Below are 62072 nucleotides of genomic sequence, written 5' to 3'. Positions count from 1 at the left end.
TTGGATCAAATTTGATCCAAATTCCCAAATCCCAAATCAAATTTGATCATATTTGATCCAAATTTCCAAATCCCAAATCAAATTTGAACGAATTTGATCAAATTTGATCCAAACCCCAATGAAATTTGATCCAAATCCCAAATTCCAAATCCCAAATCAAATGTGATCAAATTTGATCCAAATCCCAAATCAAATTTGATCAAATTTGATCCAAATCCCAAATCCCAAATATGATCAATTTGATCAAATCCCAAATCCTAAATATGATCGATTTGATCAAATCCCTAAAATCCCAAATCCCAAATATGATCAATTTGATCTAATTTGATCCAATTTGATCCAATTTGATCCAAATTTGGATAGTGTTTAGGGTTTAGACCTAGTTAAAGATATAGCCATATTGTATATAGAATTTATGGTTTCCATTGGTGCAAATCCAATCATCTAGATTTGTAATAAGAAGCAATTTTCCATTGGTAGCAAATGGTTATCCATTAAGCTGAGGAAATAGTATCATAAGAAGCAAAAAGGTTATGCTCCGCTTCTTGAAAGAACAGACTAACAGGGTCAGCTGCCTAGCCAACTTTCATAATTAAATGCCGTCACTGTATGGATAACTCTTTTTGTGAAAAGAGCTATTACTGTAGATAGGTAGAGCCAAAGAGTGTGAACTATACAAGTTAACAATAACATTTGATTAAATGAAAGAAGAGGCACCGGTGTATAGGGAGGACCTCACTGTTTAAGAGGTAACCATAGAAACGATGGAACCCACTATTTTTCTAATCGTTCTAATTTCTTATTTCCAATGAAATAACCGGCTTTTAAACTATATTTACCCAGTTTTAACCTAGTTTTTCACTTTTAAACTTGTCTAAACTATGTTTAAACCTAATTTACCAAGTTTTAATCTAGTAACACTCCCTTTATTTTCTTGTTGCAAATTTTCTATCATTTAGTTATCATTTCACTTAGGTTTAGTTTTCGCTGATGAGAACATGGAGAATATTGTTGATTTATTTTTCTGTGTAGTTAAAATGGCTAGTCGTCGGATGTCTCTTAGTGTTCATTGGGATGGACAGTTAGATATGGATGGGAATGGTCCTCGATATTTCTGTGGTCGAAAGAAATTGATTGCAATTCGTTCAGATACGACCTATGCGAATTTTGAGAGGAGAATGTATCGTTTAGTAAATTGTAATAGAGAAGAATGTTGTCTTAAATACACAATTCGATGCCCTACGGGAGCAAATGAATATATTGCTCATGATATAGTAGATGATGAATCATTGGAGGGATTAATTGGATTGTTTGAACATTATGGATGTGTGTCGCTATACATAGAGAAAGATTTATATCATTCAGAGACACAATATCAGTCGCAAGGTTATTACATAAGCCTGCTACATAATGATATCGATGTGGAATTTCCGGAGAATCCAATTGGTGACCGTGAAGTTGATAATGAACAAGGCGTAAGAATGACAAGGTCAGTAATATACCTCAAGATTGCGGTGAATATTTTTTTAATTATGAAATTCTTTCATACATTATAATTATGAATACTGCAGACAGAGTCAGTCTCCACGTACGCAACCCTCGACTTCACGTGCGCAACCCTCGACGTCACGCGCCGAACCCTCGACGTCACGTGCGCAACCGTCGACGTCACGTGTGCAACCCTGGACGTCACGTGCCGAACCCTCGACGTCACGTGCGCAACCGTCGACGTTACGTGCGCAACCCTCGATGTCACGTGACGAACCCAGGATATTTCATATACCTAATGAAAATTACGATTGGGGGTAAAGAAAATTTGGATTATTTAATTAATAGTAAATAAAATTTTACCTAATATAGTAAACATTCGGGACGTATTGCAGGCTATCTACACCCTATACAAATTGGAATGAAGTTCTTGATAATATGTCGATGAAGGAGATAATAATGACGGTAATCAGGACGATGAACTCATTCATAATGATGGTCATCAGGAGGATGCACCCATTGATAATGACGGTAATCAGGATGAGGACGACGATTGGAATGATCTAGCCGTTGACATTGAAGATGATCACGATGGTGGATTAAATTGTCTTGCGAATGCCATTTACAGTTTGAATGACGACCCGCATGTAAACAACGATTATGTAGACAATCCTGACGAGGAACTTGATTTTATTGACCATCCGGAGCAATTTCCTACGGATAATAATTGGATACAACAGTATGTTGTGAATTCGAGTGAGTTCGATGTTAGACGTACCAATTCCGATCTACCTAGCATTGACGGGACTTGGCTCCGTGAAATCTTTAATGATAAGGCATCTTTAGTGGACGCTCTTGATCGATGGCACATTACTCACAATGTTCAGATGAAAGTTGTGAAATCTACCAAAACAACTTATACAGTGAAATGCACAGTTGAGGGATGTCCTTGGAGGTTACACGCTTCGGTTCCTAAGGATGCAACATATTTCAGAGTTAAGACATACGCGGGTCAACATACTTGTGTTATTCCAATGCTAAATGCGGCGCATCGTAATTGTACTTCAAATCTCATATGTCAACTAATTCTCCCGTTAATGAAGGCAAGACTAAATATGACGCCAAAAGAAGTGCAGGAAACGGTGCGATCCACTTTGCATGTTCAAATAAATTATTGGAAGGCATGGCTGGCAAGGAGCAAAGCATTACAAATTATTTATGGGAGCTGGGAGCAGTCATACACAGACGTGCCTCGGTATCTTACTATGCTGCAGAGTACTAATCATGGAACTTATTGGCGGCTTGATCATAGATGGCCATCAGAGGGAATATGTCAGTTTGGCCGTCTTTTTTGGTCATTTGCTCCTTCTATTCATGGATTTGCACATTGTCGGCCGGTGGTGAGCATTGATGCGACTCACTTGTATGGCAAATACGAAGGCCATGCATTGATAGCGACGGCTGTCGATGCGAATGATAGCATTTTTCCCTTAGCTTTTGCAATTTGCGAAGGCGAAAATGGTGGAACTTGGCGTTGGTTTTTACATAACTTGGGCCATTATGTTATACGCAATCGACCGGTTTGTTTTATATCTGATAGATTTAGTGGCTTAAAGGAAATAGTGGCTGAGTTATATCCTACTCGACAGGGGCATGCACACCGGTGGTGTCTTCGACACATGAAAGCAAATATGGCTAAGCGGTTTAAAAATGAATCATTATTAGACAAATTTTATAGTATCGGCAGTGCTCCAACGTCGGTAGAATATTATAAACTGAAAGATGAGTTACGCGCGCTAGATGAGGATGCGTGGAAGTGGGTCGATGAGCTCGAAGTATACAAAGAGTATTGGGCGTGGGCATTTGATGGAGGTCGACGCTTCGGGTTGATGACTACAAATATGTCCGAGAGTTTAAATGGGGTACTTAAGGGTATCCGTGCTCTTCCAGTAACGGCATTTGTCGCGGGAACTTTTTACAAACTGAATAGTTATTTTGTAAAGCGTCGTGAAAATGGTGAAAGTATGACGGCCACGTTAGCACCAAAAATACAAAGTCGAATTACGATGAATATGGTGACGGCACGGGGACACATTGTATATCGATTTGGGACTATTGAGTTTGAAGTTCAAACAGGATACTCTGATTACAATGTTACCATTAATGGAACAGAAGCGGATTGTAATTGCGGAGAATTCAAGCTAACGGGCATACCTTGCTCGCATATTTTAGCAGTTTGCAGTAATTCACAACTAAGAATAGATTATCATAGTCTTTGTTCCCATTGGTATACTGTAGAGTGTTATCGCCAGACATACGCACCGCTTTTCCATCCAGTTCCAGACAGGCGCTACTGGCCACGACCCATGGGCCCACCAATTGTACCGCCTCCAGTTAGAAGAAAGAAAGGTCGACCACGATCAACACGTATTCGTAATATAATGGACGCAACCAGTGGTCGACGAACAAAATGCAGCATTTGTAAGCAGCACGGTCATTATAGAAATACCTGTCCACAGAATACAGAGAGCGCACAACAAGGACGTCGACGTAGGACTTGTTACCTAACTTACTAGTATTTATTAAACTTTCAATATTCCAATATTCAATGCGCTATTTGCTAATATGTTACTAATTACAAATTCTTTAAAATTGCAGATGGCAGATCTAGAGGAGGCGGGACCGGTTGATGAGTCCGTCCTGACAGAGCAGCATCTACATAGGTCTTCATTTATCACGACTGAGGTGAGAGTAAGAATTATTTCTCTATAAATTATGTTTATTATTAATGCATATAAATGTTGTGCTAACTATTTTTTTGTCACTGTAGGGATATCGCGGCGTTCAGTTCGTAGAGCATGGCCGCAAATTGAACCAGTGGGATATGGATCATCCAGCGGTGCTAGATTTGCTACGACAGTCAGGATTCTACGGCATTTCTCGACTTAGGCGTCTGCAGCTCGATCAGTCTCTATTGGGAGCTCTGGTCGAGAGATGGCGACGGGAGACCCAGACCTTCCACTTCCGCCACGGTGAGATGACGATTACACTTCAGGATGTGGCGGTTATTTCAGGTCTTCGTGTCGATGGAGCGCCTGTCACGGGGACTACACAGCATCCGTGGATAGAGATTTGTCAGGAGCTTTTAGGGGTTGTGCCGGATGGCATCCGAGCTGGTCAGATTCGATTAGATTGGATATACCAGCACTTCCATCATATACATTTGGATGCTCCGGCTGGATTAGTTGCAGCCACAGCCCGTGCATATATGTTATATCAGATTGGCTGTAGTCTGTTTCCAAACCCCACCGGATATAGAGTTCATCTTAAGTGGCTACCACTTTTGGCGGATTTTGACGCATGTGGTGGTTTAGCCTGGGGGTCGGCAGCATTGGCCTACCTTTATCGCGCATTGGGAACGGCGTCATTAAAGGACAAGGTCGAATGCTGTTGTTTCGCGACATTAGTACAGGTAATATATAATAATTGTTATATAAAACTTCTCCTATTTAAGTTTACATGTCTAATTTATTGTAATTTATTTATAGATTTGGGCATGGGACCATCTTCATGTCGGCCGACCTACTGGCGTTGGAGCTATTGCCGACATGGCTGATTGCCCTTTGGGTTGCCGGTATAATAATTAAATATGATACATATTATATTTCTTCCTATATATTTGCAACTAACATACTTTTCAAATATCAGGTGGACGAATGCCGGCGGTTTACGTTTTGGGGCCAACGTTAGGACGACTGATATAGAGTTCTATAGAGATGAGCTAGATCAGCAGCGAGAGACACAGGTACGTATTAATGCAACCATTATTTCAATATTCAACCGTATTAATGCATTCTGCTGACTATTATTGGCTTTTTCACAGATTACATGGCGGCCGTACACAGATGCTGTATTAGAGGTGCTACCAGCATTCTGTGTACAGGGCAGTGAGGTATGGCGATCGCGGACCACGCTGATTTGTTTTCATATCGTCGAGCTTCACGTGCCCGATCGAGTCCTTCGGCAGTTTGGTCTCCTGCAGCATATACCTATTCATGTGGAGACCATCCGTCGCTTTACATCTCAGGGGCGGCCAGATGAGCATTGGGGCCACTTTCATGCTGCACACATCGAGAGATGGGGACAGCGATTACAGGCTATTATTGACCAGCATCTGATTGTCGGTGATGATCCAGTACAGGCGACCTCGATTTATATGGAGTGGTACTGGCAGATCACGAGACGATGGATTTCTCGTCCAGTACAGCGTCCACCATTGACTTACCAGCCTCGTGGCCAGACCGAGAGAGCTTTGGTACGATCACTCAGCCCATTTATTAGTTTTTTAATATTTTGTATATTATAGATTGCCAAAGGTGAGTTATTATCTATAATGCAGGTGGACGCTATACGACAGACACAGTATAGCATCAGGAGCCTAGTTCATGATCGACCTTCTTACGATGCGGTGATGGAGGTATTGACGGGTATCGATATTGATCTTGATAGTGTACTGGAGTACATTCCTACTATACCTGTCGCCACTGATATCAGAGGTCGAGATTTTGGACATGCATCGACATCGGGTCATCACCACCGTCAGACACCGACATCTGCTGGATCTCCATCTCCTAGTGATGTTGCTGATATACCCGCCGCCCCTGAGAGATTTCCTACTAGGCCATTGGACTTGGACTTGCTTTTGCCGCCGCCAGTCTCTAGAGATCACTTTACATTCGTCTATTCTCGACGTCATGCCGCGTCTTCATCACAAGCCCGCCGAACATCTAGACCAGCCACTATCGACGAGACTCAGGCGATACCGGAGCATCGCGAGGGCGTTATGATTGGGGATCTCGATGCGATGGCCGATATCGAGGCAATTGATGACATACTATTGCTGATCTCGTTGTAGAGGGTGGCCGTAGACGTGGATGTAGCCGTGCACGAGGACGTGGCCGAGGACGTCGAGGGAGAGGACGATCGAGAGGCTGATTGTATATTTTTGATTTAGATAACTTAGACTTTGTATAATATTATATAATACTTAATTTAGTGCATATTTGTATATTTCTCGGGATTTTTTTTGATATTTTTATCTTGTTGATTATATCTTGTTATTCCACTCGTGATCTTGTGTTTCTTGTTGAAAATTTTGTTATCGTGAAAAAACTTACGTCAAACTTGTTGAAATTTTCTTTAAAATCAAGCTTAAAACAGCATTTGCTGCTGTTTGCACTAAAGACGGTGAATGGTTCACCGTCTTTAGTGCAAATAACACAAAACCGAAGAAAAAAAAGCTAAGTCCTGGTATTGGTTTACGCCTAGATAAGGTGGTAGACGATTCACCGGCTTTGTTAAGGCGGTGAACGAGTCACCGTCTTATCTGTGTTTTAGCCCCTCTCTCGAGGACTTGGCGAAATTAGGCTGGGTGGAGTTCTACACTGAAGACGGTAAACTTGCTCAGATAAGACGGTAAACCATTGACCGTCTTAAGGGTGTCCTGCACCAAAGACGGTGAACAATTTACCGTCTTAAGTAAGACGGTGAACGATTCACCGTCTTATCTATGCCCCCAGCTGTCGGGGGGATTTGCTGAGAAGGCGGTGAATAGTTTACGCCTAGATAAGGCGGTAAACAACTTACTGTCTTTCTTAAAGAGGTAAACGAATCACCGTCTTCTGCGGCGAATTGCTGCTAAGGCGGTGATACGCGGGGAATTGCTGAGGAGGCGGAGGTTCCACGCCTAGAGAAGACGGTGAACTACTTACCGTCTTCAAGATTAAGTAAAGACGGTGAACAAGTCACCGTCTTATTTGGGCAACAGAGAAGGCGGCGAATGGTGTACGCCTAGATAAGGCGGTAGACGATTCACCGCCTTTGTTAAGACGGTAAACGAGTCACCGTCTTCTCGTCGAATTCGCTGATACGCGGGGAATTGCTGAGAAGGCGGTGAAGGGTCCACGCCTAGAGAAGACGGTGAACCATTTGCCGTCTTCAAGTGTTTTTAGTAAAGACAGTGAACGAGTCACCGTCTTTATGAGAAATGCTGAGATGGCGGCTGAGGTGGCGAGAGGAGGGTTAGTTTCACAAATAAAATTTTCAGAGGGTTATTTTGCCAATTACAAAATTTCAGAGGGTTATTTTCGAAAAAAGTCCTCAATGTAACTTCCCAAGTGATGAACAGTTTGATTAGACCAAGAGATATTGGATCACAAGCTCAACACTCCATTACAAGGATTTTCTCTTTTGGAAAAAACAAACAAAACAGGGCTTTTCTTTTGCTGCTTCTTGAAGAAAATGGCATTTCACATTCCACAGAAGCACATCCCAAGCTAACTAATAATGACAATAATAAAAAAATATACAAGTCGGCCATTCAATTACACAAAATTTACGTTTTGAAAAACAAAAAACAAACAGTACCAAACAATGTATTAAAAAGCAAATGAATTGTCTAAAACTCGTTGTTAATCATCCTCAATTTTAAAATTTACTTGCAAGAGTTTTCATATGATATTGTAGCTTCCTAAGTGATAAATAGTTTGATTGATCAAACAGCACAAATTGATAATCAAAAGTAATTGATGTCCATATAATAATACACTAAAATAATTTAGATTACTTCCCTAGGTATTTGTAAAAGAAAGGTAATTTGTACAAATCGCTCTCTATAATGTCTATTTTGTTGCTTCAATATACACCATTCCATCAAAAATCCCTGCTAACTTGGATGGAATTGTCATGTCAGCACTAATAAATATCCAATTAGGACAAATGGATATCCAACAGCAATTTCCATCCAGTATTAATGGTTCAGGCAGCAATTTCCATGTGTATTATCAGTTCAGCAGCGAACAGGCTTTTTGATGGAAGAGAATTGTGTGGAACAACAAATAGACTTTAGGAGCCCAATCACATACTTAAATGATTGGATGCCAAAGTTAAACTTGAGTAAAGGTTGGAGAGGAATGGCGCACATTGCCCTACAACAAATGCTCCCCGCTGAGATGCTGGTAAACAAATGTAGTTTCTCTACAAAACAAAATATAATATAATATAAAAAACAATTTCTTCTTGCAAAGCTTGTTCAAATTTTTCTTTGTATGTTTGGTAAAGGATTATCATACCTTTCCAGAGATAACTTGCAATGCTCAACTTGCAATGCTCAAGAAGTGACATGTCTAGCAAATTTTTTTTTTTTAAAAAAAAAACAGAGAGAGAGAGAGAGAGAGAGAGAGAGAGAGAGAGAGAGAGAGAGAGCAAATGCTAAGGAACTTGATCATCCTATCTTTCAAAAGGTACTAATTCTCTTCTTGGCCAAGTTTCGATCTTCTCAAAGTATTTGACAGGCACAATACCATCAAAACCCTCAGTCAAAATCACCTTGTTGTCAGAAATGTAGAGCTGCATTCCATCTAAGAAAAGAATTCTTTGCTAGTATCATATATAAATAAATATATATATATATATATATATATATATATATATATAGCTAAAATGAAAAAGATAAAAGAAGTTGAAATCAGTAAACGGTTACATGGAAGGTGAGAAATATAACGTTTAGAGAATACCTTGTAATGCCTTTCTAACATCCAAATAGATTAAGATGTTGACATCCTTACGCATGCCTAACACAAAAAAAGCAATCTTGGTTGTAAAAGATCATAAATGGTGCCAAAGCGGAGAAGACGGGTATGAGGTCACATTAAGAGAATCACACCAACTAATTATAAGAAAATACTGTTCAAAGAAATAAAATCATTCTGAGCAGCTATTTTCAAGGTAAAGATTAAATCAACAACTCCTTAAGTTGACAGTATTGCAGCCCAAATATGAAGTGGCTAAGGGGGTGTTTGGTTGTACATAAAATCGTGAAAAATAGTTTTCTGTGGAAAGAAAATTTTTGGTGGAAAAGAAGTTGTGTGTTTTGTAGTGTTTGGTTTGTAGGGAAAAAAAAGGTAGTTTTCCATCAACATTGTTTGGTTGAAAGGAAAAAAAATCACATTTGTCTGGATCGGTGGAAAAAATTAATGAAAAAATTTTGCGCAGCTTGAGTTTTCGTTTCCTACTGAAACTCAGCAGAAAATGAAAACACTCCATTTTTCTCAAATATGTAAGAGTAGTTTTCCAAAAAAAAAAAATTATAGCTAAACAAACAGACGAAAAATAAATTTTCAAGCCGAAAAGTAATTTTCGGTGCATTTACTGCCAACCAAACACACTTTAAGTCAAGGAAGTAACTTTAAGGGGGCTGTTGTTTTGACAAATAAACCCAAAAAAATTGACTCATTAACTTAATAGGAATTGTTAGACGTTCCGAACGTACAAGACCAACCTAATAGGAATTGTAAGATGTTCCAAACATACAAGAACAAAAAAACTAAACAAAGCAAAGAAAAGGTTTCCGTGACAACACCTAGTGGAGATTGAAAAATTAACAGATGCCAATAAAATACACATAAAGAAAACTAGGAATAAACATTCTTCGAATCAGAGTTAGAATTTCACTCTTCTATATTTAATTAAACAGTTTAATTTAGATTAAGCTGACTATTGTTGAAATAGGGTAGTTGGATTATCTTTGTATGGTTGATCTGTGATAGTTAACAGAATTGAGAATTCCCCAAGTTAAATGACATTTTTGCAGTTAAGAGGATCTATAGTAGGTCTACGAGACAATTTGTATGCAGGTTATGACTATGATATTGTGATTCTGGTTTAAGGGCTTACTCTTTGCTTCTCCTGTTAGTTGGAGTAGACATCTCTCTTCCCTATTGTCGTGTTCTTATCTTCTCCTTTTCCTCAGCTTCTACTTTCTAGCTATTTCTCTCTCTACCACCATGCTTCTCAGCACCATACCAAACGCAGCCCATCTACTTCTACTTCTCCACAGTCCACACAAACCGAGAGAATCAAAATGAATGGGCAGCAGTGACCCAGGCAAAAGCTACCGACATAGCGAGCTTTACATGCAGGAATGCTTATGTGCACCTCAATCATAACATTATCGCCTTGTACGGAAGAAACAAATATTCCTCTTTTTATCTCTGTTCTTCTCTCAAAAATCCCATGGAAGTTCCTTTCTTCAATTTCTAAACACTTCCCATCCTCAATCCTACATATTACCGCTCCTTCCCATTATTATTACGTTTTACTGCTTCCTTCCCCAAGATCCACTTAAGCCCAATAGCCTATTTTCTTAGTTCACTAATTTCCTATTTCCAAGCAGAGGTCAAGAGGCTACCAACTACCTTGTAACTGTTCTACAATTTTGTTCCTTCAATTTCTCAATAATCTATGCCAAATCTTCTTCTGAGACCTAGGATACATAACTATCAGACCATTGCCATCGTGGCTCTAGTTTTCATTTCACTCAGCTCACAATGCGGATTGTATGGCAACCAAGAGGGTCGATTTGTATGTGTTAGGATATATTTAATATGTTATGAAATATTTAGTATTGTATATTACTGTCCATACTCCATAGATAGTGTAAGGGTTATGTGATATAATTCATGAGACGGTTTGCTTTGTATACTTGCATCATGTACTATTTATATTTATTTATGAAACCCCAGAGGGTCAAGCTCTTTTGCTCTTCTTTCATGGTATCAAAGCTTGCTCCGAAGGCACAAATACATACGACACATTCTTGTCCTCTGCTAACAATGGGAGATGGAGAACGATCTCGAGACCTTACATGCATAGACAGCTACATTCACTTTCTAATATCTTATTTGTGAGACTCTTGTGGTTTGATAACTCTTGCCATCAAAAAGTAACAAGCTTTTTAAAATATAACACAGCGACAATAAACACTATTTAACATAACAAAGCCATGAGATGTGCTTTAATGATACCAAGGAATGTTCAAGTACTAGTCCAAAACTATGCCTATCTAGTTGAAAGGTAACGAAAATGTCGCAAGCATGTCTCCAATAGATTAGAGAAAGTTCATAAAGTACCATTGAATCAATGCAGAAAGACAACATGCACTAACCAATTTCCAGAAATTTGCTGAAATTAGATTTGTGTAATTGAAAGTTTGGCAACAAAGAGGACCCCTCAAGCATAAGCGAGCAATTCAGAAAAATTTAAAAGCTCAAAGGCCATATTGGTAACAAAGAAAATGTACAACCATAAAGCAAGAAATTAGGAAGGTTCTTTTTAATAAATTATAATAAAACATGCATGAGATGGTTAATAATGAACTCAATAAGTCCATCCAATTTAGAAGATAATGTATCAGCATATACTACAGAAGTGGAAAGACAAGGAAACGAAGGAATGTTGGATGACAGTAGCATAGAAACCTTACGTGACCTCCAGCAGCAAATATACTTCAAAGATTAAACTTGTTTCATTATTTTGTCAGATAAAGAACTACATATGCTATCTTCTTGTTTTCTGTTAGTATCAGAGCTTGTCCTACATATCTCCCAATTGGACAATTATTTTATTTATCTGTTAGTATCAGAGCTAGTCCTACATATCTCCTATTTGGACATTACTTCTTGAAAGTAGTAACAATTTCTTTACAAGCTAATAATTGTTTAATTTTTCTCTTTGTTCCACCTGCTTCATACTCGTCATCAAGATAGCTTCCCAAAAAAAATAAATAAATAAAAAAGTTATCATTGAGATGGTGATTTTTTAGCATTTATGGCAACAGCGAGAATGTCAAGCTGAGAAATGTACTCAAGTGCCTTAACCAAAATTACACGAAATCATGCTCTGTTAATTTCGCCATTTCTTCACATACTTTACTTTTAATAATTTGTCCTTTCTTCACATATTTTACTTTTAGGGATAATTGCCTATATACCTCTCGTACGTTTGAAAATATCCGATTTATCCCTACTTTTTTTTTTCTTTCTAAAATACCCCTCATATGTTCCACTGTTATTGCAAAATACCCCCGCAGTTATCTCCTGTTAAGTTAACTTGGGTTAAACGTGAGTTAAACATCTACCACAGTTTAAAAATTTTAAAATGCCAATTTTGCCCTTAACTTAAGGGCAAATAAGAAATGTTGGTGACGGTAGAGGGGTATATTGGAAAAGACCAAAAGTCAAAATACTTTTTGTGCCCTTGACTTGAAGGGCAAATAAGAAAGTCAGTGATGGTGGAAGGGTATATTTGAAAGGGCAAAATAGTAATTTTGCAGAGTTAACAGAGTTAATTAACAGATTTTAATTCTAGGAGTATATTAGAAATAGGTTGGAACGTAAAGAGGGTATTTTCAATATTAGCCTTTTAAGAGGGGTAAATCGAAAAATCGGAAACTTTTCAGGGATATATAAGCAATTGCCCCTTACTTTTAATGATTACAAGCAAGTGGTTATAGTATACTATTATAAAAAAGAAGTCTTGCAACTGAGATTTTGTAAAGAAAAGCTTACCACTAATTACTTTCTCATCTGTGGGCAAGGCACTTGAGAAATGTACATGTAACCTTGTCATACGCTTCAGTCCAGATTGCAAGATCGACTCCAAATTTCTCTTGTACGTTCCATGCACACAAACTAATATACACAAAAATTAGGACTACAAAAAGAAAATAAAAAAAACCTAAACTGGTCAACAATCTTACCTTGGACTTCATCAGCTGACAGGATGGGCTTCAACAGGCTTTCAGAGGTAACAGTCTGAAAGAGATTCATTGAATCCTTCTTTAGCTCAAATCGAGAACAAGCATCACAAATGCGAAAATACTAGTGACATAAATCCAAGATAATGAGTCAAGCAAAACATAAATTCCTAAATCTGTGGTCTCCAAAAAGGCCCAGGAGAGTTAGCTGCATGAGTGTTTAGTTCAGTAAACATGCAATCAATCTTGAGTTCATAAATATAACACACGTGTACTAGACTTGATGATTAATTAGGTATAATAGATAGTAAGCATCTCCTTAAAATTGAACATCAACATATTTATTACTAAACCAACTGAATTAAAGTGCAAGTCATAATCTACGACAGTAATGTTGAGCAGAACCCATCAAGTCAACCTACTTTAACCTTGCAAACTCACCATAGCACGTAGTCTCAATGAGGTTTCTAACATAGAATGGGGTATTAAATAATTCCAACCAATGCTTCTACGTGTAAGACCCCACTCTCCCCTCCTCTATTAACTTCTTAAATGAGATTGACATGATTCCATAGTTCATTTTCTCATCTTTTAAGTGACAAAAAAGTTTGAGATTAGTAACTGATCAAAACAAGCAGCAGCACCTATGCCAGCAACACATGGCATGTTCACCCCTTACTGAAATATTGTCATATCGTGACACAAAAAATTATCAGCTTTCTATTTATCACATCCAACCTTGCATGTTTCCCATCTTAGCACCTTCAATCTTATATGTTCTGGTTTCATGTTTATCCTATGACAAAGGATATGGGAAGATGAAGATACTTAATATAGAAAATTTGCAAGCCCTCAAGAACCTTGTACTGTCAAAACTTGCCCCTAAAACAAGATTAAAATGTTCAAGGACCTAGGAGGTGGGCTCCTTACCTATCAACTATCCTCTCCAAAGGCTCATCTCTCATTTGGAGTTGAATTATTTAGGAATGGTGCAATTCTCTACAGGCTGATATGATGTTTATAATAGATCCTAATTATTTGCTAAATACTGATTATGAAATGTATAGCTCTTCACATGAATTAACCTTAATTTGCTGGAAAAGGCCCAAGCCCTTAGACAGTTTACTTTCCTCTTCTTCCAAGTTACAATTTAATGTTAAACTATTTGCCTTCCTCAGCATTATTCGATAATTGTGAATTTGTTCTTTACCCCAAATTTAGATATCCTCTAATTATTGCGCTCTACTCTTGGTTTGCCACCAATTGCAACATCAACATGGTTTTGCCCATAGATGAGATAATGATTTTCTATGTGGTAGTTTCTATGTACTTTCTTTTCATAATAATGAGGTTTCTCTTAGTGATAAAATTACAATTTCTTGATTACGTACTTCCTAGTTTCCTAATATCATGTTGCACAACCAACTCTTACCTTCTATTAAATTATGTGAATAGCTGCGCTATTTTCAGATACTTCAATGTTTTACTTCACTATTAACATAGCTAAAGGCTCATTTCATTTTTGACCTTTACAGATTTGTCTCAAAGACGAACTTTCAGATAATATTTCTGCAATTTCTGATGTAATAATTCAACAGACCTGTCTTGCTTTGTTAACGTTTTCTCGTTCCACACATTCAAAATTTTTCGCTGCACGTTCGCAATCTTTTTGGTTGATCTTCTAACACCCTTATGCATTTCTATTTTTACTCATTTAACTTGCTTTGTACATATAACTGTTAAATATAACTGTCAAGTAATAATTCTGAATCCTGATACTTGTCTACAACTTTTTGCCTACCATTCACTATGGACTTCCATAGCTTTCCATTACACGTTACTTCTGTTAACCGTAACTTTGGAATCTAACATCTACGCCCATAAAATCTCTTATCAAATTCCATGCGAGCCGCAAAACTCTAGTCCAATGTTCTGATTAAATAATTTATTGGAAATGGCACTAATTTTAAGTCTGAAGTTTCAATCTCAAACTCTTGCCATCTATATCACAAGTAATGTACAAACAGAAAGACTTCTATATAGCACAACCACAGGGAGAATCCAGAAATTAAGTAATGCTTCTGTTCTCAGTTTTATTTACACTAAAATATTGTGATTGAATGGGCCGGAGGATTGGAGATTGCTTGCAATCTATGCACCTAAGCTTTTGTTTGACAACAAAAACCGAAACTTAGCAGTAACTTTTTTCCACATTTTTGTTTTATTTAATGATGCAGTTTTACATCTAGCTGGGCTGCACTGCAAACTAACCAACAACAATAAGAACATAAAAGCCCATCTGCCGGCACATTCAATCACATATAATTTAAAATAACAAAAAAAAGCATAGTAAATAAAGGCCTAAATAAGTATTTAAGGCATCATTCATGCACAATAATAACTTAGACTACATGAACTTTATGTAGCAGAATTGAATACAGAGGGGAAGATTGATGAATTTCTCAAGTCCAAGATTGATGAATTTCTCAAGTCCACGGCTAGATACAATAATATCCTAAAAGGTGAGCTGTATAAGCAAACTTATGGGATATCTATACCTAGCTGAAATTCATAACATGTACGTTGATTTCCTGGACATTTAAAAAAAAAAAAAATGAAATCATTAAGTTATTGTGCGCATAAAATAAGTTGTTTGTTTTTCTCTACTGAACATATTAGTCATTGTTGAATATTTTTTTACCTATCGAATGTATCTATCATGAGTAAATTTACAAAATTCAAGAAATGAAAGTCCCATTTTACTGGCTAATTAGAATAAAATAAAGCACACGTCAAACACTGCGATTGGACATATAACTCTACCACTTTCTACCTGCACAGCAAAATATTCTCTTTTTTTTTCATGAATGTACAAGTAGTATAGATACATCACCTTTACTGTGTGGCCCTGGTTTGCTCGGATCAGCAACTCTCCATCTTCCTCCGATAGACTAAAGCGTTGCTTATTATCCCTCTTCACTGCCTTTATTGTATCACAGAATAGAAAAATATTTAGTTACAATAATGTTTTGAACGTAGAAAACACTTCCAAATACTTGATAAAGTCCTATTATAATAGAATGAAGCACAAATATATAGACAAATATAATAATAGTGGCATGTGTTCTCACCCCATACACAGAATAAAAAAATATTCAGTTAGAATAATGTTTTGAACGTAAAAAACACTTCCAAATACTTGATAAAGTCCTATTATAATAGAATGAAGCATAATCTGATTAATGAGATACAAAAGGTAATAAATTAGAGAAAAATATAAGGGCACAGACCCAGAGGGCAGAATGAAAACTATACATGAGTACCATTCTTGCTACAGAAGATATCAATTATCAAGTACTACATAATTAAATCTACAAATAGAACAAATATAATACATACAGGGAACTAATATCTATAAGAAAATAGAAGTGCAAAGTATTTATAAAACAAAAGGACTACAGACGTTTGAGAGGCCAAAATTTTAGGCAGTCTTTGGCAATGCCAGCAGTAGAAAATGAGAAAACAAGGATAAATACTCAAGCTAGTAGTGAATTGGGGGAAAGAAAAAAAAAAAGATTGTAAGTCAGAAAATCCATTGTGATCTGTTGTTGTTAACACCAACAAAAGGTAAGAGAAAATTTTCAAAGATCAAATAAAAATTTCATGAAATGATCATAGAGTGCACCAGGGTGGAGACAGGATACAATTCAAGTAACTGTGTTAGTAGTATACTTGCATGTTAGACAAACCTAAAGCTATTATTAGTTAGGGTTAATTTCATACGGGTACCTGCAAACATAGTAATTTGCAAATATATTCCTACAAAGTTCAACTTTCATATGTTGCCCCTGCAAAAGTCCTAATATTTTCAAATGTCCCTCTGGTTTGTTACCGTTAAAGCACTGTTTATTTTATAAGTGAAATGATCTTTTTGCCATCACAAATATGTCCCTCCAAAAGTCTCAATTGTTAAGTAAAGCGGGGTAAAAAAGTCAATTCACATTATTCACTAATTAGGGTTAACTATTTTACCTATAGTTAACTAATTTTTTCTAACGGATCCTAACGGCAGGGGCATATTTGCAAACATCAGGACTTTTGTAGGGACAACATATGAAAGTTGAACTTTGTAGAGATATATTTGCAATTCACTATGTTTGCCGAGACCTGTATGATATTAACCCTATTAGTTATATCTTGACATTCGTAAAAGTTGACAGCTTAATGCATTTATAGACTTTCTGCCTAGAGAACACTTGACTACCTTCCTAATAACAGTGGCAATTCCATTTCCTTGTGCAGCAAGGATCTCAAAATTTTAATTCAACTTTACAATCTGTATAAGATCTGTCAATGTATCAAGCAAGAAATAACATGCTACACTATGAAAAGAACTTCAAACTTTTCAATCATTCTGAGCCCGAAGGAACATGACAAAAGGTTGAGCTTTGGAGGCAACAACAAGGCATCTATCAGTTACTGTATCCCACCGACATGTAAAGATCGTGTTCTTCCAGCCTTGAAAACATTAATAACGGTTGATCATGCATTTGGAGCCAATCTCAACTACACATGGTAAGCAATAGCATCTACTTGCAACAGTTGCTATGTCAACTGATAGGTCAACTCAACAAATATAAAACGGAAAATGAGAGATGAGGGAAGAGGAGAAGCAGCAAATGTACACTAGACACATTAAGAAAAGGAAGGTTTATGCTAGTGGCAAATGGTCATCTACCTCCATTTAGCTCTGTTATTTATCTCTTCTTTGGCTTTCTTATTGCTAACTCCACAAGCAATATCATCCATTCCTTAAGGTTGTGTTTGTTTGCAAAATAAAATGGGAATGGTCTATTTTATCCTACTCATTCAACCAAACATTGATTAATTATGGGGGTTTATTTTATCTTGGTCTCAACGGGTTATCCAAGGATAACCCGTTAAGACCAATCCCTCCTCACTAGCAGAAGAGCCCACTTTCGCTGGTTTATACCAAGGGCAAGGGTTGGAAAATACGATGATAGTCCGTCTTCTTCGTTAATGCGTGACACCTACCTTCCTCCTTGCTCAATACTGCTTCGCTGCTTCCCTGCCTCCTCGTGTCGGACGCCTTCTTCCTCCTCTCTACTTCTCTCGACTCCTTCGGCAACGACCATAATGAATGAGTGAGACCTCGTATGAGACGCCTTCATCGGTAAGCCCTCTCTCCTCTTGTTGTCTTCCTCGGTACTCCTCTAGCAGTCTCTCTCAACTACTGCAATGATGAGGAAGATCTCACCCAAGATTCATTCTCATCCCTAACTCCTCTCTCAAACCTTCCGATTTGACTATTAATAATGGCTACCTCCTCTCAACTCCAATTGGGCTTCCAATGCAAGGAATCTCTTTTTTCCTCCTCGCCAACTATACTGTGTTGTCAAGTCGCCCATTAAGTGCGACCAGCAACCTCGCAGGTAAAAGCCATTAAGTTTTCGTGCCCCTTTCCTCTTTAAAGTGAGTGGGATTCGAAGGTAGACTTCTCTTTACAACGTGCTTGAAACCCTATCTCTGTTCCTATTTGTTGCCTTCATTGTACCTGTGTTGGAGTTGAAGTATTCACTGTTGGAATTTTCAGCCTTTTAATAATCTCATCGAGTTATTTGATTATCTCATAATTTTAACATCTTTTGTAGATTTGCCTTTCATAAAATTCGTACTCTGTTTTTCTTTGATATGTATGTTTTCTTAAACTCAAGTGACATTTGAAACCCACAATTTAAGAAATTTGTTAAAAGCTTCGGGGTTCAATATTATTTTTTATATATAATGTTAAGATGTTCGGTTCTATTTGATGTCTTATATCTCTATTGCTATATTTTGTAACAACCCCCCTATAGTCCCTATTCCTACCTTCATCTCATGAAATTTAATATTTTGTTCAACTATTTTTATAGTTTATATTTTTTGAAAACCAAAAACTATAAACTCTTGCATATTTACATATATTTGGGATTTTTTGATGATTTCTTATTTTGTTGAATCTGTCGCCAGTTGGTGAAATTTGTATTATATATCTCTTGTGAACTTTTTAAATGTTATAAGCTTAGGTTTTTTATTTTAAAAGCAATTTTCCACTGTTTTATACCACTTAAAGCAATTTGATAATGTTTTCTGCCTATATTTTTTTTACCTTATTTAGTTATTACATGCACTTGTAGCCGAGGCTAATGTTTATTATTTCATAGTTCATACAACTAGAGCCTATCTTACATACTCATTACTTCACAATCCAACCATGGACAAAAGTATGGTAAGATTTTTAACATAGCTCCAGGTTGGACAAAATGATGAACATAAGAGAACTCACATATATTTGGCCGTCAAGTATGTTGAATTGAAAGAAGCTAGCAACATTCATATCAGAATCTGTTTGGGGGGAAAGTTTTTTAAAAAACAATAATGTAGGGAAGGTATGTTACATATCCACGGCAGGGTGGCATGGTTTTTGTAACTACTGCAGCCATCGTGGAGTCATGTATAACCTTATCCTCTGAGCCACTTAACAAAATAATATATCATATTGCGCCTATACTAAACCAGTGTTATATGTATGCAATAATACACATGATTGATTTGTTTGCTTACTCATCTCAGATGGCCCCTCTAAAAACGTCGCTACAGCCTAATTTGAAAAACAAAGGCTCATTTATTAATGTTTCCTCCGCTGATAGCCGAAGTTTAGATGCCCTGTGCAAGATTCAACGAAAAGCAAGGTAAGATCCTCTAACTGGACAGAAATAATGGACTCTGCAATGTTGAACCTAATGACAGAGGAGCATGCTCTTGGGAATTTTGTCAATGGGAGTTTTACCCCCTTGGCATGGGTTTGAATGGTTCGGGACTTTAATGAGAGGACAAAATTGGGCTTTAACAAAGTTCATTTGCAAAATCGTTTAAAAGTCTTGAAGCGTCAATATTTGATGTATCAAACTTTAACCAACAAGAGTGGAGGGGAATGGATTACACAAAATATTCCAACTGCCGGTGACCTAGTGAATGGGATGCCATTATAGCGAAATGTTTTTTATTCTATTACCATTTATGTTTTTTTGTAAACCAAAATTGCTTTTTTTTAGGTAAACATTTGCATATCATCTATGTTTTTCCATTTATAGGAAAATCCAGTTTACGCTAAGTACTGGGACAAACCATTTCCAGCATATCAATCTATTGAATTATTGACGGGAAAAGATACTGCAACCGGTAGACATGGATTTACTTCTCGAATGAATGTCGAGGATGTTTGTAGCACGTCTTCATCTTCTCCTGCTACGCAACGACTCGACATGGAGAACTTAGGCAAGAATTTGGAGAAAGTTAACGACGCAAATTCAACTACTACTCCGACTCCAATTAAAGTAGTTAGCCACTATGCGGTAGTGCCTCTGGCTGCACTTCGTCAATGAAGAGGCCTTGAGTGTCACTACCAAATCCTACACCAACTTCAAACCATAGATGAAAAGATGACGGATGAACACAAGCAATTTATCAGCTAGTTGAATTGGGAAAAAAAACAGAAATAGCACAAGCTGTAATGGAACGTGAGTTACAAGCTCGGCCAAAAATTCATTCCATAGAGGTGTGTATGGAAAGGCTTAGCAATGTTGCTCACTTGACTCCTGATGGTTTACTTGCTTTATGTGAGGTTCTAAAAGATGAGCGCAGTAGGCCTATTTTATGACATTGACTGATGATCTGTTGTATACTTGTACATGTGAATAAATTGGTAAATCGCCATGCAACAGTTTATGCTGGACAAAGGCCAGTTGCACCATCATCTGCACCTACTGGACCTTTTTTAACAGCAACATCTCCATCCTTTACTCCTGTACCGTCCTTCTTTCCACCAGCAATTGCGGGCTTCCCTCTTGGCACGCCAACCTTTCCTCCAGCAGGGCCTACTGTCCCTTCTAATTTACCCTCCTTTCCACCAGAAAGGCCATCTTTCCCACCAAATTAAGTATGCTTAGATGGGTGAAGAACAATTGCACTTGTTTGCGCACCAGCAATGATGCGCAAAGGAGCAGTAGGCTTGAATGGTTTGGGGGCCAATAGGTAACCTATTGAAGCCACCATTCAGACTTGTGCCATTTATCACCTAAGCCAACACATGATTATTCTGCTTTAGCATGAAATTGTCTCCAACTCTCTTCAAACCTCCAACTATTGGGTTCAATTGATATTACTCCAGATAAGTGACAGCTACATGTTTCATATTACATGATTTCAGAATTTTGTTTTTGTGAACTTGCGGTGAAGTTATTTCGAACTTAATTATTTGGTCCATGATTTACCAAAAAGTTGGCTTTCTCTTCTTTATCACGCTTGCAGTTTTGTCTTCTTATTCTATTATAACCTGTCTCTTTTCATTTATGGCCATCTATAAAAGGTATTACAGTTTAGCAAAGTGAGGATTAATTGGTTCTAGGTGAGTATGTATTACTTCATCTTCTTCTCAACTTGTAATACGCACGTTACTCGCTCCGGCAATGATGCGCAAAGAAGCAGTAGGCTTGAATGGTTTGGAGGGCAATAGGTAACCTATTGCAACCACTGTTCAGACTTGTGCCCTTTATCACCTAAGCCAACACATGATTGTTCTGCTTCAGCATGTATTTGTCTCCAACTCTCTTCAAACCTCCAGCTATTGGGTTCAATTGATATTACTCGAGGTAAGTGGCGGCTACATGTTTCATATTACATGATTTTATAAGTTTGTTTTTGTGAACTTGCAGTGAAGTATTTTTGAACTTAATCATTTCATCCATGATTGACCAAAAAGTTGGCTCTCTCTTCTTTATCACGCTTGCAGTTTTATTTTACAGTGAGGATCACTTGATATTGGTTTCTTTAGTTCACTTTTTGCACCTGCATCTGTGTTTCTTCAGTTGTTGCCATACTTGTGTTCATTGTTGGTTGTACCATTGTATCGGCTTTGTAGCACACAAAACTTCTGCAAATTGCGGAGTTCTGGTGAGAGAATAGTGCTTTATACTATTATGAAGGTTTTGACAGAGTTTGGAGAGCTTAGGAGTGTTTTCGAGGCTCAGTAAGCGCGATAACGGACTCCGAAGATCAAATTCTGCAAAACTGCAGTATTTGTGTTGAGTATTGGTACTGAACATGAGGTACCGGAACTCAGTAGAGTGCCGATTTGGACAGCTCTTAGGTTTTGCAGAACTCGGCTCTGTGTACCGGTACTGAGCCGTATACCGATACTGCATCGGGCTAGTACCGGAACGTAATGGAAAACCAATTTAACCAACGTTCTAGTTTTGCGGGCCTGGGTCCCTAGTACCGGAACTGCCGACTACCGGTACCCCAATTCGTGTACCGGTACTCAATGCTGCAAAGGTAGTTTCGTGCTGTTAGTAATTTCTGAATTTTTTAGGGGCATGGGTGGGATTGTTACAACATATAGTATATCCCTTCATCCTTCTCATTTGCTCACTTTGTGCTGAGCTTAGAGAGAGGAGGAGGTAAGCCCTTACACTCTCTCTATTGGATTTCTTCCTCCCAACTCCTCCATTTCTTGGAATTGATCCTTTTCCTTCAACTTCTTCATAGAAGCTTGCCATTAGACCTTGGAGGGGAGCTCGGGATTGAAGAGAAGAGCTTGCTTGTGGATTAAACTTCAACCCTAGCATCTTGAAGCTTGGTTTGGAGCTTGTTTGAGGTTAGTGATCTTATTACTCTCTCCAATTATGAGTTTTGCAAGAATTTTTAGTAGAAAAACCTAAACTAGGATTTATTTTGGGATTTCTTGATTTTGAGTTTTTGGAGTTGAATTGATGGGTGTAGAATACTCTTTTAGGTTGGATTTGAAGATCCTTCACTTTGATTTGGACCTTGAACAAGTTTTCCTTGATCAAAGTTAATTTTCACCTATTTTCTCCTTGATTTTTGGTGAATTTCGTGATAAGCTTTTTATAAGCTTGTAACCCTTTGAAAATTTTTCTTTAGGTGCTAGAAGTCTAGTAGACAATTTCGATCAGGAAAACGATTAAGTTTCGAAGGGTATCCGATGGGTTTGACCTCATCGAAATGGGTGAACTCCCCCTATGTCTCCTATCTTGCTATAAGACCTAATAGATGATTTTTCATGCTATTCTTGACATCATAAAATTTTTGGATACATGACATATACATGTTACATATGAAAGGGTATCTTCTCTATGTAGTAGAGAACTTGTGACTATAACATGCATAGCAAAATATATGACAATGCATTAAAAATATTAATCTTCTCTTGTTCAAGTATATATATGTATATGCATGTTAAAGATGATTGGTAGTATTATATGAGACACTATATGACTAGTGAAGCAATTGTGTTTGGACTTAAATGGCAATATTTCATATTTGCTATAGTTAAAGAAAAATATGATATTGCATGTTAATGTTTGCAATCTATATGTGCGTATATAGTTGGGCTAGCATCTGCATGTAACACCTTAAGCTCAATTGAATTACTTAATTATGACATAAATGACAAATATATATAATTGCTTAGTTAAATGAGAGGTAATTACTTGCATAATAAATTTCATACTCCATATAGTGGAGGCTTATGAAGCAAGACGCATTCATGACATGAAAAATGAACTTGGTTGACATCCTCATATTCTTTAAACATGACAATAGTAAATTGTTCTCTTACATACTATAGTGAAAATAGTATACATTTGTAACCCGTTAGGATCATGCCATGAGATATAGAACCGTCATTGTTAGGATAAATTAGATATAAACCTTTACATGCTTGAGACATGTTGCATATTGATAGGGACAGACCACCAAGTTGATTGAGAAAGAAACATGACAAATATGTTATAGTACTCGATCTTGAGTCGATGATTGGGATTTCATGTTTTAGACCTGATGATGGAGACTAATTGCCTTGGACATGATGCATATGACCACGCTTGTTTTGCCTTTGTGCTCATTCACACAAGTTTGTGAGGGTCACTCCCTACAAGCCGACACTTCGGAATTAGTCTTTACGACAACATGCTCGCCCATGCGGGATTGGGCGCTGATAAAGTGGATTGCAATGGGAGAGGCCCATTCCTAGAGGAAGAATGTTGACTACCATGAGGCCATTAAGTATAGTACAAGTCGGGACGTTACTATGTGTAAGTCCCTCGCTGATTGGGTAAAAGTCAGGTAAATATAACATTGTACATCACAACTAGCTGATGCATGTATAGTAGATGAATATTCTAGTTGATTATTGCTTTATGACATTGTACATTACAATTAGTTGATGTATATATAGTAGATGGACATTCTAGTTGGTTATTACCTTGTGTCACTATTTGATGCGTTCATAGTAGTTGGACATTTATGTTGATCATTACTTATATTGGTAATCATAATAGTAGTAAATCCATACACATGTTGATTAGTATAGTAGTGTAGCCATACGATGATAATGAAAAATTTTTCTTTAACTATTGCTCATAGCATAAAGATGAACATGCATGTAAACTTGCATATTTATACTTGTACATATAACAGTGAGAGAACTACATTCATATAGTAGACCTTGTCACATAGAAGCGTGACTGCAGTTGAACCATTTCAGTTTAAATTTTACCTAATTGTTTTGTATTTCAGTTACATACTGTTATTGTCTCAGTTGACCTAGTGGTGTATTTCGCCACTCTCAGCGGTTTACCTACTGGAAACTATTGTTTAATAGTTCTCACCCCCATTGATTGCTTGTTTTCGTTTCAGAGCCTTTCACTGCGGGAGATGATAAGGATCGTGGCAAGAGGTTAGCGACTAGCTAGAGCCTCCTCGATGTTGCTATAGATGGTCCCATTGACATCTTTCTTTTGGTTTACTTTGAAAGATGTACAATTGTCTTTAGTTTAGAGATCTCCTAGTACTCGAGATGCATCTTTTGTTCAAATTTATTGTATATCTTGTGATTGTGTATTTGTATTAGACTTGTTTATTTGGTAGAATTATGTACTTTGATCACCGCGTTTAGGATTTATTTCTACTTCTTACTATAGTTATTGTAGACGCCTAGTATGCACTGGGGGTGCTAGGTGTACACGGGTCTGTGCACGAGCCGGGTGGGCTTCCGTTGGAGCCCGGGCGTGACAAGCTTCTTATTCCTATGTTACCTGAATCTTTTGATTCTTGGCCATCTATAAAAGGTATACAACTTTACCAAATTGAGGATTAATTGGTTGAAGTTACTATGTATAATTTTGCTTCTTCTCGACTTGTAATCTGTGCGTTACTCGCTCCAGCAATGATGAGCAAAAGAGCAGCAGGCGTGAACGGTTGGGGGGCAATACGAAACCTGTTGCAGCCACCATTCATACTTGTGCTCTTTAAGACCTAAGCCAACACATGAATGAGCTGGTTCCAAAGTGAATGAAACTCGAGGTGAGGATAGCTACAAGTTGCAAATTTTGTGATATGCTGAAATCTTCTGTTGCAGATGCAGTACAATTATTCCAAAACCAATGAACTAGTCCATGATTTACAATAGCTTGCCTTTTCTGCTATGTCAAGATTGCATATTTTATATTTCCCATTGCAGTTTAGTACTTGATATTCATATCTTCACCTTAATTCTTCGACCGACCATTGTGTAATTTAAAATCTTTTGGGTGATTTTCAATTGCTGGTTGGGTTGTATTGTAGTTGTGGCTTCTATTTGTTGACTGGACATGGTTTGGTTGTATTGTAGTTATTACCATGCTTGTGTTTTAATTTTCAGTGAGGAATTAAAGTTAATTAATCATTCAACTGGTCACTTCTATCATGCTTTGGTACTATTTCATATGCTTTTTAAAGTGACTGCTTTGGTGATTTTCACATCTTCATTACAATTCTTGCAACTGCAGCAAGCTACTTCATTTTGCTTGCAACTTGTAGCTTTCTCAAACTGGCAATGATGAGCAATCAAACATATGCGTGAATGGTAGGGGGGCAGTACATGTGGTATTGCAGCCACCATGCACATGTGTGACTTCATTCCGTCCTGAGCCAACACATGTCGATAGCTATATAGTTTACTTATAACTTCTCTACAGCTCATTTACCAACCTGTATCTATGTTACAATTCTTGCCATATTTGAAGTTCTTAAGCTAATGTTATTGAGCATCAGAGTGTTGTGCTTCATCCTTTCGGTGATGATGATATGCAGGGCTCTAGATACACATGGTAGGGAGGCATGGATAAAAACCACTGTATACTCTTTTGCGTTACTACCTAAGCCAATAGATATCAACAAAAACTATTATTGGGTTATAAAAGATTCATTTTATCCAAATGCAGTCATGGTTGGAGCAATCAATCGGCGAGTTTTTTCATCTACACTCGTTGCAGATCTCATGGCATTCTTAGACGAGGAAGAAGACTACTGGAAAGAAGCGCATGCCTTGCTTATCAAAGGGGGGGACTTTTCACTCCACGACACAATTTATAAGCAGCCTTGTCGAACTCGGCCGTTCACAGGCCATCAGCTAATTCATGACATATTGACTGGACATCCTGATAGAGGTTATCAACATTTCAGGATGACCACCACTATGTTCATAAGGCTTCGCGATGAATTGGCTGGGAGGGGTTTTATACAAAACACTAGGCATTTAACTGCTTGGTATATTTCTATTCAAAATAGGTTATAGCGGGGCCAATAGAGTTTTGACAGATTCTTTTCAACATTCAAGAGAAACGATTAGTAGGCATTAAAATGTACTCGCGGAGTGGTTGAGCTTAGACATGACTACATCCAACTCCCACTATCTAATATGGGAGTAGATCCTAGAATTAAAGATAATTCAATATTTCATCCATTCAAGGCAACTATTTTAGTATTTGTTAAAACTTCGTGGAAACAAAATTTTTAATTTTTGGAGTTATGCAATATTTGATGCTAACTATTTTATTTAACTATTGATTTCAGAATGCAACTGGTGCAGTTAATGGAACACACTTACCGGTGGTTGTACGGAAGACTAAGCAACCAAGATATCGGTGTCGCAAAGGATTTACTTCTCAAAACATGATGGCAGCATGTTCATTCGACCATCAGTTTTTATTTGTGTGCGCCGGTTGGGAGGGTTCTGCGGCTAATATAAGGGTATTGTGATGGTGTTGCGAGAGTGGTGGTTTCACAGTACTGGAAGGTAACTAACGATTTGCAAGTTAATGTGTGATATAGCTTTTATTGTTCTAATTTTCATAAAGCTTTGTATTGGTATAAGAAAATTTTATCTAGTCAATTCAGGATATGCGAACACTGATTGGTTCCTTGCGTCGTTTCAAGGGGAGCGATATCAGTTAAGCCAATTCGATGTAAACGCAGAAGCCCGAAGGCAACGAGGACCTCGCGATTTATATAATCATCATCACGCTCAATTGCGAAATGTAGTTGAGAAAGCCTTTGGGATCCTGAAGAGGCAGTTCAAGATGCTCCGACAAGCAACACCCTTTTCCTACAAAGTGCAGTGTCGCATTGCCCTTGCATCTTGTGTCATACACAATTTCATCAAGAGGCACCAAGAGACCGACCGATACTTCAACATGCAACTGGACCCATTGCCCACGGACAACCAAGTTGATGAATCGTCACCTACTGTTGGCCCAGACGAGTCTCGACGAGGTGACACCCTTCGCACCATGATCACAGAAGTTTGGAACAACAGATAAGAGGCAATAATGGACATGATGCGTTTAAATTTTACGTGAACATGCTTTTGTTCTACTTGTATGAACTTATTTCTCTTCTCGAAATTTGCAACTTAATTTGTGCTGTTAGTGAAACATTTGTAACTGGAGGATGCTTATCTTTGGTTTTCTTACTTACATTCGTGAGTTGCTCACAGATATTTCAATTTAAAAACTTTGTTTAAGTTAAATGTTGAGTTACATAGTTGTAGAGCTTAAATATGATGTTTGTTCTTCATGCTTTCTTGCGATCTGCAGGTATATTACAATTTATACTTAGCATTGTGGTTTGTTATAATGTTAAGTTATACGTAATTAAAAAGTTTCTTGTAGATTTTGAGCACTTTGGTATAATTAAATAGTGAATTAATTTGCTAAAGTTCGTTAGTTTAATTATGTACTCTTCAGATGTTGTCACTGTACTCTTCAGATGTTGTCACTACCAGAATTAAATCGAAAGTAAAATTGTGTATCAAACGTTCTATTATTGTAAATGTCCACAGCTACTTGATTTTGTATTATTAAGCATATATATGGAAGGATGCTAAGGGCAAAATTGGTATTTTAAAAAATGTAACCACCACTTTTTCTCACTATTCTAGGCTATTCCAACAAATTAACCAAACACACTTTCAGCTATTCTAAAGAACAATAGTTTTACAAACCAAACACAATTTTTCTTATATTCCTAACTATCCCGGAATAGCAGCCTATCACAGGAATTAAATAATTTATCCCCTAATTCATTATCCCTGAACGAAACGCAGCCTAAGGGTCTTTAAATACATGCAGAAAAAGTGCTCGAGTCAATTATGCTATAAGTCATTATTAATGTTGTTCCACCAGATTATTCAGTTCAGACTCTAGCCTCGTGCCTCACTATATTTTGGTATCCTTATCCAAGAGAAAACAATAGAGTACTAATGGATAAGACAATCACAATACATCTTATATGCAAAAAATACCAAAATTTGCATCATTTATGTTCACATTCAGCAGAAAACTACAACATCATAAGATTTGACTTTAAAAAAAAACACAATTAATGAAAAGGAGATGACATGTAGACAGTGGCGTAGTCTATATGTTAGAGCCGTTATTCAATGCAATAAAGAAGATCTAGAATTCACTCACATAAATATACAAATAAAATTAGGATATACAAGCTTTTAAATTTTCTACGTAGAGACTACGCAACCTAATCCAAATATATCACATATCAAAAATTAAGGTGAAAAATTACTAAGCCAATTTATGTGGCCTAAGGTTACCAAAGTATGAAAAATTACTAAGCCAATTTATTCAGTTTGCAACTGGATAGAGAGGTCTCTTAGATCAGACCACCGGTGTTTCACTTAACGCAAAAGTAGTATTCATACTCAAAAATTATAGCTAACCAAGGATTTACAAAAAGCGAATAAAAGAGGCGTCACCAGCTCACCTTCTTGATTTCTTCAACTGTGTGGGATCTCAATGGAACTTTGGCATAAGTTGTCATGTTCAGTTTCAATAAATCACGAACTCGAACATAACCATCACTTCTCATATCTAGGTTCAGCTCAGAGGCCATATGGCGCAAGATCCTCGTCCTAACACAATTCAAATCACAGATAGCAATAAATCAAAATCGTTAAATTTTTGTTGCCCACATACCAAATTTGTAGAAGTTAATGGAGAACAATTTCTGCTATAAAAAAACATAATTCTCAGCAAAACCGAAAATCAAGTTCTAACCAAAACTCGACCACATACATATACATGGAACACATAGAATAGTAGTAATGATAAGAAATATGATATCATCTGTCACAATTCGAAAACTAAGAAGAGATGAAGAGATTACAGAAGCCGGCCAAGAGCATCAATCCTCTCGCTTTCTGCATCACCGCCACTTCCTCCCCCACGATTCCTATCTTCCCTCATGCCGGACTCCCTTCCCCTTCCCCTCCCGCTATAAATAAAACAAGGAGTTGAAGGGCAGATAAGAAATTGTTAGTAAAAAAATTCAAAATTATAATTATTATTTTCTTTAATATTATTTGTAATTTATTATTATTTTAATCAATCTAAGATTTTAATGCGGACGGTTCAGCTTGCGCTTTGTGCGCACCGGCTCCGTGCGCGCTCCACTCCGCGCACGTTCACGCGCTTTACGTGCAACCATTTCTGATAGAACATTGGAAGCAACGTTCTAATTACATCATAGTCACTGTATATATATTAATGTCCAAATGGAGCTTTCTAGTCAGTGTGAATGCATACATGACAGAGAGATAATTTCAAGAAATAGTTTTAATTCTCTTTTTACTATCTTCATTCACTTGAATTTTTTTTTTATCGTCGGGTGTTGAAAGAATTTCCGTCAACTTCCTTCATAATCGTGCTCATAGAAGGAGGAATTCCGGTCGTACCTTGGGACGGTATTTTCGATTAATACCGCACGTATGGACGGGAATACATCTTAGAACAGTGCCTCGCACGCTTCCGGATAATTAAATCTTTTATTTGGATATTAGTATTTATCTGTAAGTTTAATTTTATCGTTATCACAAAATTAGTTAGATTTTAATTACGATCGGATTTTCAGTGCGCTTTTTCCCTAACAGAAATCATGGTAAATAAAACAAAGCTCCATTACCAATTTGATAGTAAACAGTTCAGCACGGAGAGTAAAGCTAGAACACTCCTAGAAGTAAACAGGATCATTTACTTCCATGTTGTTACAGGCGGCAGAGCATCCTACTCAAAGGTCAACACCGTTAAACATGAAGTAAACATGATTTATATGAAGTTAAAATAACTTAAAAGAGTCGATTGTCTATTCGGATGCCCCACCGCAAGGAACGGCGTGAAAGTGAACAGCATCCTTTATTTTGAGAAGTATACTAGCTTTAGCTTCAGCGCCAGTACCATATTACTCAAAAGTGGCCTCTAAAAACTTACTCTATCGGAGGACATTGTATGCAATAATTTTTATATATTCCACGAAAGGATTGATCGAATAGAATAGAATCAGATAGAAAACGCCTCCGAGTATATTTAACAAGCCTTATTCTTCATTGAGTAGGAGAGATTACCTTCTTCGGGAGGAATAGGAGGCGGAGGCCGAAGCAGAAGAGAAGGGTTTGGAATGGAAAGAAGAAGAGGAAGAGGAAGATTCCATGTGGAGGAGGAGAAAAAAATGACGGGAAAGCGGCGAAAGCAATCGGGATCGGGAAGACAGCAGAGTAGAAGCGGAGGAAGGGGATTGGCGGTGACAGAGGACGCGAAGGGCGAGGGTCGCCCGCGACGCCGCGCACATCTGGGGGGCGGAGCCAGATTAGCATCCGTGTAATGGGCTCAGCAGTCAGCACTCATGGTCATGGGCGGATAAGAGTCCGGCTCAGCCGACAGGCCTGCAAATGTTCAATCTTGATGGTTCATCAGTTATCACCAGATAAATCGGTTTGGCCATCACCATTTTTTTTTTCCAAATAATAAAAAAAAAGGTAACACTCTTAATCTTCAAAATATGAGACGCATGACATTTTGATTCTCAAATTTTAACTTCTTGTAATTTTTTACTCAAACTATTTAAATTGTTACAATCAAATCTCACGATTCAATTTTATTGGTTAAATATTAAAAAATTATTAATCTAAAAATGATATAATATCTTAATCATTTCACATCTCAGTTATAATATTCCTATAGGGTTAATTACACTAGTAATCCCCAACTTTCGCACCAATTTTCACTTAAAACTCCAACCTTTATTTTTTACAATTGAGTCTCTAATCTTTTAATTTTATTACAATTACGTCCCAACCGTTAAAAAATTGTTAAAATTAACGAAATCGCCACGTTAGCGTCTATTTGGCAACCTTTTGCATGTCAATTTAGGTCTCTAAACTTTGCACATTTTTTATTTTAGTCCCTAAAAATAAAAATTCAAAATTTTAAATTTAAATTCAAAAATAATATTAAAATTAAAATTTTAAACTAATGAGAAATTAGAATTTTGAATTCGAATTTAAAACTGAATTAAAATTTTGAATTGAAATTCAAATTTTAAATTTAAATTTTTAATTGAAACTAAATTTTGAATTCAAACTTAAAATTTTAATTTTGATTTTGATATTTCAATTTACATTTAAAATGAAAGTTTTGAAACCAAAATTTAAATTTAAAATCTAAATTTAAATTTAAAATCATATTCAAAATTTTGATTTTGAATTTTAAATTTGAATTCAAAATTTAAATTTTAATTTAAGATTTGATTTCAATTCCAAATTTGAATTTAAACTTCAAATTCAAATTCACATTTTGAATTTGAAATTTCAAATCGAANTAAATTTAAAATCATATTCAAAATTTTAATTTTAAATTTTAAATTTGAATTCAAAATTTAAATTTGAATTTAAGATTTGATTTCAATTCTAAATTTGAATTTAAACTTCGAATTCAAATTCATATTTTGAATTTGAAATTTCAAATCGGAGTTTGAAATTAAATTAAAATTTAGAATTCCAAATGTGAATTTGAATTTAAAATAAAATACAAAATTGAAATTTGAATTCCAATTTAAATTTGGATCCAAAATCAAAATTTAAATCTTAAATTTATTTTTTAAAAAAATTTATAAATTTAATGGGCTAATTATACCATTGGTGTTCAACCTTTGTACCGTTTTTTAATTTGGTCCCGAATTTTTTTTTTTACAATCCACTGACACAGCACCACCATGGCGCTGACATGGCGCCTCCATGACACTGACAGGATACTGACGTGGTATTTTTCGTCAATTTTAACAACTATCTAACGATTGAAACTTAATTGAAATGAAATCAAGAGATTAGAGACTTGATTGCAAAAAAAAAAGAGATTAGGGACCAAATTAAAAAACAGTGTAAAAGTTAGGGACCATTGGTGTAATTAACCCTATTTCTTTATCCATTTGTCAATGTACATATGAGTAAGTGAAGAATAAATCTTAACCCAACTATTTAGCCCAGAAGCCCAAATGACTCATGAGCCCAAATGGCTTCAACATAACCCAATAAAATAGGTCCAACAAAATATGTGCAATTTTGCACATAACTCCCTCACGAGGAGGGACACCACAACATGAGCATCCATTTACTTTGCTTCCAAATTAAAGCTGTTAGGCACTTTGTATACATAAGACACATCGATGCTTCTACTCATCCCTACAACAAATGCACTTATATTTGAGGCTCATTATTTGGTACAGGGAGCAGAGTAATTTAGGCGTCTTTGTTGATTGCTTTGGTGCATGCTTATCCGCAAAATTGGGATCTTTGCAGGAGAATAGTGATAGTATATACTGCAGCAACTATACTGTAGTTCAATGGAAATGGCAAGAATTGGACCTCTATGAAAACTTACCAGATTAACGAATCCGCAGGCTAGGACGGACACCAAAAGTATCGGATGCAGTCTAAAGCCCTCTTGGTTACCAGAGATTCAACGCCCAATATTCATACAACAGCAGTCATATAAGCAGAGGGAGACTGTAAGGCCTGCAAATAAACAGAATAGTAATTAGTAGAAAGGGGTGGAAAATGAGGTAGCTTACTAAGTAGAAATAATTGTTGACAGCAAGAGGTGGAGCGGAGTGGTCGAAAGGAGGGTTCCGGCGAGCCGACAGAGATGAACCGAGAAAGGGAATTAGGGCATACTTGGAGTGGAGAGGAGGTGGAGATCTTGAGAGAGAGAGAGAGAGAGAGAGAGAGAGAGAGATCCGACCGAATCTAGGAAGTGGAGGAAGTAGTAACACTTCGGTGCTGATGGAGGGAGCGTCCGAGTCGCGGATCGGAGGGAAAAGGCGCGAACCGGTACCCTTTTGCCCGTTCACTGGCGGATCGGGCGATCCACATCTCGGATCGGGCGGAAAAGGCGAGCCCAAGACCCGCTGGGCACTGGATAGTGCGGAGAAGAAGAAACCGAGACCCACTTACCCGTTATCAGGCGTTCTTGGACCAGGCGAGCCCAGGCGGAGGCCCCTCAACCATCAAATAGCAGTCCAGCCAGCCCACACTCCAATTTACCATTTTTTTGTTGTTAACCTTCAGATACTAGTTAACTACATTTCAGTACGAATATGCTAAGTAGTATAAATATAGGAATGCCATGTAACTTGCAGATGTGAAGAAATATATTACAAATTTCATCTTCCCCAATTCTTCCTCTTCTCCCCTCTCTCTTAACTCTATCCGTAACCCTCTCCTGTGCTCTCAACTTCCCTCACTTCCCCCAACTCTCCAGACTTCTTCCTCAAGTCCTCCCAATTTCCCCTTTTTTACCCGAATCCAGTAGAAGCAATCCAGCTCGGGCGCCCCTCATCCTCCCCGCCGTCCACGTCTCAGCAACATCTCGTCGTCGACGGGTTGCGGGTCGTCTGGGCCATTACAGAGACATAGTCACATCACACACAAAGAAATTTAGATTTAAAATTTATTTGACTTTCTTATTTTTCAAAGAATCTACTCTGGGCATATTATTTGTTTGGTAAGCAAAGGCATCGGAAAAAAAGATCTTTTGGCAAACAATTCGGTTCCTGCACTCCCACGCTCTTGCCACTGATGCACAATAACCAATGAAGAAATTGTTTGATACAAAACTATAATTCAAGTGACATTCAAGGTGCAAACGGCTAATTTAGATAGCACTTCAGAAAATTATAGCTATAACTAACCAAGTATTATCAAAAGAAATATAAGATATAAATAGCTTCATATATAAATTTATAGTTGTGACAATAAATGATATTCTAATGAGAATGAGATATAGAGTATGAGTAGTCTTCTAATATTGCAAATGATAGATTGGGGAAGGCAAATAGCAAAATAAAGATAAGAAAAAAGAAAACACAGCGTAGTCGTAAGAATGCTAGAGCTTTATAGAGATATCTATTCAAACATTTAGTACAGCAATAATATATATTGGGGATTAATATATAGTCATAGATATGCAGTGCTAGACATGTATATATGAATGTATAAAAAAAAAGAAGGTAAAATGAAGAGAGAAATTTTAAAAAATTAGACGTTACTACATATATTCAAAAGAAATCGGGGACAGCTCAAATCCATGTGAGGAGAGGGAACTGAAATTGGCAAAAAAAACAAATTGAACTCGCTTGGAGCTCTCTTTGCACACTGCCGGAAGGAAGAAAAGCTTACCGGGTGACCCAGTGCAGCAGGAAATAGAGGGTCAGTGATGCTTTTGGCCCATCACAAAAGAAAGCATTTCATCAAACGCTTGAAATTCAGCAACAAAAGATACCACTCATTCAATAGATATTTGAGGAGACCTTTTAAAAAGGTTGGGAGAGTAGGAGAAGAGCGAAACCATCTCAACCTTTCTCTAATCCTTTTCTTTCTTCAATCCTTTTCTTTCATCCATCCTTTAATTAAAAGTTTTTGGCCTTAAAAATTTCGAATTATGTAGAAGTTGAAGAAAAGGGCTCTCATCTCATTAATTCGCAAAACAATCAGATGAATCAATTGCTACAAGATATCAACATCAAAAGATGAATCAAATATTAAATTAACAAAGGGAAGAGGAAAATACCTAACGCTAAGTAATTTGATTGTTTGCTTAGACATTTCATCGAACATGTGAGCTTCAATCCATTCGTGGGCATTTTAGCCTCTCTCACTCGCGCCGTCACCATTACCTGGTTAGAGAAGAAATTGGGCTATGTTCCAGATTCCCACTGGATGAAAATGATCAAAGAACAAAAAAAATGGTAAATTTGAAAAACGATTATAAACAATTAGCACGTATCAAGAGCTAGGATTACCTCTACATCCTTGGATTTGGACCGATTGAATTTGCATCCTTAGATTTGAACTGATAGACAATCTTCCTGAAGAAATGGCGAAGTTGGCCGAAGCCAAAGAGGAGCCTGTAGAGTTGGCGCCCTCGGCTTGGATCGCACCAAATCAGGCAGTCACCACCGCGATCGGGTATTCCGATCCACGCATGAGTGAATCTCCACTGAAAAAGACAAGATGGTAAAGGAAATGGCGACTAAGAAGCAGTAGCAAAGGAAGAAGAAACGACAACGCACGGGGAAGAGAAATGAAACGGCCCAAGGAAGTGGAGAGAAACGACCGAAGGAAAGGGCAAAGTCGGTTCAGGGAGAGTGCAATGGAAGGTAGGGCTGCCACGTGAATAAAATTTTGAGGATTAATATAGCGTAATAGATTATAGTTTAAAGCACACTCATAGCTCTCAATAAATTACATCACCCACAAATAAGAACTAAATTATTGTCTATAATCGGTGATAGAACAGCTGAATACACAACAGAGCAGAAATATCTACTTGTTACGGTAGACCAACATACAAAAAGAATGTTTAAGTTTATCCAAAATATCGCAACAAAGGTATTCTCGCAAGGTTCACTGCTACGTTGAACCCAAAAAATGGCAGAGGGGTCTTGCTGTACCAAAGGAGGAACTGTTTCAAAAACAGAAGCAACTCCTCATATCCTCTCAGAGAGATAAACTGCAAGCACATCGACAGGTCTTTGTTGATCCAATTTGCTTTTGTCTTGGCATCTTATTTTGATGCGCACCAAATAGTCTGCAGCGATCCAGGCAAACGACAGCCTTGCAGGGACCATTTCCCCCTCTGGCTCTTGCATTTCGCACGATTTTCTAAGCCATTTGGGGTGGTAAGTGACTTGGTACCACGCAGACGCCTTCTGTTCATACCACACACTCTTTTCGTCATCCGACAGTTCGTCAAAATGTGGTCCCGCCGTCTCAAATACATTACGGAATTCTTTGCGCAGCGCAGCGTAGGCATTCTTGAGGCGCTCCTTGAGCTCTCCCTGCTTCCTACTATTATTTTTAGGCATCGACCATATATGCCCCGTAACAACCTCCCCTTCTGAGAAAACTTTGTACTGGCCCAACAATGCGTTTAGCTGCCCGTCGTAGGCGCACTTGCAATTCCAGGCGTCAAACAGGTAATCTGATGCCCCAGGAACCTTGAGATCCATATCATATGATACGTCCTCCCATGAGCAAGCTTGTGCAGCAGATGATGATGATGATGGATCATCACAAGAGGCATCTCTGATCTCACGATACAGCTTTCCTAATATCTTTTCTGATTTGTAGGACATGTGATCGTCCTTCCCCATGAAGTCGGGGTAGAGTTTAGGTCTGAGATTCGGCGGCATAGTAACAAAATTGCCTGTTTTGGGGAAGTCCACTGCAGTAGAAGCCAGTTCAGCAAGCTGGAGGCACTTCTCATCCATAGCTCCATATTCGCTTAGATCAGCATGGACAACATGAGCATTGCAAATAACACCGAGATTTTCATTGACCATATTCTTCAGGAAGAAGTCAATAATATCCTGTTAGCCACAACATAGAATTTCTGTTACTGAAATCATTTTTACTTATATAGCATTATATGTGTGAAATATATAGAGACATGAAGCCAATGAATTGTTCCGGGCTGAAAAGGAAAAAATCATCCAGTCACAGAAGGTGAGATACATGGAAACCAACGTACAATGATATAATCTACGGCCCAATGGATCAACGTGAATAAGTAATTCTTATAAGAATTAGTGCTAATTCTGATAAGAATTAGTGCACTACAACAAAAATAACAACAATCAGATGCTGCACAAAATAATGAAGAATATATTTAGTACCCAGCACTCCAGCAGCCGGTCAAATTTCTCCACTATCTAATGCAACTAACATTACAAGCACCCTCAATCAAAAGACCCAAATTTGTAGGCCACTGCAATCTTCATAAGGAAAAGTGTTTCCCACTACTTTCATCAAATATACCAATCGACTTTAATCAAGTGCCTGAAACATAATTAAGAGCTATTTCTTGCAAACTAGGCATAAAGTACTCACATTTCAACAGAACAATGCAAGCAACAACGCAAGCAACACAATGCAACACAACTTGCTTAATCCTTCTAAGAGAGAGAAAAAAATTTAATATGTGCTAAGGGAAAAAGATCAACAAGAAGCTAAGCCTATGCGAAGACTTACCTGTGGAGAGACTGTTCGTGGCAGTTTTTTGGCTTCAGCCGCAGCGTAGTCCATCGGCACCCAGCTTCTCTTCCCTGGAGGAATAAGATCGTCGTCCCATGTGACAAAATACAGATCGCCATCAAGATCACTGCCCGATGCCTCATTCGCATGGGGCCTATCTCCCTTCTGAGGGAAAACAAGGCAATCCACGAGCTGATGCAAATCAGGCACATCGACAGCTTCAAGGATCCGAACATCACCCGGATGAAGACAGGGGTTCTTGGCTATGACCACCACACCTACAATGATTTGCCTATTCATTTTTGTACTAGAAAATCTAGTGCCGTGCTTAATAAAACAGTTCTGCAGTGAGGGACTCGACGTTTGAATAAAGCACTGTCCGTGCTCGAGCACTGCAAGTTCATCTAAGCAACCCATCAACCACCTTCCTTTGGGAACGAAGATTCTGGTTTTATCCAACAGGTCCCCAAGCTGTGCGGACCTTATACAAGAGAGCATTGCCTTTAAGTGCGGCTCAGTCTGAGGCTTGAAACCAGCACTCAGCATCATTGCTGCCGTGTTCCCTTGCTCCGCACAGGAAGTAGTCAGGACCTCAAATGCAACGTCAGTATCCACAAGCATCTCATTTAGCTTGCAGATCATCGAGTCCTGCATTCGGGCAAACACAGAGTCGGGAACACTCAAGGATGAGAGCAGTGTTATGATCTGCCGGTTTAAGAAACCAGGTTGGAACCTCGACCATGAGACGACCTCCAATACAGTATGGTTGGACTCGAACTTGTTCATGCTCGGTCTTAGAGAAAGCCGGATGCCAATTTCATCTCCTGGCCAAACAGCGACAACACCTTTACAGCCGGCATACCTTATCTGGTATGCAGAGGGGGGGTTATCCGTCAGCTTCAGCTTTTCAGCTACTTCCATTGCCAGATCAGGAGTGATCTTCCCGATCCCGTCAGAAAAGATATATCTGTTTCCTTCAATATCAGGCAGCACTGGATTCACCTCCCTCAACGGCACTTCTACAGTTGCGTATGTGGACGAGAAGCACTGCCCTATTCGAGCTGCACACTTTGCCACATTCCTGTCACTAAACCTGCCCATCCATTTGGTTATGGCTGCAACTGTCGTCTTGCTATCCTCTGCGAAGAACCAGGCGGAGCGGTCTCTTAACTGATTGGACGAGAATGCAAGAAAGGAGTACTTGCGCCCGCACAGGTAGAAACCATCCTCTAGAATACTCTTCACCCTCTTAAACACAGTAGTTTTCTGCTGATACGAGTTTGACGTGATCTCCTTGACGATGGGCGCAACGTAGTAGTTGAGAACGCTGTTATTAAGCTGCTGCATTCCTTCATCGGTAAACGTAACCCTCAGGAATCTATCAGCGACCTCCTTATACCTTCTCAACACCCTGTTGGAGAGTTCAATTGCCGGAGGAATACAGTACGCTTTAGTGGGAGTTATAACAAGCCTTCTCACCTCCGCATAGTAGTCGGCTAGCTTGGAGCTTCTGAGGAGTTTGGGGTTGTTCAGAAGCCACTCCTGGACAAGCTTCAGTCTTCGATAGGCATCAAATATAGGGCGCTTGTAAGACCATATATGTCTCAGCGCGGTCTCATTTACCACACCGTTTTGGCCCCTCAACAAGCCGAAGAACTGATCGGAGAGCTGGTGCTGGTTGACGATACCCTTGTGAACCAACGCATTTACCAGGAACAGTATTGGAAAGCCGACCCCCTCTGCGTGATGGATGGAGAAGAAGTGATCGGTTGCCGGCGAGAAGCCGAAGTCGGGCTCCGGCCGAACCACTAGCTGACGGTTGGGCCGGTAATCCGGAATTCTGCGCTTCCTCAGATAATCCAGCGCTCTCTCCAGCTTCCCACCGAAACGAGGGGAGAGTGAGATCTTGTACGAGCTGCATCGGCCGACGGCACCGGTAGGACTGAAGTCGGTGGTGCGGATCCACGGGTCCTCGTCGTCGAGCAGGTTGAAGGGCACGGAGGTATAGATGTCGTCGTCGGCGGTCCGGTAGGATATGTAAGGCGCGGAGGTTAGCTGCAGGAGCATCGCGAGCGACGCTCGGTCCGTGTACAGCCTGACCTCGGCGATGTCCCTCGCCAGGAATTCGATCTTGAAATCGCAGCGGATCGTCGCCGCGTCGCGCGTGCCCTTGAAGGCGAAGGCGGTCTCCCTGGCGAAGAGGATCTTGCACAGCCCGTCGAAGGGGTCGACGACGAAATCGGCGGCTCCGGAGCCGGAGGGGCAGGTCCAGCTGGCGCAGAAGTCGTCACGGGCGAGGAGAGAGCCGATGTCGAGGCGGACGTCGGAGAACTTGAAGGGGTCGGTGGTGCGGCGGCGGCTGACGCGGAAGGAGCTCTCGGCGGCGCAGTGGGCGCGCAGGGGGCGGCCCCCGAGCACGAGGTCGCAGCGGCCGGCGGCGTTCATGGCGCGCTTGGCCGCGTCGGGGGAGGCGAAGTGGACGAAGGCGTGGGGGACCACCTTGGGGTAGTCATCCTTGTCCCTGACCGAAGCAGTAGTAGGAGCAATAGTCGGCGATGAAGAAGAGAAGGCTGCTGCAGCTGATGATGATGATGATGATGAGGCATCATCGACGTCGTCCGAGGAGGAGAAGAAGAAGTCGGGATAGGAGTCGGGCGGGGTCCAGGAGGTCTTGACGCGGCAGCGCCAGATGAGGCCAACTTGCTGCTGCAGGAAGTCGGTGAGCTCTCTGGCGGAGACGCCCTCGTCGAAGCCGCCGAAGCACACCTGGCTCACCACCACCTCCGTCTCCTTCTGCGACCCCACCGATCCCATCCCCTTAAGCCCCTCTCCGTCCTCCGACCGATCTCACTTCACTTCTGCTGCTGCTGCTGCTGCTCCTCCCTCCTTTTTTCTTCTCTTCTTGAAATTAGCTGGTTAATTATTATTAGGATGATAGCGGAATAGTGAAAGCAACAAGAATGGAATGGAACAAAATTGGGGTGGAACAAGAATGGAATGGAACAAAATTGGGGTGGGAGGGCGGGGAAAAGTGTGAGTGGACTGGGTGGGGCATGTTGTTTGTTTTCTTTTTCTTTTTTCTTTTTTCATTTTCTCTGTTTGTTTAGTACTTGTTTACCTAAATACGAAGGATGTCATATTTGCCAAACTAATCCTGTGAAAATTTTATTTGTAAAACTAACCTTCCTTTCGCCACCTCAGCGGCCAGATCAGCATTTCTCATAAAGACGGTGATTCGTTCACCGTCTATAAGTACCTCTTGAAGACGGCAAATGGTTAACCGTCTTATTCAGACGGTAAATCGTTAACCGTCTTCTCTAGGCGTAGCATGCCGCCTTTTCAGCAATTCCCCGCGCACCCTACCACCTTCTCAGCAATTCCCCGCGTGGCACAAGGTGCCTATATAAGACGGTTAACTGTTTACCGTCTTCTCAAAGACGGTAAATAATTTACCGTCTTATCTCCCTAGCCAGCTATTTGGCCAAGTCCTTGAGAGGGGGCCTAAAACAGCTATTTGGCCAAGTCCTTGAGAGCGGGCCTAAAACACAGATAAGACGGTGAATGGGTTACCGTCTTCATTAGACGGTTAACTATTCACCGTCTTCAGAGTAAATTGGCCAAGTTGTGGTTGGGCTAAAACACAGATAAGACGGTGAAGAGGCCAAAACACAGATAAGACGGTGACTCGTTCACCGTCTTAAGGAAGACGGTGATTCGTCTACCGTCTTATCTAGGCGTAAACCAATGCCAGGACTTGGCCCTTTTTTTCTCCGGTTTTGTGTATTTGCACTAAAGACGGTGAAGAGGCCAAAACACAGATAAGGCGGTTATTCGTTCACCGTCTTAACAAAGACGGTGATTTGTCTACCGTCTTATCTAGGCGTAGCCCTTTTTTTCTCCGGTTTTGTGTATTTGCACTAAAGACGGTGAAGAGGCCAAAACACAGATAAGGCGGTTATTCGTTCACCGTCTTAATAAAGACGGTGATTTGTCTACCGTCTTATCTAGGCGTAAACCAATGCCAGGACTTAGCCCTTTTTTTCTCCGGTTTTGTGTATTTGCACTAAAGACGGTGAATGGTTCACCGTCTTTAGGGCAAACAGCACCACCTACTGTTTTAAGCTTGATTTTAAACAAAATTTCAACAAGTTTGACGCAAGTTTTTTCACGATAACAAATTTTTCAACAAGAAACACAAGATCACGAGTGGAATAACAAGATACAATCAACAAGATAAAAATATAAAAAAAAACCCCGAGAAATATACAAATATGCACTAAATTCAGTATTATATAATATTATACAAAGTCTAAGTTATCTAAATCAAAAATNCTGGCTCGGGCTCTATGGAGAGGGAAGATAAAGGGCGAGTGCGAAAGAGAGAGATAGAGAGACAGAGAGAGGTGCTCGACGGGCACGGCTCCAGCGGCGGGGGACAGCGTCGGCGGACACGGTTCCAGCGGCTGCAGCGGCGGCGGACAGCGGCGGCGGGCACGACTCCAGCGGCGGGGGACAGTGGCTGCAGCGGCGGGCACGGCTCCAGCGGCGGGGGACAGCGTCGGCGGGCACGGCTCCAGCGGCGGGGGACAGCGTCGGCGGGCACGGTTCCAGCGGCGGGTAACAGCGGCTGCAGCGGCGGCGGCGGGAACGGCTCCAGCGACGGGTAGGGAGAGAGTCCACACAAAAGATCACATCCAAATTACATTTACATCCAAATTACATGACATTAACACATTACATTTAGATCAAAATTACATTACATTACATTTACATTTACATCCAAATTACATCCAAATTACATTGACATTAATACCAAGGGATCCCAATTTACTCAACAACCAACTTATCATACTAGATTGCCCACTTTTACTAGTTTCCCATTTAAAGTGCCAGCTTTTATATCTTAAGTCTGATGCGCCCCTTAAAGTGCCGGCTTTTATATCATCAGTCTGAGATATAAACATAATAAACAAACTTTTTTTATATCTTACCTCTACTCAAAACCAGGTTATCTGATCTTAAATTGAGCAGTGTAATAGTTTGATCCTGAATCATGTATGTTACTAAAACACGTTACCCTGTCATAATGTTTTACTACGAAAATGAGTGGAAAGTTACGTGTAGTTCGGTGTAATAACACGTAGTCACAGTTTCAAACTCAGTTTAAGACATGATATCTTTGGAGAAAACTTCCAAATAACGATCAGCAACCTTTATTAATCCTAAGAAAAAGGACACATCAATTTTACCGATCAGCAGCCTACAGAGAATCACAAGTAACCCTACCTGTCAATCAATACCTACCTTTACCAGGGACTATAAAGCCACCAGCTTTCTTTAACTAGCGCTAAGCAAGTCTATGCTGGATATGCTTAAAACTTTCCTCTTACATAGCAAATCATTTAACATTATCTCTTCTTACAACAGAATTTATGTTTTAAGCTACGGGATACCCTCGCTTACTTATATAACTAGTACTATATCATCTACTACTTAGTAACCTCCCAAATTAACCTAACAGACTTGTAATACCTACACACAGCGATATGTAGCTCTTTCTAAATATAGGCAGCCTCTGTGTTATAGTCAGCGTTCCAATAATGTGTTCGGACGATGTTTTACTGTAGCTACACCCAAAAGGCCTACGACATTAACCACTGGCACTTCAACCATTACTTGGTCTGCATTCTTACTGTTCCAGTCATTTTATAGAGTTCTAAATCCACTTATAAAGAAAATTAATACTTTATAAAACTATTTAATATTAATATTTATGACGTCTGTCTCAGTCAGAGGTGCACGCGTTGGGAGCTGCAGTGCACGGCTTGGGAGCTGCAGTGCACGTGTTGGCAGCTGCAGTGCACGCGTTGGGACCTGCAGTGCACGGCTTGGGAGCTGCAGTGCACGCGTTGGCAGCTGCAGTGCACGCGTTGGGAGCTACAGTGCACTGCTTCGGTCCTATAAAGTATGTGGATTACTTTTAATGCTAACCCCCATTTCTTTTAAACCTAATAAATTAATTATCATTTATTTTAAAATAGATTATATCATTTGTAAGCCCTGGATAACGTCCGATAGATGTGGGATATGTTTAACCTTACTTCAAGAACTATTATAACAGCTACTTCCTCTACAATTACTGCCATTAGTCCTGCTACTTGAATAAGGATTACTACCAGTAGTCCTCCTACGTGGGTAACTATTACTGTCATTAGTCCTACTACGTGGTTAAGTACTCCTGCTGCTAACCTTACTAGATCGGCAACTGTAACTTCTACTAGTGCTACCACCTAATTTAACNNGAGTGTTACAAGTCTACTTTCAACACTTTAGATGGTTTTGTTGAATATGTCACTTTACGTGTCAACTCCCTACAGGGACCTCCAATGTGCGTAGCCAAGGATTCCTACGTTGTATAAAGTCTCAATTCTGTATGCGCCCAGTTGTATGAACACAATAAGGTTACGATTCACGCCGCGTAGCATTAACATGAAGTTTAGAGTATACAGTTCATTAAGAGGGCAATTACTTCCGTTCTGATTTATACTGCGGTTTTCTTCACGTCCTTTGCCACGCTAGGTGGTGTGGGGTAACCTAATGAAGACGGTGAACGGTTCACCGTCTTCATAAGACGGTGAATCGTTCACCGCCTAATGAAGACGGTAGACCGTTCACCGTTTTATCGATGAGTCCAACACTAAAGACGGTGTTAACCGTGTTGAGTGGAGTCCAGATGAGACGCTGAACGAGACGGTGAACGAGTCACCGTCTTATCTGTGTTTTAGCCCCCCTCTCCAGGACTTAGCGAAATTAGGCTGGGTGGAGTTCTACACTGAAGACGGTAAACTCCCTCAGATAATGCGGTAAACTATTGACCGTCTTTGTCAAGGCGGTAAACGAGTGACTGTCTTCCGTAGGCGCGGGGAATTGCTGAGAAAGTCTTGCGCCGCGCTGGGAATTGCTGAGTGGGCGGTGGCCTCGATAAGACGGTAGACGATTCACCGCCTTTGTGAAGGCGGTAAACGAGTCACCGTCTTCTCGAGGCACCCTAAGCTCCCCGGGAATTGCTGAGAAGACGGTGAATGGTGCAGGCCTGAGAAGACGGTGAACCATTCACCGTCTTCAAAAGGTTGCGCCAAAGTCGGTGAATGAGTCACCGTCTTTGTGAGAACTGCTGATGTGGCAGCTGAGGTGGCGAGAGGAGGGTTAGTTTCACAAATAAAAGTTTTACAGGGTTATTTTGCCAATTACGAAATTTCAGAGGGTTATTTTCGAAAAAAGTCCCTCAATCGGCGCTAATTTCCGACTTTTTTTTTTCCGCAATTCGAGCAACTAAGTATAAGCCGTAATCTGACGTGCCGCGTTGGTCCCACCGTTCGTCGTGCCAGAAGCGTCAGTTTATATTTGTTTTTTCGTGAGAGACAAAATATTTCGAATGATTTGGATAAACTAAGGTACCGTTTGGTTCGGGTATAAGCAAGAACTAGTTATTATAGGGATAGGTACAAGTATGGAGATAAGCAAAATAGCGTTTGGATGAAAATTGGGTTGTTCCCGAGGATAAGAAAAATATTAGAAAGTTTTATATAGAAAATAGAGGTGTTGGTGGGGATAACCGAGAACTACTATTCTCGGGTAAAAAATTAGCGTTTGGGTATAAAAGGGGGGATAAGGGCCTATCCCTATCCCTATTCCCAAACCAAACGAAATAGACCGGACTAATATTTAATTTTTATTTTATTAATTTTTTAATAAGTACTAATAATTTTTAAAAAATTATGAATTTTACAATAAAGAGGAATAAAATTTACACTTTTTTGAGAAATGTACACGTAGCATTTTTCAATTAAAAGCTTTTCTTCCTTCCCTTCATAATTCATAGATTTTATGTGAATAGGCTGTAAAAAAATTCAATGTATTTCAATCTCTCACTTAAACTTGATTATGAGTTTAGCTCTAGAGTACTTGCAAAAACACAGAGACCTCTCTTTTTTCACTTTTAATTTCAATAATAAAACAGCTGATTTGATGGTCGATACTATCAAACTTGATTTAGAATATTAAAAGTGTCTAAAAATTTAAATTTTATAAATTTTCATCATTCATCAATTTTATAAATGAGCCGTCTCGAAATGAATAGCAAAAAAAAAAAAAAAAAAAAAATCAATCATATGGTTATTGAATTTCAAACCAAGTGCATTGATCTTGTATGAACAATAAAAGGCTTTTCCTATTAAAAATTTTATTTGGTTTGGATCATCTTGCAAATGCCATATATCAACCTATAAATTTGTTGATTTAAAGCCTTTAATTTGTTGATTTAAAACCTCTAGATAACGAGACAACTGCTAATAATGACTTAGAACATTTAAAATATTTTAAAGCAAAATATCATAAATTTTAAAAATTACACTTAAGTCTATCAAATGGATTTAAATTATATATAACCAAATTAGAATGACCCTTCAAAAATGGATAATTAAATTATTCGATTTTAAAATCAAAAGATCTTTTTTAAAATAAAGTGAATAATTTTTTTTATCAAATATATAAAACATTTAAATTTTAAAGTCTAACTCTATTGAGTATATTCACTACAATAACAAATACTTATTTTGGGATGTCGAATTCCGCATGAAAGTCATACAAGCAAATTTCATCTTTCCAGGGGGTACACACAGAAAGAAGCAGTACACGAAAGAAAACTATCACAATGGTGGCATAAGATCGTAGATACAACAGAAGTTTGATGTGAGTGCTGTACAGATGCTAATTCTATAGATTGCTCAACTAAAACCTCCAATTTCCCCGTAGTGGCCCCCAAGAAACAAAGTGGCCCTTAAAAAAAGAAGACCATCGATAAGCTATTCACGATTTGTTGCATGTATGTTAGCAGTATCTTCTGTCTTTGATCTGTTGAACGATTTTTGGGTTTCCAGAACAGGCATATAAGCCGCAGTTGACTTGTGAAAGATGTCAACAGCAGGCTTCTCTGCTTCTCGGGGGCTAACCAGCTTCTTCTCGACGTCCTCGAATTCGGCGGTGGCCCATGGCGCTGTGCCCGCATTTCCAACAATGTTTGGAGTGTCGATGGTTAGTGATGAGATGGCATCTCGAGGAGTGTACCATGTATGACCACATGCTATGCACTCGAGCTGAGAAAATTCATCACAATGGACAAGTTAAGGTCGATTGTGCACAAAAATTGGATATCCCCTTAAACTACTAGCTTTATTAAAATCATGGAAGGAGAACTGCGAGACAAATGCACCAGAACCGACGAAAGTAATTACAATATGTTGGATACCTGATTTTGATCCCCATGACACCGGCGCGAATAATCTCAGAGATTCCTACTTTCTTATCCGCACATATTGAACATCGTGCATCAAGCCACGCGAAACCTGCTTAGAAATGCTACAACTTAACAGCTGAATAGAATTTCATATTCAGCATAGTTGTTACGTAGATAAGCAGATGCAAAATTGTATCGCAGTATATAAAGTTGCGGATATGAAATGAAAAATTCAGCTCATATCATAAAGATATAGGTATAAGCTTAATTACCTGCAACTGTTTTGATTCTTCAGGTTCCTTTGTTGTTTTCTCCTCCGCAGTCAACCCATCCTGATAAGCTCAAAGGAGAGAAAACCCAGAAACACTTAGATACGTGCACCACTAGAAGTAGAAATATAAAAAAGAAGGCACTTTTAGCAGGAGGAAAGCACAAAAATACTAGAGTTAACGGAAAAGCATGACAGGCTTGGATTGAAAAAGTATTTTATGCAAGTCAAAAGGCTAAATGGATAAAAAAGGGTTCACACTTCATAAGATGGCAATCAATAGTTGAAGTCAAAGTCTAAACTGTTGTAGATGTGCATGGATTGCATAAGAAATTCCACATATACATGTCATGCCATATTTTTGAAAATATTGGAGATACAGGAATCCTTTCCCTTAGATAAACTTTTCTCAATGTGGCAACAAAAAATTGCAAGCTACATAGCAATAGTCAAAAGTTCCTACTCAGATGTTTCCTACGACTATGTCAATAAAACAGCCTCTCTCATATGTACTGATGATCTTTCATGGCCTTCTGGTCCTTCATACTGAAAGAAAGTATACGAAAGAGTCTTACCATTAACAACTAAAAAGAATCCCAACAAACTACCAACTTCGGGCCATAAATCAAGCAAAGGATTATAAATTAAACATTCTTTCTTCTTCGATGATTAATGTCAAGTATCTACTGGCTATTCCTAACAAGCTACCAAAGATATAATCTCTATTGACTATTGACTGATGCAGTTAAAAGAATTTTGAAGAAGTAACTGGAAACCAGAGCAAACCTTTAGCTCATTTGGAGACATGGTTAAGATAACAACTGGGTCCAACTCTTTATTAAGGAAGCGTCTAGCTAATATAGCATTATTCTGCAAGAATAAAATGAAGATAGATTCTTGGTATTTCAATAATCAGAATCCCAGAAGGGAACAATCAGACAAGGTTTAACATATTTAAAAGAACAAAGAAGTTAAGTAGACAGAGAGAGAGATGAAATGAAATCAAACAGCAAGCAATTATGACATAAGAAGATTGAGGAAAAAGTGTAGATCTGAGAAAGAGAATAGCATAACATCTATATAATCGGAGCAAGCTATGATTTAGATCCCACCATTTGCGCACATCATATGCCAGAAGTACCCAAGTAAAAAAGGGCCTCTAACAAAAGTAACACGAGCATACAGACAACCAGAGGCATCATCTCTACTGACCATAAGAATAAAGAGAAGTGTGGTTGTCAATTACCTTGTACATGATTTAAGATGGTTCAATAAATCTCTACCAATTAGTAGTATCCTCATAGATTTCATGCAAAATACGGCTATTCCTCATCAAATGCTTCAACTAACAGATTATTAGCAGGGATCAAATCGAATCTATTAGGGTGGATGATTATGATGTGGTGATTATGAACAGACATCTTTAACATGTCTCAAACTGAAACTATTAGATCTAGATACTTCAAAAAAAAATTAAATGTGTGTCATTTTTTAATCGAGAGGTGGAAACTTTTTTTTTTTTTTGAGGTGATGGAAACATTCTTTTTTTTTTTTCTTTTTGGGGAGAAGAGATGGTAACAATTTTGTCTTCCATATAAGTTACAAACAGCATTTTGTTTCCAGATATCTAAATGAGATTTAACATGATCAACAATGTAAATCTTCAATTTAAATGGCTTTTATCCTTCTAAATTTGACATTCTTTAGGATTCAGTAATGTATACTTCATGAAGCAACTACGCCGGCATCAACCCAATAGTAAAACTTGAAACAAGAACATGTTCGAAAGACCTTCTATTTTCAATCATTTATAAACTTATTACTTGAAACTCATCTCCTATAATAAAATCCAAGATTCCTGATCTCAAATTTACCTTAGTACATAAAAAAGAAGAACAGAGTCATCAATCATACTGGCGAAGCAGCTAATTTGATTCTTAAAGCCATTATCAAAGGAACAAGTTGCAACTGGTGAAGCAGCTGATTTGATTCTTAACGCCATTATCAAAGGAACAAGTTGCAAATGAAGAAATTAGAAAGAACTTACAGACCTTATGATGGAAATCCAATTACCTCATTTTCTGATTATACTTCTGGAAATCAGAGCCAAGAGCTTCATTGTTAGCTAGGGCTGGCAAACGAGCGAGCCGGCTCGCGTTCGACTCGTGTTCGGCTCGATATTCGGCTCGTTCGAGTTCGACTCGAAATTAAATGAGCTGAGCTTGAACAAAATAAAAGGCTCGAAATTCATTTCAAGCCGAGCTTGAGGGGATCCACCCTTGTTCAAGGGTGGATATGGATGGTGGCCATATCCACCCTTGTTCACAACCATATCCACCCTTGTTCACAAGAGTGGGTAGGTTTTTACACAAACCCATGTTTTCACCCCTATTGGGGGAATAGGGGGGAGAACATGGGTTAGGTTTGTGATCGAGTCCCAGACCTAGGAAACATATTTTAAAAGCCCACTTTGGAAACCCTAGGCCTAGAAAGGTATTTCGGGCTTAGGATTTTTAACGAGATAATGAGCGTACCAAAGGGGTAGGAAGAAGGCAAAGGAAAGTAGTAGGGAAGGGTAGAGAGAACAGAAGAGAGAGGGAGATGTGATAGGAGGGAAGGGTAGGTGAAGAGAGGAAGGAGAGGGAGATGAGGCAGGAGGGAAGGACAACGGAGGAGACGAAAGAGAGGGAGATGATGCAGCTGGGAAGGATAAGAGAGGGGAGTAGGGAGAGGGAGATGCGGGAGGCTGCTGCTGTTACTGCAACCGTGGCAGCTACGATGGTGGCGATGACTGCTCTGCAGTTACTGCTGCTGTGGTTATAACCGTTACTGCTACGGCCGGCTACAGCGACTACGACGGCGACGGGCCGCTACGGTGACTACGACGACGACAACTGCTGCTGCTGTTGTCGTGAGAAGGATTGATAATACCACCGTCCTCTTTATTATCATCCTCCTTTCCTAACCTCGTCGTCACTCGCAGCTACCGCCACCGTTATCACACACTACCACCACCTCTACCTCATTCTCTTGTTCCTCTTTTTCCTCTGCTAGTTGCGACAACTGAGTCCTCAACGCCTTTTTCCCTATCCCTCCCCCTCAGAGAAACACGCGTTCCCTATCCCACGATAAACCTAGAACTAACCGTAAAAAAAACATAAATTATTAGTAATACCGTACTTGGAAGTACTAGAATCGGCCACTGACAATCCTAAGTAGGTGTAACCCCGAATAGATTTATAAAGATTAGGTATATCCTATTCTTTATTTATACACATTAATAGACAATATAAAGATCAGGTGTACCCTATTCTTTATTTAGATTGTCTATTTAGGATTAGACAAATTTAGAGATAGATACACTCTAAATCAGTCTTATACTAATCCTATTTGCAGAGGAAATACCGGATATTTATGTACTCCATAACTGGTGTATGCCTATTGGTTTTTTTTTTTTTTTCTTAGTAGAGAGGTGTTTTCAAGAGAGAGAGCCTAACGTTGCTCATTCTTGTTGTACGTTGTTTAACTCTGTCCTGCAACCGCCTAGTTGCTCAAGCATTTTGTTCTGCTCTAAGCTAGGACTATTAGCATTACGTAAGGCGTTGTTTTCTCCATACGTTGTTTTCTCCATACATTTTTAGATACACTAAAAACGCTTAATAAATAAACCTATAAATTAATAAAATAGATTGTCACCATAGTTTTACTTAGCGTATAACCAACTCCGTTTGGCGTACGACGGGCGAGACCCCAACTCTCCGGAAGGACACTGCCCGGACGCCCCCCCGCGCGCGCGCCTCGGACGCCGGACCGCCTCGGTGGGCGTGATGCGAACGTCCCGGACGGGCACGTCCCGGACGCCCCCGGACGTACGCGTCCCGGCGAACGCCCCGGGCTGACTTAACCCGGGTTCGTACGAACATTCCGGTCGCATTCGGATTCGGGTTGAGTTCCCGAATTACCAAGTTATATTTTATTTTTTCTTAGTAGAGAGGTGTTTTCAAGAGAGAGAGCCTAACGTTGCTCATTCTTGTTGTACGTTGTTTAACTCTGTCCTGCAACCACCTAGTTGCTCAAGCATTTTGTTCTGCTCTAAGCTAGGACTATTAGCATTACGTAAGGCGTTGTTTTCTCCATACATTTTTAGATACACTAAAAACGCTTGATAAATAAACCTTGATAAATAAACCTATAAATTAATAAAATAGATTGTCACCATAGTTTTACTTAGCGTATAACCAACTCCGTTTGGCGTACGACGGGCGAGACCCCAACTCTCCGGAAGGACACTGCCCGGACGCCCCCCCGCGCGCGCGCCTCGGACGCCGGACCGCCTCGGTGGGCGTGATGCGAACGTCCCGGACGGGCACGTCCCGGACGCCCCCGGACGTACGCGTCCCGGCGAACGCCCCGGGCTGACTTAACCCGGGTTCGTACGAACATTCCGGTCGCATTCGGATTCGGGTTGAGTTCCCGAATTACCAAGTTATATTTTATTTTTTCTTAGTAGAGAGGTGTTTTCAAGAGAGAGAGCCTAACGTTGCTCATTCTTGTTGTACGTTGTTTAACTCTGTCCTGCAACCACCTAGTTGCTCAAGCATTTTGTTCTGCTCTAAGCTAGGACTATTAGCATTACGTAAGGCGTTGTTTTCTCCATACATTTTTAGATACACTAAAAACGCTTGATAAATAAACCTTGATAAATAAACCTATAAATTAATAAAATAGATTGTCACCATAGTTTTACTTAGCGTATAACCAACTCCGTTTGGCGTACGACGGGCGAGACCCCAACTCTCCGGAAGGACACTGCCCGGACGCCCCCCCGCGCGCGCGCCTCGGACGCCGGACCGCCTCGGTGGGCGTGATGCGAACGTCCCGGACGGGCACGTCCCGGACGCCCCCGGACGTACGCGTCCCGGCGAACGCCCCGGGCTGACTTAACCCGGGTTCGTACGAACATTCCGGTCGCATTCGGATTCGGGTTGAGTTCCCGAATTACCAAGTTATATTTTATTTTTTCTTAGTAGAGAGGTGTTTTCAAGAGAGAGAGCCTAACGTTGCTCATTCTTGTTGTACGTTGTTTAACTCTGTCCTGCAACCACCTAGTTGCTCAAGCATTTTGTTCTGCTCTAAGCTAGGACTATTAGCATTACGTAAGGCGTTGTTTTCTCCATACATTTTTAGATACACTAAAAACGCTTGATAAATAAACCTTGATAAATAAACCTATAAATTAATAAAATAGATTGTCACCATAGTTTTACTTAGCGTATAACCAACTCCGTTTGGCGTACGACGGGCGAGACCCCAACTCTCCGGAAGGACACTGCCCGGACGCCCCCCCGCGCGCGCGCCTCGGACGCCGGACCGCCTCGGTGGGCGTGATGCGAACGTCCCGGACGGGCACGTCCCGGACGCCCCCGGACGTACGCGTCCCGGCGAACGCCCCGGGCTGACTTAACCCGGGTTCGTACGAACATTCCGGTCGCATTCGGATTCGGGTTGAGTTCCCGAATTACCAAGTTATATTTTATTTTTTCTTAGTAGAGAGGTGTTTTCAAGAGAGAGAGCCTAACGTTGCTCATTCTTGTTGTACGTTGTTTAACTCTGTCCTGCAACCACCTAGTTGCTCAAGCATTTTGTTCTGCTCTAAGCTAGGATCATTAGCATTACGTAAGGCGTTGTTTTCTCCATACATTTTTAGATACACTAAAAACGCTTGATAAATAAACCTTGATAAATAAACCTATAAATTAATAAAATAGATTGTCACCATAGTTTTACTTAGCGTATAACCAACTCCGTTTGGCGTACGACGGGCGAGACCCCAACTCTCCGGAAGGACACTGCCCGGACGCCCCCCCCGTGCGCGCGGACGCCGGACCGCCTCGGTGGGCGTGATCCGAACGTCCCGGACGGGCACGTCCCGGACGCCCCCGGACGTACGTGTCCCGGCGAACGCCCCGGGCTGACTTAACCCGGGTTCGTACGAACATTCCGGTCGCATTCGGATTCGGGTTGAGTTCCCGAATTACCAAGTTATATTTTATTTTTCTCTCTTTGTTACAACCGTAAACCTAAACTTGGGAGTTGGAATGAAAATTAGGACGAAGCCGATTGGTGATCCTAGTTACAATGAAGATATTATAACAAACAGTGACTTAATATATATAACGAAGAACGTCAGAATATATTCAATTAACAAAGTGTTTAACGTATAACGAATATAAAATAGACACTGCACCTAAATAAGAAGTAATTAAACTATATAATAAAAACAGACGTAACCTACTCTACTCGCTTTAAAAACTAAACTTCTACGACACTCTTTAAAATAATAGTTTAACCTAACTCTTATTATAACACTTATAAATACGGATTAAATTTTAATACATGTAAATAACATCACTATTTACCGAAGGTTTTTAAAAAGGTAGCGCCTAAGCAATTTAGTTCTATCCGAACTACCTTGTTTAATACTGTACACCGTATTTTTTTAAGTTATAGAGGATTTACTCTTTCCCTATGAATCGGTAAATTGTTTGTCATACCAAGCCGGACTTCTTCCGTGCTGCCGAGTCGTGGCAGCGCTAAACGTTCGGATATTGCTCACCGAACTCTTTCTAGCATCACGTGCGATATGTTACAACTCGACATACGTGCTACTAAACTAGTTTCTTAAACTCTTAATACTCTGACGATTTCTATACACCCTCGTCGAGTTTCACTTTATATCCCCGTGCAGCTGGTGTTCTGAAGCACGGAATTTAGAGTTTAAGTTAGTTATGTACAAGCTGGGCTTCGTAAGATACCGTTTCGTGAATTCCCACTACAGACGATACTATTCTCTTGAATTTCGTCGGCCAACGCTCGAGTGACTGCTTGTTGTCCAAGTCAGTCAATAGTCAAGAAATGGTCTAAGTAGAACCCTAGTTTAGTTTCAACACGACTGAGTATTACTTCCATAATTCTGGCAGTTGCTATATCGAGCTGTAGAACTCAATCTTCGCTTCGCGTCTCTCCGCTTGGCACGATTGCGTGAGCAACGGGTGCCATCTGTCGCGTCTCCGTTCACCGGATTCGTGTTCGCGGCTTTACCTCTTTTATTTATACGTTTCTGATCTTTGGCGCGTGGTTTACTCCCGTCTTAACTCTTCGCGGCGTTTCTGTCCGCGCCTTTTTTTTTAAATTTATTTCACTTTACGATATAGACACCTTTGTACCCTGTGAAGCGAGCACTAACGTAATTCGGCTTCTTCCATTTAGGGTTAGGACTGAGAGAATAAATACAAACAAGCGTACAAAAACAACGAGTGCGAGAGAGACTAACCTAACATCCGTGTCCTCGTTGTTTCGTACATTGCTCTCTAGCTCGTACTATACACCTAATAGCAGCCCACAGACGACCGTCGGTAATACAGTACTAACCTTTGCTGTGACTCCTTCTTCAGTAACCTTAACCGCGTATGGTTGAATCTAACACTTACTAGCAATAAACTATAATGTACTACACGACATACGTGGCTTGTAGGCTACATTAGATGACAGTCAAAATCGCAATGAATCTAATCCAAAAAGAAAAGTGAAATGCCTATGAGTCAATCGATAAATAAACCCGTTCCTGAAAATACCATTACCAACAAATTTCTTACTAAAGAAACAGAATCTAAACCTGAACCTAAAATAATTAATATTGTTATTAAGACGAAATAATCAAAGAAGACTACAACACAGACTAAGATAGTTTACCGTACGCTCTAACCTAGTGTAACCTGTTCTTTCTTACCGAGCTGATCGATCTCTTCCGGACAACCCCAGTGAGCGATTCGAATCGGATGGAGGAAGACTTGGTACAAATCGTCCTTTTCGGACGTCTTTCGAAAAACCATTCCGTACATCTCGTTGAGTAGGTAACCTCGATCAAGTAAGTCTGTATACGCCTGGATACTTACACTCTCGTGCAGTACCGCACATGATAAAGGAGTGAAAGTAACTACTGATGAGGGCAATATCAAGCCCATATAGACAACAGAGTGGCAAGTATTCGAAACCTAATAAAATTTGCGAAAAATCACCTCCAACTCTTGGTTTGTCTTTCTTGAGATTTGTAAGATGCATAACTATCTCCTGCTCTCGTAAATAGTATGGTCAAATCCTTTGATACACTCCTGTTCTTTTATGCGTCTGTCAATTGATAAGGGCCATGAGACGTTGTTTTACCACAACGTCTCTCCTCTTATTCTGTGAAACTTTTACCAATCCAGATACTACTGCGTTCGGTTGGAGGGTTAATCAAAAACCCCACTACGCAATAACTGACGATGGATATATGAATTGGCTCACGGGAGATTCAGTCAAGAAAGTTGAGGGATACTTAATACCGTACCATATTCGGTTTAAACCTTCCGAATGCTGGTACCCCTAGCCGTCCTATACACGTATTATGAAGAGTATTTATACTTTTCAATCCGGGATCTCGTTTATTTGTTTAAAAATAATCTATAAGACTAACGAGCTTTCCGATACACTACATACCGTTAGTAGGACTACCTCCTTACTGACTCTATCTCAGCGCGTTACACCTAAAAGAACTCTTACTAAAAAGTCTGTAACCACACTAATTTTTCCTAGAACGTGATATGCTCAACGTTCTTGGATTACTGTTACAGGGTAACAATCCGCTCTTACTCCGTGACTCCGGTGTACTTCTTTATCGGCTTTTGTCACCCTCACTAGGATACCAGTCACCCTCACACGGCTAACTGGTACCGAGTGTTTCAGGTAGTAATGCTTCTTCATTTGCACCTCCACAAGGGGCAACAGCTAAACTCTAGCTTCCCCTTAGCAAGTACACACGGAGATACCTACAACTACTCGGCCGAAGAATACGACTTCGATACTCAAGTGGTCAAACACTATTTACCCATCGACGATACCTCCTACTCTACTCAAGATACCGATTCTTATTACACACCCTCAATCAACTAGAAGGCAGACCTGCTTTGATAACCTTTATTTACCTAAAAATTTTATTTTGCCTTCCGTCTACCTAGTTAACTGTTTATATTCCGGACTAATCACTGCTTTCCTATGTGGGTTTTACTCCCTCATCTGATACTTCTCTGTAAGAGGGGTCACCACTCCAAACAGAGTTAAGCGGACTAAGACCGATAGCAGCGTGTAAATCTAAACCTTAACAAGGTTTACCTACACTTCTGACGTAAAGAGTTACCTCTTGATCTGCTCCTCTAAATATACTTAGTTGGAGGACCAAAATATCGGCTTCCTGTTCTCGCGTTTCACGTGTAACCGTCCGTTAATTTTCCTAAAAGTCTATAGACACTCCTTGACGCTTGGAACGAGATACGATAGTACCTCCTCTCGAATGTAACTGCCCTATGTGGCTGCGACTACCTAGGCGTCTATCTCTACTGCAGTGCGGGGCTCTGTGCCGTATCCGGGCGGGCCACGCACGGGTCTGGGCGGTATACGGGCGTGTTTATTCCGTAGATGTTGTTATCGCTATTTACTTATTCTTTATCTCTCATAGATCTCTATAGTCTCGCTCATATGTTGATTCAAGATAGTTGTTTTTCTTAGTTTCTTTTGATTTGGTGATTTCATATTACATTTTATCATATCGTATTCAGAGTTCTATGTATATTACCCACCAGAGATGTTTTACCATGTTCAGAGAGTTGGAGAAGTTTTTCTTTGTTTTCTCTTCACCTGGTGGATAGCTGTTTAGGGAGCGATCGATCGAGCTCCGCTAAGGAAAGGACGCTAGGGTTTGGAGAAGGTTCCACCTTCCGAAACTTTCTTTTGTATTTTATCCCCCGCATTCTTGATATTAAATATCAAAGGTCACCCGTTAATGACTGGAATCGTTTTTCGTGGTGATCTGGGTTTGCATTTCGTCTATACATCGTGTGACCTGGAAGCGTTTAACGCTCCTGGCTCACAAACCTACATAAAGCTCGAAAAGGTATGAACCACCTCCCAGCATCTTACAAAAGGCTGGATTTTTCAAGCTTTTGGACTTAAGACCTGCTCAGGACTCTCAAAAGTGAGAGCCCCTGGCCAGGGACTTTCCTCTCTGGCCAGGGAGTCACTCGTCACAACGCCGTCGGGACTCCGTTGTCCAGGGACCGCCTGCTCTGACCAGGGGCTCGCGCAGATGCGTCACTCTCTGGCCAGGGCGCGTCCCTCTCTGACCAAGGGCTTGCAACCAAAAAGCCCAAGCGTCGCTCTCTGGCCAGGGAGACCCGCTTTTGACGGGTCAAGCCCGACTACATTTAAACTCAAAAACTCCCCGGAGAGGCCTAAAACAATGTGTTCTACCCGAATAATCGATAAAGGGAGAGAAGGGAGGACTAAAGAGTGGGAGTGGGATGTGTAAGATCTCTCTCTTCTTCTTCTTCCTCCTCTTCTTCTTCTCCTCGAACGAACTCCCTCGAACCTCGAGTTGGGGAAAGAGAAGAAAGGTGGGAACGAACCGAACCTCGGACGAACATCTCGAACCACCACCTGGTTAGAAGTTGGGATCTTCTAAACCTCGAACAAACCTCCGTAGAACCCTCCAATCATGAACCTAAGATGAGAAACTAAGAACTAAACCATCCAAAATGGTATACCTTGGGATCTTACCCACAATCCCAACTAAAAATCCCGAAAAACTAGATCCCGAAATCTCCGATCTAACTAACCTAACCTTGGAAGGAACCCGAACCTAACCTTCCCTAAATCGAGAGAAAACCTCGAACTCTCTCTAAAGGGTGTGTAATCCACTCAAAATCGGAAAAAAGGTTCAAACAATTTCAAACTAGAATATCAACTAGCATTACTGGCACATAGAGAAGCGAGCTATGAAAATCCCATAAAACTCTGAGCTCCTGTTAGAGCAAGCCGCTTAGCTCCCTCGTACGCTGCCAAGCCACCCAAACTGGATCGGACCGTATACTCTTTAAGAGTATAGAGTATAAAATACGAACATCTCATTTTTAAGTACGTAAAAGTACTATTTACATAAATAACACTTAAAATCCTACGAATTATACGGATGCAATACACACTACTTTCAAGCCTGGAGGTATATCATCTCTTGATTGTACACCATGAGCATATACAAACCGTAGGATAACTCTGAACCTTAGTATAAAGGATAACACTTTCACTCGTAATGGAAGTACGTAAAATTCGATAAGAATGAACTCTGAATTGCCTAGAATCGTTCGGTATTTCTCCGTATACTGTTCTAACTGTACATTCTAACACTCGATTACAGTATTTCGCCGTAACTCGAGCCCAACACACACTTGGATCACCTATCCCGGTAACTCTCTTAACCTTGTATAAACATGTAGCTTTACAGATTCACAGTATTTCCCCGTGATCTGGCTCACTTACTAACCTCGAAGTGTAACACTGGATCTTGATCTAGTAACTCTACGATCACTGATAATGGTATAATCTCTGTACTACTAACTCATGAACTTTGCAACTGATGCGAACGAACAGTAAACACGAGTAAGCGTGTACGAACACTCCCAGCGAGGGATGTTCGGCCGTGAGGCCTCAATCGGATACACTGAATACAAGCGAGCACGCCATAACTCTTCGGATGCCCCAGCTCACCCTGTCTGTGTAAGGTTCTCATCCTTACAGCCCGATGGTGTCCGTGAATCTGCCGTGTTCGACCTGATGGAAACCATCCAGGAATTAACCTTTACCTTTAGCTATGCCATAATACTTACTTATTAGTGACGATCTATCCGAATCATCAACCCAATGGACTGTGCGAGTACTGTATCGTAACCCTATGTATATTATATGAACGGATAAAGTAAGTAACACAGTATCATGTGACCCAGCGTATCATCTCGAGTAAGAAATACGTACTGTAGAACCTGTCATCGCAAATGAAGAACGGCAGCCGGCATGAACAAATACGATCTCATCTACATGTAGTATGAATGTAGTACGAATGAATTCTGTATCATTATATCGCAAAGTATATATGAAAGAAAGTCGTCAATAACATGCGCGAGAAATAACGAATAATAATAACAGCAATGAATGGGAAAAGAAAACCCCGTATCACCACGTAACTCGACTCCAGTCATTAACGGGTGACCCTTGATATTTAATATCAAGAGTGCGGGAGACAAAATACAAAAGAAAGTCTCGGAAGGTGCAGCCCTCTCCGATCCCTGGCTCCCTTCCCGCACCGAAGCTCGATCGAGAAGTCGCTCACTGCTCAGTGATCCACCAGATGGAGAGCTACAAAAATAAAATACCCTCCAACTCTCAACATGGGCATATACATATCTCTGGTGGAAAGAAAGCCTAGAACCATAAAGAAAACTCCTCAATCATAACATAGTGGAATACGAAATGAAAGAAGCAGAACAATATCAGGAAAATGAGACCAAATCTACTATCTTGAAACGAGCGAGACTATAGCAATCAACAATAATAAGATAAATAAGATAAAGAAGGAAAATGAAGGCGAAATAACATCTGCGGAATATACACATCTGTATACCGCCCAGAACCGTGCGGTGGCCCTCCCGGAGGCGGCCAGGGCCCCGCACTGTTCTATACTTATCGATTATTATTGACGCCTTTACTTTCGTATACTTCTTTACGATAGGATGATACGGTGTTCATATGTACTACAGTTGTTCCACATGTATATAAGATAGTACTAGGTTATACGGTTATGTACAGATTATACGAGATAGTACAATTGGTTCATACGATTTTACGTTATTCGTTGCGATAGTTCATGTGATGTACAGGTTTACAGACTATTTAGGTTGATCCTATATGATAGTTCATCACTAACAGTATAATGATAAATTATAAGAGCAAGTTAGAGTGAATCCTGGATATGTACACATCAGGTCGAACACGGCGGATCGACGGATACCATCGGATAGTAAGGTACGATCCTTACTCAGACAGGGTACACTGGGATGTCCGCAGAGTTAGGGCGTGTGCACTTGATGACAGCGCTTCCGATTGAGGCTTCACGGCCGAATATCCCTCGCTGGGAGTGTTCGTATACACTTACTCGTGTTTACCGTTAGTTCGTATTAGTAGCAGAGTTGCTAGGCCAGTAGTACAGAGATTGTACCTTTACTAGCGATTGTAGGGTTTCCAGATCAAATTACAGGGTTCCACCTCCAAATTGGCAAGTAATACAGGTTACGCAGAAATACCGTAATATAGAGTGACTGTATATAAGGTTCGGATTACGGAGAAATACTATAATCGAGTGATTCAGGTGTGTACAAGGTTCGGATTACGGAGAAATACTGTAATCGAATGATACAGGTGTGTATAAGGTTCGGTTTACGGAGAAATACTGTAATCGAATGACATAGTACGTAGTGGGTTCAGGTTACGGTGAAATACTGTAATTCACTAGAGGATACGGTTCGTATTCAAGATTCAGGTTCTCATGTAACATGAATAGTAAAAGTGATTTATTTTGTACAAGGGTCGGTTCATATTCTTACGATTGATATACGTACTAAGGTGTACTTCGAGAGATGATGTATCTCCGGATTTACGTAACATATATTGTACACGTAAAATTCGTAAGATTTTAAGAGTTTATAAGATAGATCGTACTTATACGTATGTAATAGTAAAATACTATTCATTTTTGATAGAATCGTTTTTAAATAGGGCAAAACCACTCCGGTTTGGGTGGTTCAGGAGAGCTTTGGGAAGCAAAGCAGCTTACCTCCACAGGTGTTCGGAGGATCGAGGGATTTCCACTTTGATACTCTCAATGTGCTTGCAATGCTTGTTGTGTATCCAATTTATAATTGGTTGAGTTGTTTTCCCGGTTTTGAGTGGATATCACATCGTTTGGGAAGGGTTCGAGGTTTACCCTCAATTTTGGGAAGGTTAGGTTGGATCCCCTTCCAAGATTAGGATCGTTCACTCGAGGTTTTCGGGATCTAGTTTTTAGAGGTTTAGTTTGGGATTTAGGAGTAAGGAGCTCAAATATGTGTTGTGAATACTTTTTGTACTTAGATTATGTTCTCTGTACAATGATTGGAGTTCTTTTCGTGGTTGATTCGAGTTCTAGTTGATCCCAACCTCTAGAGAGGAGATTGTTCGGAGTTAGGTTCGAGGTTCGGAAGTTGGTACCACCTTTTCGATGGTTCTTCGTTTTTCTTGGTTTTACTTCATTAATTTGAAGTTTTTAGGGTAGTATTTAGTTTCTTTGGTTTCTCTCCCTCATCTCCCGAGGAATGGAGAGAGAAGGGACAAAGGTACGAGTCCTTTTGGAGATTCCCCGCACCCCATAAACATCATTACGGTGTTAAGGTTTTTGTAGGGATTTTTTGTTCGTCTGACGTCAGACCGTTTCACATGGTCATGTACCCTTTCACATGGCCATGTTGTGGGGACTTGCGTGTTTGGGATCGGAGCCCAACCGATTTAGACGGGAAACATGGCCATGTTTGGGCTACAACATGGTCATGTTGGTAGTCGTCTTGGGTTAGGCTCTTGTCGGATTCAGGAAGAGAAACCTCCGGAATCACGATTCAAATTTTAGAACTAAGAGCTCTACGCCTAAGTACACGTCTTATTCCACGGGTTTTTTACCATCGGCTTGTTGGCTTTT

The 62072-nt window shown here is 39.7% G+C and overlaps 4 protein-coding genes across 7 annotated transcripts in view; 1 reads left to right on the top strand and 3 right to left on the bottom strand.

Moving 5' to 3' along the window:
* Positions 3910-6403, top strand: LOC109724190 (protein MAIN-LIKE 1-like). Its single transcript, XM_020252928.1, has 7 exons — positions 3910-4038; positions 4147-4233; positions 4319-4960; positions 5037-5122; positions 5197-5293; positions 5372-5803; positions 5888-6403. The coding sequence occupies exons 2-7, from the start codon at positions 4147-4149 to the stop codon at positions 6401-6403; spliced, it is 1860 nt and encodes a 619-aa protein (XP_020108517.1). The 5' UTR covers positions 3910-4038.
* On the bottom strand, positions 8008-33525 carry LOC109724523 (tRNA 2'-phosphotransferase 1-like). 2 transcript variants are annotated; one of them, XM_020253383.1, is made up of 10 exons: positions 33208-33525; positions 30897-31214; positions 29663-29770; positions 29261-29408; positions 15975-16064; positions 13085-13139; positions 12894-13016; positions 9063-9119; positions 8619-8906; positions 8008-8523 (listed from the first exon to the last, which is right to left on the bottom strand). In XM_020253383.1, exons 2-9 carry the CDS (start codon positions 31118-31120, stop codon positions 8776-8778), a joined length of 936 nt encoding a protein of 311 aa, XP_020108972.1. In that variant the 5' UTR covers positions 31121-31214; positions 33208-33525; the 3' UTR covers positions 8008-8523; positions 8619-8775. The 2 variants fall into 2 exon arrangements, with proteins under 2 accessions (XP_020108972.1, XP_020108973.1); XM_020253384.1 differs by lacking the exon at positions 30897-31214 and having other exon boundaries at positions 33208-33511.
* LOC109724522 (probable RNA-dependent RNA polymerase SHL2) lies at positions 35998-40864 on the bottom strand. Its single transcript, XM_020253382.1, has 2 exons — positions 37857-40864; positions 35998-37195 (listed from the first exon to the last, which is right to left on the bottom strand). The coding sequence occupies exons 1-2, from the start codon at positions 40671-40673 to the stop codon at positions 36314-36316; spliced, it is 3699 nt and encodes a 1232-aa protein (XP_020108971.1). The 5' UTR covers positions 40674-40864; the 3' UTR covers positions 35998-36313.
* Positions 46455-62072, bottom strand: part of LOC109723637 (golgin subfamily A member 4) — a 41459-nt gene continuing 25841 nt past the window's right edge. For 2 of the 3 annotated variants that reach the window (XM_020252067.1, XM_020252068.1), the window contains 4 exons: positions 48209-48292; positions 47427-47486; positions 47167-47263; positions 46455-47014 (listed from right to left, as the gene is read on the bottom strand). The gene's annotated coding sequence lies outside the window, so the exon portion shown is untranslated. Of the gene's footprint in view, positions 47015-47166; positions 47291-47426; positions 47487-48208; positions 48293-62072 lie in introns of all 3 variants that reach the window. The other variant, XM_020252069.1, reaches the window with a different exon arrangement.

Source organism: Ananas comosus, linkage group 18, assembly GCF_001540865.1.
Source record: "Ananas comosus cultivar F153 linkage group 18, ASM154086v1, whole genome shotgun sequence".
Lineage (NCBI taxonomy): Eukaryota > Viridiplantae > Streptophyta > Magnoliopsida > Poales > Bromeliaceae > Ananas > Ananas comosus.
This window is presented reverse-complemented; position numbering and strand designations above follow the sequence as displayed.

Excerpts from the sequence above, each read along its gene's own strand:
- LOC109724190 (XM_020252928.1), top strand. The coding sequence starts at position 4,147 with ATGGCAGATCTAGAGGAGGCGGGACCGGTTGATGAGTCCGTCCTGACA. Across the intron at positions 4,961-5,036 it reads GTTTCGCGACATTAGTACAG|ATTTGGGCATGGGACCATCT; the intron begins GTAATATATAAT and ends ATTTATTTATAG. Across the intron at positions 5,294-5,371 it reads ATCAGCAGCGAGAGACACAG|ATTACATGGCGGCCGTACAC; the intron begins GTACGTATTAAT and ends GCTTTTTCACAG.
- LOC109724523 (XM_020253383.1), bottom strand. The coding sequence starts at position 31,120 with ATGTGCGCGGCGTCGCGGGCGACCCTCGCCCTTCGCGTCCTCTGTCAC. Across the intron at positions 16,065-29,260 it reads CAGTTGAAGAAATCAAGAAG|GCAGTGAAGAGGGATAATAA; the intron begins GTGAGCTGGTGA and ends GATACAATAAAG. Across the intron at positions 13,140-15,974 it reads ACCAGGGCCACACAGTAAAG|ACTGTTACCTCTGAAAGCCT; the intron begins GTGATGTATCTA and ends AATCTCTTTCAG.
- LOC109724522 (XM_020253382.1), bottom strand. The coding sequence starts at position 40,673 with ATGGGATCGGTGGGGTCGCAGAAGGAGACGGAGGTGGTGGTGAGCCAG. Across the intron at positions 37,196-37,856 it reads CACGAACAGTCTCTCCACAG|GATATTATTGACTTCTTCCT; the intron begins GTAAGTCTTCGC and ends TGTGGCTAACAG.